Source organism: Pongo abelii, chromosome 17 (genome assembly GCF_028885655.2).
Source record: "Pongo abelii isolate AG06213 chromosome 17, NHGRI_mPonAbe1-v2.0_pri, whole genome shotgun sequence".
In the NCBI taxonomy this organism is placed as follows: Eukaryota; Metazoa; Chordata; class Mammalia; order Primates; family Hominidae; genus Pongo; species Pongo abelii.
The window spans coordinates 72,174,977-72,247,065 of NC_072002.2; the positions used below are offsets into that span (position 1 = coordinate 72,174,977).

Genomic DNA, 72,089 nt, shown 5'->3' on the forward strand with positions numbered 1-72,089 from the left:
TGTGGAGTTAAAGGGGCCCAAAGTTCCATGAGATGAGGCTGACCCTGAAACCAGAGATGGGTTGGGGGTTCCCTGCTTGTGAAAGGGATACAAAAAAGCTTTCTAGCTACCCCGGCCAGGGGCTGATGCTGAGTTGAAGCTGTGCACACCTAGGGAGGCAGAGAGAAGCAGGCACAGCTTCACAACCAAGACCTGGGCCAAGCCACCCACTGGCTTGATGAACACTTTTGAGATATTGGCAATATTATTGTGAGCTGGGATTCTCAAGCCAACAATTATTTAGTTCTGATAGGGTGTTCCAAAGGTCCAAACTGCCAGATAGAATGGTCATTCTGGTTATTACTGTTGTATAGCAAATCACCCAACAATTCTGTAGGGTAAAACAAGTCATTTTATTTGCTAATGCATTCTGTAGCTTAGGAATGCAGACAGGGCACAGCAAGGATGTCTAGAGCCTCTGTTGGGGGTAACTCAATGGCTGGAGTCACCACCTGGAGGCACATTTGTTTACATATCTGGAGGTTCATGCTGGCTGTAATTTGGGACATTAGCTGAGCTGTTGGTTGCCTTCTACATGTGTTCTCTCCATGAGGGCTATTTTGGCCTTCCTGATAGCATGGTGGCTGTGTTCCAAAAGTGAGAGCGAGCATCCCAAGAGAGCAATGTGGAAGTGTATGGCATTTTTTTTTTTTTTTTTTTTTTGAGGCGGAGTCTCACTCCTTCACCCAGGCTGGAGTGCAGTGGCACAATCTCAGCTCACTGCAACTTCTGCCTCCTGGGTTTCAAGTGATTCTCCTGCCTCAGCCTCCTGAATAGCTTGCATTATAGGCACCTGCCACCTCACCCGGCTAGTTTTTGTATTTTTAGTAGAGACAGGGTTTCACCATGTCTCTACTAACAGGGTTTCACCATGTTGGTCAGGCTGGTCTTGAACCCCTGACCTCAAGTGATCCATCAGCCTCCGCCTCCCAAAGTGCTGGGATTATAGGCATGAGCCACCGTGCCCAGTCAGTGCATGGCATTTCTACAGTCTTTACTCAGAAGTCACAGTGTCACCTCATCATAATCTATTGATTGAGGCAGTCACAAAGGTTGGTTTAGGATCAACGCGAGTGGACATAGACCCCATCACTTGTGAGGACCATTAGTCAGATTCCAACACAGGCATGTAAGATGGGAAGTATATTTTGCCTAATAACTTGCTGAGAAGTTTTGAGATATCAGAAATATTATTGTGGGTTGGAATCCCCAAGCCAACACTCCAACACTTAGTTCTGATTGAGATACACCAGGAGGCGAGTAGAGATACCTACTAAAGTATTAGATAGAGTTAGCTATAGGGGATGGGAGGGAAAACTTCTGCCTCACTCAAAATGAGTCTGCAAACTAATATTCCAAAACTCGAAATGTAAATAATGCTAAGAAAGCTAACCAGAAAAATCAACAACGGAGAGATGAAATCACTTCACAAAAAATTAAAATAATTGAGCAATAAGAAAATGATTTTTTATTAAATACTTCTGTGATAATATCCCGAAACAATGAAAGAAATAGTATCTTTAAAAGTAATAAGAGATTATCAAATTAGAAAACAGAATTAATCAAAACAGGTGATTATAAAAGGTAACTGTAGAAATCTTGAAAAATAAACCACAGTGGATGAGATAGCTCTAAACTTGATATGGTAAAAAAGATAATTAGAAAATTTAAATATATGACAAAATAATTTGCTCATAATATACAACAGAGAAACAAAAGGATGAAGACATTTAAAAATGGTTAAGGGGACAGTTTCAGTTGTGGTAATAGTATTGTAGCTTGTTTCAGACTAACTCTCTCACACATAACAATTATAAACTCTGTAAAAAATATTAAAACAAACACTTGAAGACACTGAAGAACAACAAAAAGCAGGCAAAATCTGGAAGAGATATGTCCCTTGAGAGGTGGAAGCCATGTTGGATGACATATAGCCATTTTCAGTTGAGAGCAGACTCCAGTCCATACTGTGAAGAGTCACTAGATCTCAAGCAGAAAGCTGCAGTCTTAATGACTTCAGGTGTCAGAGGATAGAGTTCCAGGGCAGCTGGAAATTAGAGAAGGAAATCCTGGAAAGGAGGGAGCCGTGGCATGAGGTGCCAAAAATCTGCATACAAACTCCCCTTAAATTATTGGCTCATCCCTAAAATGCACATTCACAATAAGGATTCTAAAAAGACAAGCAGAAATCAAGTTTAAATGGTACAATAACTAAGCAGAGATATCAGATGCCCACCCCAAGAGAGTGAGACCTATCAAGTTGGGAAGTCTTGCTAAACACCTTGAACTTTATACAGACACTCCCTCTTACTAAAGGCAAAACCATGCCTCCACATGTTCAAAGTGATCAGTCAGTGATTTAACTCCATGTTAGAATTCTTCAGAGGAGGGTCACAGAATTCAGAGTCACCACAACATATCATCGCAGTGTCCAACATGCTACCAAAAATCATTAAGCATGTGAAGACATAGGAAATCTGAAATAGTAAAAAAAAAAAAAAAAAAAAAAAAAGTCAATAGAACAGACTCTCCCTCCAACCCCCAGCTCCAATGATTCAGGAAATTTGATTAAACAAATTTTGATATTTTTCTACAATAAAATTCTACTCAGCAAAAGGAAAAAAATGGACTACTAATACATGCAACAACATGGTTGAATCTCAAAAACACTTTAAGTGAAATAGACGAAACACAAAGTTATATGCTGCATGATTCCATTTATACAAAGTTTGAGAACAGGAAAAAACTACCCTATGATGAAAAAAATCAGAACAGTTGTTTATGAGAAATGAGAATTGACTAAAAGGAGGCATAAGAAAATGTTCTTGAAGATGGAAATGTTCTTAATTTTGATTGGGATTGTGGTTTCACAGGTGCATACACTAATCAAACAGTACACTTAAAATCTATGCATTTCAGTGTGTATGAATTTTACCTCAATTTAAAAGGTAGAAGAATAGTTGGGAAACATAGAGGACAGATTGAAAAATTTGAAAACACATGTAATCAGACTTCTGGAAGAACTGAAGAACTGATGGCAAGACAACATTCAAAGAGGAAATGGCTAAGAATTGTTGAGAGATGTTGACTCCTCAGACTGAAAGTGTACACTAAGTGCCAAGCAAAATAAACAAAGATAAATCCCACTTAGCATCGTGAAACTGCAGAACATTAAAGATAACATCATAAAAGCTATGGGAAACAGGGAGAAAGAAAAGATTTTCTACAAAGACATGCTCATTAAACTGACCTCAGTCTTTTCATCAGCAGCATGGATGCCAGAATACAAGTGAACAATATCTTCAAAGTGTTGAAGGAAAATGTAATAAAAGCCATATACCTTGCTAAGTACCATATACCTTCTAAAGTCAGGGCAAAATAAAGAATTGTTAAATATAAAAAACTAATAGTTTTTTTAACCACTCACATGCTCCCTGAATAAACTGCTAAAGGACATTTTCCAACAAAAAGAAAAGCCAAATTAGAGGCAAGGTATGGGGCTAACCAGAAAACTCAGAAATAGCAGAACATATTGGCAACCACCACTAACTGTAGCTACAGTCAGTCAAAGACAATTTTAGTATTTTAAGAGGTAATTAATGTAAAAGTAATATAATGAATGTTCATTGTAGAAAATTTGAAAAATACAGAAAATTATAAAGAAAGCATAAAAACCACCCAAAGTCCAGCACTAAGAGATCACATTGCTGTTTCCACTAGTCATGTATCCATAACTGAGAACCTGTACCAGTGCATGCTCTTTTCAAGAAGACATTTAATGATATACATTATTACGTTAGATGATTGTTCCACAATGGATATAAACAATCTGCCTTTTGATTTGTCCCTGTATTTACTATTTTCCATAATGTTGTTATAAAAATCTTTGTGCATACATTTTTTGTATGAGTCACTGGCTATTTTCTTAGGATAGATCCCTAGCAAAGGCAGTTCTGTAAATTCTGTCCATTGTAGCAAGACCTGGCCTTATTGGAGCAGATGGAGCATTCAGTTCCTCTCAAATGAAACGCATCTGGGGAGTATAAACAACCCTGTATTGAGAAGCCAAGATGGGATTTTGAATGTATCCTTTCGCTGACCAGGCCAATCAATTGCTTCTCTGGGCTGCAGGATCCTCATATGTAACAACGAAGTTGGGTAGAGCGTTTGGCAGGTCCCTTCCTACTGTAACCTTCTACACCACACAGGCAGATATCCTGCTCAAACCGCCAATAATAAGGCCTGATCATGTCCAAAAGAGCCCTCCTTTCCCCAGAAAAAGGTCTGGCTCTACAACAGTGGAAAACTTCTCCCTAGTCCCAGCTCCCAGGGCAAGTGACACCATGAGGCAAGAGCTGCTTGCAGAGAGAGGTGAAGCTGAAACCGCACCCCTGGGTGGGATCAGATTTCCCCAGTAAAGACTAACCTCGACACCCAGAATGTGCTCCTGGCCCGGGGTGCTGTGCTGTAGGCCGAGTCAGCTTCTCTCACATGCTCGCCGGGGCTAGAGTTGGCCTGTCTCCTCGGCCTGTGGCCCTTCAGGCTGAACACACCCACAAGCAATGTTCTGGTGCAGCGCTTCCCACAAGCAGAAGACAGAAGACAAATCCCTGAGGTCTGAAAATCATGCATAAAAAGACCTACAGCAGAAGAGAAAAATCTGTTTTTCACTTTAAAATGCATGTGCTTTTTCTACCTTATCCCATAAAGTTTCTGTATTTATTTTAGTGTAGAAAACGTTTCCCCCACTCTTCAAGTAAAATTGATAGCCCTCAGAAGACGAACCACATTCATTGTGTGGCTTAAAATAACCCCAGTACACACAACATCCCCGACCAGTGGAAAGTGCAAGTAGCTGGGTTAGAGAAGCAGGACTCTCCTTTGCCCCCTACCCTCTGTGCTTGCTGTCAGTAGCCTGGCTGTCCTCAACCTCAGCACTGTTTCCAGTCCTCAGCCTGGGGCCTACTCAATTTGTCTCTCCTGTTTTTTTCAGTGGTCACATTTTGAAGATGCTAGTTGTATTATTCTGAAAACCAGCTGTTCCTAAATGAGCTATGCCTCAAAGTAACTCCATAGTTGGTGATAGGATGTTTCATGGTATAGGAGTATTCCACATAAGTGAAAAAAAAAAATAGATTATCATCATCTTGCCAGCCTCTAATGAATTAAAAGATCTGGGTCATGATCATCAATGGCTGTTCACGCCAAAAAGGAGACAACCAGACACCTTGGGACTTCTGACACAGCACCGCCTATAAAGTACACCAGGCAAACAACAAAAAACAAGCCTGAATCTGAAGAAGGTTCGCAATCCAACTACCAGTCTGCAGGAAATACAGAGGAATATGTTAAATGACATCAATGCAATCAGTGAGATCCACAAAAAAAATCCAATTTCCTCAATAGTAAATTGTAAAAGCGGGGAAAAAGAGAAACAGGGAAATCTATGAACTAAAAAGAGATATCAAGCACATGCAATCTATGAGTCTTACATGTTCTGATACAAACAAACTCGCTATTTAAAAATCACTGGCTGGGTGCAGTGGCTCACACCTACAATCCCAACACTTTGGGAGGCAGGGGCAGGCGGATCACCTGAAGTCAGGAGTTCGACACCAACCTGGCCAACATGGTGAAACCTCATTTCTACTAAAAATACAAAAATTAGCCAGGTGTGGTGGCAGGCATCCCTAGTCACAGCTACTCAGGAGACTGAAGCAGGAGAATCCCTTGAACTTGAGAGGCGGAGGTTGCAGTGAGCTGAGATTGTGCCACTGCACTCCAGCCTGGGCGACAGACTCTGTCTCCAAGAAAAAAAAGATGATGCATTCAGTGGGTATAGAGTTTCAGTTTGGGATGATGAAAAAAAGCTCTGGAGATAGATGGTGGTGATGGTTGCACAACAACGCAAATGTAGTCAATGGTATTGATCTGTACACTTAAAAATGGGTAAAATGGTATATTTCATGTTTTGTATAATTTACTACAGTAAAAATTGTTTTTCTTTTTTTAAATGATTTATTTTTCTAACTACATGCTAGTATGTAAAAAAAAGTTTATGAAACTACTAGGAAAATTTGAACACTGACTAGATATTTGATGATAGTAATGAAGTACTAGGGCTGTATTTTATGTGTCTTTATCTTTTAGAGATACATATACAGGTATTTATGGATTAAATGATATGATGGCTGTGATCTGCCACAGATTAATCCAATGCTGATGGAGGGGGTGGTATAAGTTATATAAGAGTGGCCAGGAATTGATGACTGTTGTAGCTGATGATGGATACAGGGGTTTGTTGTATATTTGAAATGTTCCCTAGTACAAAGTTTTTAAAAGAAGACTCTGGCCTTGTATAGTTTACATTTGGCTGTGAGAAAATAAATAAAATATTTAGAATATCAGCTAGTGATAAGTGTTAAGAAGAAAACATAAGTCAGGAATGTATGAGGAGGTGCAGACTGGAAATACAAGTTTGGAAATTTTCAGCATGTATAAATGCTTAAACCCCTGAGCTTTGAATGAGCCATGGTTACATTCATCTAGGGAATGAGTATAAATAGAAAATAGACTGAATTCTGAATTCTGGGGTCCTCAGACCTCTGGCTGAGAGGTTGGAGAAATAAGGACAATTCAAAAAATAATTCTGAAAAGTCCTGTAGTAGCAGGAAGTCCCTAAATCCAGAGACAAACCCATTTCAAAGAGGGAGTGATCACAAATGTCCAATGATGCTCACAGCCTAGTAAATTCAGTACTGAAGATGGACCATTAGATTTAGCATCTAAATATCTGACCTCATGCTACTCCCGGCTTCTGATCTCCAGCTGGAGTCTTGCATGATTGAATCCAGTCTAGGGCCAGAGGGCAAGGAAGCCCACAGAGGCAGTCCAGAATGGAGAGGGGCTATGGGAGAGCACCCAGGAGACAGCTGTTACAGGAATCTCGCCTCCTTCAATCCCCGTCCTTTTGGAGCATAGACTTCAGAATTGTAGGGACTGTGTTTCGTTAGAGCCAGAGTAAAGCTATCATCACAATCTTCATCTTCATTTTCATCATTATTCTTGTTCACCCAAGAGGAATCTTAATCATTCAAGGTGACTTGTTTCATTGTGGCAGAGCCAGGATAACATCCCAAGCCTTTGGACTCCTGGTTCAGTACATTGTACCATCTTCCCCGACATCTCCCCAGTCACCCTGCTCCTGTGACCACATGGATGATTTACCTTTATTCATCAGTTAACCCATTCTCATGGCTGGAAGTTTACAATAAGGACCCCTGCACAGAAATCCCCCAAGTCTGCACACTTGTAGCTGTTTGTTCTTTCTTTTTTTCTTTTTTCTTTCTTTCTTTTTTTTTTTTTTTTTTTTTGACAGAGTCTTGCTCTGTTGCCCAGGCTGGAGTGCAATGGGGCGATCTCAGCTCACTGCAAGCTCCCTCCCAGGTTCACATCATTCTCCCGCCTCAGCCTCCTGAGTAGCTGGGACTACAGGCACCCGCCACCATGCCCAGCTAATTTTGGTTTTGTATTTTTAGTAGAGACGGGGTTTCACCATGTTAGCCAGGATGGTCTCAATCTCCTGACCTCATGATCCGCCCACCTCAGCCTCCCAAAGTGCTGGGATTACAGGCATGAGCCACCGGGCCCGGCCTGTTCTTTCTTATTTGTGGCATCATCCTAAAGTCCCTGAAAACTGGGAGCACAAGGGCCACACTAGGTCCTGATGAAATCCCGAGGTGAGTGGGAACTGTCATTACCAACAAAGAGCTACCTCATCTAAGTGGTCTCTCCTTTCAGCAGAGCACCGTGTGCTGCTGCCATGCCTGCTGCCAGCAAAGGCTGCCTTCCAGATCGGCTCCTTTCTGGACATGTGCAAGGAAATGTCCTGGGCAGGCAAAGGTTCCATTGGTTTTCAGATGAAGGGGCTGTTTTCCAGGGGTTGATCCCAGGAAACATAAAAGTAGAGACCACCTGGGGCTTTAGTCCACGCTGTGATGTTATTCTTGAAGATTAAGATACTTTAGGAAGAATAATAAAAAATATGAGCTAATATTTGTTGTGTGTTTGTTATGTCAGGCACTGTTCTAAGCACTTTGTGTGTGTTTTCTGGCTGAATTATTGGAACAGCTTTTGGAGGGACATGCAGGTATTACCCTGACAGTCCAGTCACTCCACTGCCCCACTCATCTTGATGACTGTGTCACTCCTCCTCTCTCCCAAAGCTGCATGTGTACCACCTTTCTCATTCTTGCTCTCATCTGATGACTCCACTGAGAAAGTACAAGCAAGCAGAACAGAACTTCCCCAGCTGCACGTCTTCTACCACCAGAGAGTCTGTGTCAACATGACTCCCCTCCTGCTGCTATGGAAGATGGCCAGCCCTTATGCATGCTCAGTGGACCCTATCTGCTCTTGCCTACTCTAGGGCATCGCATCAGTGGTTCTCCTCTCCCCCATCATCATGTTGTTACTCTCTGCTAGTTCACTCCCTACAGCCTACCAACATGCTTTAATTTTTCCCATGTTAAAAAAATTCCACTCTTGACTCCGTATACTCCTCCAGTTACCACCTTGGTTTTCAGTCCCCATTTACAGCAAAAATCCTTGAAAGAGTTGTTTATTCTTGATCTCTCCAATTCTCCCCCAAATCTATCCTACTGGGGCATTTGCCTACACCCTTCCATAGAACCCAGTCCTGCCAAGATTACCAGTGACTTACCTAAGGGGCCTTGTGCCCTGGGATGCCTTGGGGAGCTTCTGTCCTTTGCTAAGATTGAGTGTGGGAGGGAACTGCCTAGAGCTGCCTCACTCTCTCTTCTTCTTCCCCTATTCCCTCCACCTTCCCTTCTCTCTCCCCAGGGCTCTCTACCTCCTACTCTCCCCACCCCCTCTCCATTTCCCTTTACCCTTCTTCCCTCCTCTCCCTACCTGCTCTCATCCCACCCCATTTCCACCCCATCCATAAGAGGTGGGCTGTGTGGAGCATGGGTCTCAGAGCCAGAGACACAGGCTTACATCCTGGTTCTGCCACTCAGCAGCTGAGAGACATGGGTGAGTTGCTTGGCTCTCAGGGTTCAGTTCACTGCTCGGTGAGAGGAGAAACTAATGCCTCGTGGTGTTCTCCAGAGGGGTCGGGAGGCCATGTTGGTGTCAAGTCAAATGCAACTCTTAGTGTGTCATTTGCTCGTAGTTTTCCTCTCTGTGGCACTGTCTAAAGCTGCCAGAACAAATCACCACAAACTGGAGGACTTAAAAGGCAGAAATTTATTCTCTCACAACTATGGAAGCTAAAAGTCCAAAATCCAGGTGTTGGCAGCGTTGGTTCCTTCTGGAGGCTCTGAGGGAGAATCTGCTCTGTGCCTCTCCCCTGGCTTCTGATGGTGGCTCGCAGTTCTTGGGGTTCCTTGGCTTGTGGCCACATTACTCCAACCTCTGCCTCCATCATCACACAGCCTTCTTCTCTCCGTGCCTCTGTGTCCAAATTCCCCTCTTCCTATAAGGACACAGTCATTGAACGGGAGCCCACCCTAATCCAGTATGACCTCATCTTAACTTGACTACATCTGACCTTATTTCCAAATTAGGCCACATTCACAGGTACTGAGGGTTAGAACATCATATATTTTGGGCGGGGAGACAATTCAACCTACAACACTGTCCTGAAAGTTTGTGCCCATTGAACTGCAGGCAACACCTGGGAGGTGCTCACAGATTAAGCAGAAAGGAGTGCCATAGGGGTAGTCAGAGAAAAGGCTGTCCTGGGAAGGAGGCCTGAGGCTTAAGCCCTGCAGGAAACATATGAGTACAAGTGATAACCTGGGCTTCAGGAGGAAGATGGAAGTGGGTTGAAGCCCACCTCCCCCATTTGCTGCAGTGAGCCTTAAACTTTTCAAGGAATCACAGATGCTCCCCCTCAGAAAAGTACTCACATACACACAAACACACACACACACACACACCCCTGAGCTTATGATTTCAGGGGTTCATGGATCTCAAACACCTGAATCTCAGAAGAAACCCTGACTTCCATGCTTTGTGACAGTAGACAAGTTACTTAGTCTCTCCGACCTTCAGTTTCTGCACTGATGACATGGTGATGTGGTCATTACCTGCAGGCTGTTGGGAAGATGTGTGAGAATTCAGTGTGGTGACATCTGCGGTACACGTGGCGCAGGTCTGATCTCCAGGGGCCCCAGGGAATGGCAGTCGTTGCTCGTGGTTCTCTTGCCACCCTTCTTTCCCTCCCCACTGCCTGCTGCTCCTGCTCCCTGGGCGTGGACTCTCATTTCCCTCTCTCTCTCCCTCTCCCTTTCCCAGTTGGGCTGGAGATCTTCAGACTATTGGGCTTGAAGAAGGTAGAAGCCGGGGCAGAGAGGAAGTGTAGGGTGATAAGGCGATGCCCTGCTGCTCTCATCCATTACCATTAGAAACGTCTTTCTGTAAGACGTCCCAGCTGACGTGGACTGGGAACCATATTTTTAAAAAATAAACATCAGACCTTAAACAATATATCATGGGCACTGTGTCAGAATGTCTCTGGCCAGATTAAACCCCAGCTCATCTGGTTTAAACAATATGGAATATTTGATTTTCCTTCACATAGCTAGAGGTTGTGGTGAATGGAAGCTGCAGGATCAGTTAGTTCCATGGCTCACGACATCCTCAAGGGCCCAGCTCCTTCTGCCTTTCCACTGTATCATCCTCAGTGTTAGCTTTGTCCTCAGCTGTCTCCCCTCATGGTCACAAAATGGGTGCCATCGTTCCAGATCTCCCAACAAACACAATGTTCAGGGGAAGAAGAGGGACTGCTCTTCCTTGGGTCTTATTTTAAAACTGAGGTCATCTTTCTCAGAAATCCTCCCAGACACCTCCCTTCACATCTTGTCGGCCAGAAGGGGCTTGTGCTCTGCTGAGAGACTATGTGGAAAGAATATTGAATTAGGATAGTGGGATTAGACTCACCAGAAATTAATCTTTTTTTTTTCTTTTTTTTTTTGAGACAGAGTCTCGTTCTGTTGCCCAGGCTGGAGTGCCATGGTATGATCTCGGCTCACTGCAACCTCCACCTCCCAGGTTCAAGCGATTCTCCTGCCTCAGCTTCCCAAGTAGCTGGTATTACAGGCATGCACCACCATGCCCAGGTAATTTTTGTATTTTTAGTACAGACAGGGTTTCACCATGTTGGCCAGGCTGGTCTTCAACTCCTGACCTCAAGTGATCCACCAGACTCGGCCTCCCAAAGTGCTGGGATTACAGGTGTGAGCCACTGCACCGAGCCCCAGAAATTGATCTTAAGGAGAAGTTGGGTGTTGGAGCATCCACTGGCAGTGCCTGTTACAGGTACCAATCAGGAGGCTCAGTGTGTTCTGAGGTAGTAGAAGATGCAGAGCTTGTGGATAAGTCAAGCTTCAATGCAATGATCCAGTTGTGAAACACAGTGTGCAAAAGATTGCTTAATCCTAAATTGTAAATTAAGGGGAAAATGTATCATTAATGAGAGCAGACAAGAGAAATGCCTAATTCTAACTCTTTATTGGAAAGTGGAGAATGAGGGCAGGAAACGGGATGCTTGCTTAGAGGAGACGCCAATAATAAAGTGAACACATCTTCAGCATTTAGTATATGCCCAACACAATGCTAAGTGCATCATGTGCATTAACTCACTGAACCCCTTCAATTGTCCTCTGTCATAGTTACTGCAAGTTCCCATTTGGTGGTGAGGAAACTGACGCACAGAGAGGTTAAGTAACTTTTCCTAGGTCATTAACTTGGTTCACTAGTCCCTGAACTAACTTGATTCTGGTTGACTTCAGACCCATTCTGTTACTTAATCCCTGGCCATTCCTCCTCCCTAACCTCATAAAACAAAACTTTCTAAGAAGACAAATATGAGTTCCCCAGATGGTGAAGCTAGAGAAAGGAAGTTAGGAAGTTCAGGCAGAAGGGGCAGCAAATCAGAAGGAGATAAGAAGGATCAAATACACCTCCTAGAAATGTATTAGCAGGTTTAGGCAGGAGGTGGTTAGGACCTCTGATAGTTGGTCCAAAAATAAAGGAAGAGGCAAATTGAAAATATGTATATACATTATTTTCAAAAGAGGAAATATTAGTATTAACATTAATATAATTAATGATGGATGGGTGTTGCCTGAACAGAGTTTCATGTCATCAGCCTTAAGAAAAACTGAGTTTCTATAAAGGATTCTTGAGATTTGGAAATGAATCTAGAAAGCCATTCAGTGTCCAAGCGAGTTGGCTCACAGGCTGTATTTGTAGTTCCTCCATATCTGCCAGTCAGTATTCTCCATTCTCTACCTCCATGTTCCAGAGGGAACTAGGAGTCCTCCTCCTTGGTCACCATATAGGCTATTGATCAATGGGTAGGTGGACTACCGTCATGGGTGCGCAGCCCAGCACTGCTTCCCACCAAGGGCCATAGGCAGGGCAGAATCAGCTAAATAGATCCTAACACAAGGCAGGATAACAAAGAAGGGAGAGTCAAAGCTGACCCAAAGAACTGGGAAGATGAGGTTACTGGAAGCAGCAAAGTGGATGGAGAACATTTAAAAGAACAAGTTTGTAGGAGGAAGGAAGGTGTTCAGTTTTGAATAGTTGGTTTTGAGAAGATGATGGTACATCCAAGAGATGGCATTAGAGGGGCGGAACTAGAATGCAGGGCAGGACTTTATACACAGAGATGAGATTCAGTCACATTGATGTGACCATTCATTCCGTTATTGAGAGTGTATCTGGCACTGTCCTAGGTTCTAGAGCTGCAGCCATGATTAGAATAAAGCCTCTGCCCTTGTGCAGCATGCAATCGAATATCCAAGCCCTTGAAAAGAAATGATCCTCTCTGCACAACTCTCCATACTATTTTCTGTATCCTGCATGACCATGCAAAGAAAAGGGTGAGGCTGAGTTGGGAAAACACAACGAAGATGGTGAACAAATAAAAATGGAAACAGGGAAAGTGCCATCGGAGAACAGAGAATCGAGAAAGTGTCATTTTATGGAAGCCAAAAGAGGAGTGAGTTTAAAGAAGAAATTAGTATCAAATGGCCCCAGGCTAGCAGCAAAGAAAAAGTCATGAAATTTGACATGAGCGTTGCCATTGGTAAGCTTCTAGCAATGGTTTTTGATCCTCACTGTGCATCAGAATCACCTGAGGAGTTTTGAAACACACAGATGCCTGGAGCTAATTTCAAGATCCAGATTCAATTGGTCTGAAGTGAGACTTGGGCACCAGTATTATGTTTCAGTGACTCTGATGATGCTAAGAGGCAGGTAGAGTCAAGAAACACTGCTTTAAAGAAAGGGATTCCAGCAAATGTTCATTGGCTCCATTTAGCCTTTCCACAATGTGTACATATTTCAAAACATCAAGTTGTACACCATAAATATATACAGGTGTGATTTGTCAATTTAAATAATTAATTAAGGGAGCTCTGACAAGGAAAATAAGGAAGTGATTCTTGTAGAGTGATAGCAGTAGAAGCTAAATTGCAGAGATTAAAAAGAAGGGTGTGTTTTTTTCATACAGAGACTAGCAGTCTTAACATCAGACATGGATCTTTAGCCTCAGTCTCCTGCCTTACTGTGTGATTTAACCTCTTTGTGTCTTATCTGTGAAATCAGGATAGAAATACTTGCTGTGCCCAACTCACAGTTTCCTTGGGAGGTCAAGATGGGATAATAGATGTGAGAGTACTTTGAAAAAAGATTGAAGTGCTATAAAAAATGTAAGATTTATATGGTTGTCAGATTTTTTTCCCCAAAGATGGTCCTGAAGATAGTGATTATCAACTGTAAAGACCTATGTGGAACCAGCATCCCTTTCCACACTGAGCTCACAAAGTCAGCACCCTTTGATAAGTGCTCACAGCTACTATCCAAAGGTCTAATGCTGTTTGCAACTCATGCTTTTTCACAGCTAGCTTTGCACTGGATCTATAATAGATGCAGTTTCCATAGTCTTGCAAATTTTGCCTAAAATTGCTGAACAACACAGCCTTCTGGCATAACACTAGAGTTGAAGGATGCTGCTGTAAAAGTTAAAAAGGAAGTTTACTGTGATAAGGTCCCCTTTAGATTGTCAACCCTGTGGTTATAGAGAAAAGGGAAAGCAGAACAGATTGAGAAACATCTGTGAGAGCAAGCAATGCTGCAGTATCTGAAGAGCCTGATTTCTCAGGCAGATGGGGGAGGATTGGCAAAGATCTGAGCCAAACCCAGCAGTTTTCTTCAGTGACCACCTTGAGGTCTACTTGAGTACTTGGATATGCCCACCTACATAATATATGCCATGGTGGGTCTCCAAGTAATGAAGCAATATTTCTCTCAATCTTCTGCAAACTCCGACTGCCCTTGGGGTAACACCTGTACCCAGGTGAGCAGTGGAACTTCTTTGTAGTGACTAAGGTCCAGGAGAGAGGCTTTCTTTAATCATAGATGATCTTAGATGTGAAGAGTAGGATTACAAAGTGCTTTCTACTCACTTTCAGGCTGACATTTTCCTCAGGGGAAAATACCAAAAAAATACAATTCTTTGTCAAGGTAATAGCATACTTAATAGTTCAGCTTCTCTTTTCCAATTAGCAGCTTGAATTCAGAGCAAAAAGAAAATGAAGGACCAACTGCTAACTAGGAGTGAAGCCAGGTGTCAGATAACTGGAGAAAGCATCAGAGGTATCCCTGGGAAGATCAGTTACCTCCATCTCTCCTCTGAGCCTGCCCTGGCTCCTTCTACTCTGGTTGCAATTAGGACGAAGGTGCTAATTACATTCTCCACCTGCAACTCCTCTGCTGTTCTTCACCCAACTTCTTCCACCAGCAGAAAGGCTCAATTCAAAGCTACAGACACCAAAGCCAGCCACCCCCTCATCTTACACCACCTCCAACAGGACTCAGAGCTTTTTTCATGTAAAACCACAGGACAAAATGGGATTTTGAAATGAAGATATAAGGTTGCTACACAAGGGTACATGGATCTTCTTATCCAGTGAGAAGTCACTTTCCCTGTGCTCAAACATCCTTGTAAAAATCTTACCGGGAGGAGAAAGGGGCACAGAAGCCAATGGAAATACCAAATCCATGGCTCGTTTCTTAATGACAACTACTTTGAAGAAGGATCCTTCATGCCCCAGGGTACGGGAGCCTAAATCTCTGGCTTGGGAGGAAATGAGGAATAATACTGTAGTCATTCAGTCCTATATTAAAATCTCATTGTTTAAAAAGCTGCTGTGATCTTGGCCAAGTTATTTAACCTCCCTGAGTATCTTTCTCCCATCTTAATGGAAAAGAATAAAAATATTATCATACAGCATTATTGTGAGCATGATTTGAGATAGAACATGCAGGGCCATAATATCAAACATGGTGTAACTTAATCTTTTTTTTTGTTTTGTTTTGTTTTTTTTTTTTTTGCTGCTACTGAGACTGAGTTTTTCAATATTAGAAAGTCCAGTGACCTCTTTACTATGTGAATTCCCTGTGAACACAAGACAAGAAATCTCAGCCTGGGGTACGTGCTTATAATTGGAGCAGGGGGCCCAGAGCCCAGGGGAGGGGGTGCTTAGCAGTTTATTCTTCAACAATTCCTATCGTTTCATCTGTGGAAGCAGTACTCATCAATAAATCAGCAAGTGACAGGACATTTTTCAAAATTGCATGGAAATGTTACCATTTTATACTGTTATAATCATACACAAACAAAAGAGTATTTTTCCCCTGCTCTCAAAGATACATTGTTGACAATTATAGTTTCAGAAGCACAAGGCACAAAAACTGCCCCAAAACTCAAGATGAAGGCTAAAATTAGATTTTTTCAAACACCTCCCCTGACAGTACCTAGTAATGTTATTGTGGCTGTTGTAACCGTGGGTGATTGCCTATACACACAGTTGGTGCAATGAAGAGACACAATAGCTTAAAACTAAACTGTAAGATTATTTTTCAAGTAGCTTCTCCAAGTATAATACCTTAGCTTCTAGAAAAAGTAATCGCTGCTAACATTTGGAAAGTCAAAATTCTATGCAAGGGTCTGGGAGATTAACACAATTGAGCATAATAGCTCCTTTCAAACCATTTCCTAGGGACTAGGCTGCAAAAAGCCTTAAGCTTTAAGATGGCTTTCCAAATATATTTTATTTATTCAATGAAGAAAAAGACTATTTGAAGTTTCCATATTCCTTTCGCATACAGACACTTCACTGAGCTTTAAGAGAAGCATTCTTCTGTAGGCGCAAAATGAGTAATTCCCCAGCTTCTAGAAAATGCAATCAGTGCAAACATCTGAAATGTTAAAATGTTGTGCAAAATGTCTTTTGTAGAGATATAGAAAAAAAAACCCTGAAGTAAATATCATTTTAAACTGGTCTCAGCATTTATGTTTAAAAATGAATACATACTCATATGCTTAGTATCTGATGCATAGATCATCTCCGGACAGCAACAGCAGCTGCTTCTTGGGAGGGTAACTGAGGCCCTGAGAGATAACAGTGGGAGGGCGTTTGTTCACAGTGCATCCTTCCTTGGCTTTATATTTTGTACTGTGTGCATGTATTAATATTAATCTAACTTAATCTAACTACTTAATTTAATTAAACATGGCCTCTTCAATAAGCGAGTCAGCTCATCCATCCCGGTGGAGCAGATCTTTCTCCACCATCAGTACTGGATGCTGACCTTCTCCCTGGCCTGGACCTCCGGGATGCCATACAGCAAACTTCCCTGACTTCTTTTCACACTGAGCACTAGGTGGGTGCTGTGCTGGTACTAAAAGGTTACAATGAACATAAGAGGTTGTCTCAGGGCCGTCTGCACAGGATTGCTAGCCGTCCCTTCCCAGGCTCCTGCCTTACTCAGCTTTCTCCAGGGACCACAGGAGGCCTCTGCATATCTTATGTACCACTCTGGTCCTTTCCTTGTTGCCCCCAACCCCTCCACCCTTGCCAACGTTCACTCCCTTCCTCAGGAACTCTGAGACACAATGAATAAGGGAGAAGGTGAAAGCCCCTCTTCCTCTGGGCTCTGGAGTACCAGTGAAACATATCGGGGCCAAATCCTGTTCTGGAACACACTAGCAATATGACCTTGATAAAGTAACCTCACTGAGCCTGATTCTGAACTCTTGAAATGGTGGTGGTCATTATATCCTCAGGGGAATGGAATAGAGATTGAATGAGATCAGTTATGTAAAATGCCCAGTGTTATACTCAACACATAGCATGTGAGCAGTAAGTGTTGGATGATATCATCGTCATCATTGTCAGTAGAAGCAATGGTAGTTCTCACTGCCGAAACATGATTGTTTCAACCTCCGCAGGCCTGTACACATCTCCAGCTCTCTGTCCTGGGACTCACTTACACGCAGTGTGAATTAGTGGAAAGGGTGGGCTTTCCAGCCAGAGGGGCTTTACCTTGAGCAGTCCTTAACTTCTTTTAATGTCAATTTCTTTAACTATAAAGTGAGAATAATTTTATACCTTCCTCATAGGAGTGGGGGCAAAGATTATAGATAATATCTACAATGCCCTAGCACCTAAGTGTCCTACATATCTTGGCTGTTTTGACTTTACTCCAAGGGGGCTGATCTATTTACTGGCTCCCGTCGAGCCTTGCCCTCTTCTGCCTCCACATCTTTGTTCACTTCTGTTGCCCTGCCTGCCCCGTCTTCTCTTTCCATCTCCATCTCTGGAAACTTTCATGCCTCTGTTTCATCTGAGAGATTTTGTGACACTTTCTCTGACCACAGTGACTTTTCTCGCCACTGAATTCATAGACTGCTTATCTTCTGTAGGGAAATAGGAGGTGCAAATCCAGAAGACTCCAAGACCCTTCCTCTGAGTCCTCTGTTAAGACTTATTAGAAATCAAGGTGTTAGGCAACAGCCAGCAGAAAGGACTCCGGTCACATGCAGCCAAAGAGCAGCTCCTCAGTGGACTCACTCTGAGTTCCCCACACGATGATCTCCATGCTGTCTGGGAGGGGTAACTTGCCCTCCTGAAAGTCAACTCCCTGATGCCTTATTCAGGGATGTCTCATAACATAAAATGGCCAATTGGTTCATTGATAAATTAAGGCACACTGGGGCTTCTAGCACGTGGACAGGCTGGAGGGCCACGAGGCGCATCGGCTGACATCCACAGGAGCAGCTGGTGTCTCACCTCCCCATGGGCCTGGCTCCAGCTGCTTCGACATCCATTCAGTGCAAATCACATGGAGTCACTCTTCTCTGTGAACTTTGGATGGTTCTGAGCAGTGCTGTGAGAGCAACCTGACCAAGTCCTTATCATGTCCCACAGGACCATCCCGATCTGGCTCTAGCCTTCTAGGCTCTTCTCTTGCAGCAGTCACCTCCCACCTCTTGCTTTTCCCCAAGCCCACCATAATATTTCCTGCTTCTAGTCTTTCCTTTACTTGGAATGGCCTTTCTAAACTTCTGTACCTAGTAAATCCTACTCATGCTTTAAAATCCAGCTCAAATATTGTCCCCTATGAAGAACTTTGCTAACCTCCCAGACAAAGCGTGTTGCCCAGTTTTCTCAGCAGTCCTCTAGTGTGGAGCTTTTTGCGTAGTACCTCTGTTACGTTTACATCCTTCTCCCCAACAAGACCATAAGCATCATGGGGTCAAGGATGATTTTATAACCCCTGAGTCTGCCAAGCATGGTGTCTGATAACCAACACATTTCATTTCATGAATGCTTAAAGAAAACGGAAATAAATGAATGAATAAACAATGCTCTTTTTGTTTTGTTTTGTTTGAGACAGCCTGATTCTATCACCCAGGCTGGAGTGCAGTGGCGCAATCTCCACTCACTGCAACCTCTGCCTCCTGGGTTCAAGTGATTCTCCTTCTTCAGCCTCCTGAGTAGCTGGGATTACAGGCGCCCACCACCACACTAGGCTAATTTTTGTATTTTTTGTAGAGACAGGGTTTCATCACGTTGGCCAGGATGGTCTCAAACTCCTGACCTCAAGTGATCTGCCCGCTTCTGCCTCCCAAAGGTACAATGTTGTTTCTAACAAAATACACCACCTTTCCTGGCCTTCCCACCTAAATGGGTTCCTGGAAATTGTTCTTGGCCAGTATGGGTTGGTGAGGGGCTAGCCAGGGAGCAGAGTCATGTTCGCAAAAGGTGGGCACTCATGAGAGTGGAAGAAGGGAAGTAAGTTCCTATGTCTAGAATAACACTCTCCTAGAAGACATTAAATCCGGGGGATTTTTCATTTCTGTGCTTCTTATTTTCACTCTCCTATACTCTTGCACAGGGCTGATTTCCAATGAAATTTGATAAGTGATATTTTGTAAAAATGTCCTCATTTTTTAAAATTATTAAATAGCTATAATCCCAGGCCTGAAAAATCCCTTATCCAGTAGCTACAGTTGTTTTTTGAAGCACCACCACCAAAATTATTCCCCTGGTAATTATTGAGCAATCTGTTTTCACCCATAAGCCTGGCACATGTAATAAGGATGCCTGCCTGCCTGTTTATTTTCTGGCTAATTTGGTCCCTTTATATCATGTGACCTTCAGTGGCCCATATGCAATATGAAAATCATCCTCCTAGGACTTTCTTTAGAAGGTTCACAGAGGTGTGCTAAGCATAAGTAATACAACAGTTTTTAAATGCAGGCAGAGCGAACCCATATCAGATATCTCAGGAAAGCCTGCAATGCTATTTTATAAAGGGAACAGAAGAGTTTCTTGATCTTTGCTATTCTCTGCAAGAAAATATCTCACCCAAGTACATCTTTTCCTATGCACTCTGTTGCAGGACATTTACAGGGTCAGAGAAAAAGACACTAAAAACTTACCCAAGCTGTTAGCTCATATTTATTAACTGCTTAATATAGGCCAGGGTGCAAAGGCCTTTATATGCTTTGTTTAATCTTCCCCCAAACCCTGGGAGATTTTTATCCCAGTTCTGCAGATCAGGAGACTGAAACACAGAGAAGTTGTAACTTACCCAAGGTCACCTGGCTGTGGATGCCAGAGTAAGCATTTATTTTAATTGATACATAATAATCATACATATATAGGTACATAGTGATATTTTGATACATACAATATATAGTGATCCCATCAGGGTAATTAGCATATTTGTCATCTCAAACTTGTATCATTTCTTTGTTTTGGGGCATTCAATATCTTCTCTTCTAGGTGTATGAAAATATACAATATTGTAACTATAGTTATCCCTATAGTGCTATGGAACACTAGAACTTATTCCTTCTATCCAGCTGTAATTTTGTATCCTTTAATAAATCTTTTATTCTCTCTCCCCCCTACTTCCCAGCCTCTAGTATTCTCTGTTCTACTTTTTACTTCTTTGAGATCAGCTTTTTTAGCTTCTGTGTATGAGTGAGAACATGCGGTGTTTAACTTTCTGTTCCTGGCTTATTTCACTTAACATAATGTCCTCCAGGCTCATTCCTGTTGCTGAGAATGACAGAATTTCATTCTTACTTATGGATGAATGGGATTCCTTTATGTATATATACCACATTTTCTTTATCCATTCATCTGTTGTTGAATACTCAGGTTGATCCATATCTAGGCTATTGTGAACAATGTGGCAATAAACATGTCTCTTTGACATACTGATTTCCGTTCCTTTGCATAAACGCCCAGTAATGGGTCTACTGGATCTTATGATAGTTCAGTTTGTAGTTTTTTTCAGGTACCTCTGTACTGTTCTCCATAGTGGCTGTACTAGAATGCATTCCCACCAACAGTGTATAAGAGTTCCCTTTTCTCTGCATCCTTGCCAGCATTTGTTATTTTTTGTGTTTTTGATAATACCCAGAGTATGCTTTTGAAGTCAGGTCTTTCTGGCTCCACAGTCTGAAGGTATAACACTACCCTGGGCTGCCTCTCCATAGCATGTTCCCTGATTTCTGGTTCAAGAAGACTTTTTCTAACAGGTGTCATTCCTAGATGGCTCTCTTAAGATCTTACTCCCTTTGGCATTTTACACCTTACTCATACAATCATTTTAAAAAAATATATAGCAATTTAAAAAAATACAGTTCAAGTGTTCATCATATCCAGGCATGCAAGCCTTTTCTAAATTTTTTTAAATAATAAAAAAGCCCCACAGAGGAAAGGAGGTTATTTGTGTCCTCCTGACACACACTTTTAGATTTTGGTTAAAAAGTCTCTGGTGGGTGCAAAGTGACCCCCTTTGTCATTGGAAACAAATAGGAGCATTCTTTGTGCCACTGTCCACAACCATACAGATATGTTTCCCAAGGGAGCTCATCAGGTCTTCAAACATTTAGCAAGCATGACGTGTAAGAGACAGTATTGGAGAAGGAAGACAAGCCTTGCTCTGCCAAAGTTTACAATCCAGGAGCTCAACACTTCAAGGAATTTACAGCCTCCAGACAGATAATAACATTAGGTCCATGAAAGCCTACAAGGCAAGAAGTTCAGGAGAGAAACAAGTCATAACCATCTTGGAAAAATCTCAACTTGTTTTATCAGAACTCAAAGGCCAATTTCTCACCCCTAGCTTCCCTCATTAGTGCTTATTAACTAGTATTGGGAGGACCAAGCGAAGAGTAAGGCTAGGGTAGCAGAGGCCATAAGCTAATTGCAAAGGACAGAGCTAAAGAAATATGCGAGTTTCCCCTGAGCACCCAACTGCATGACTGAAAATGGATTAATTTGTATTTCTAATGGATATACAAGAAACATGTGAATATGCTAAAATAAATTTAAGGTCAAGCAATGCAAAGTGTTAGTGCGTTTGCCTTCCACTCTCAGAGGCAGCCTCTCTTATTTGGTTCTTGGGCTGCTTCATAAAAAGTTCTGTGTTTTTTAATGGCCTCAGCTTCTGGGAGGCTCAGGCCACCTAGCCCACCAGGAGGCCAGGCCCGAGGGATGGGTCTGAAGAGTGGGCAACAGAGAATTAAACCAGGGCTGACTTCAACAGGCCCAGTCAAGTCAGGGGCAAGCACATTGTCCATCCACTGGAAGACGGAAAGGGGAGAGGAAGGCAGGCCCTCCCGACTCACAGGGTCACCTCGCAACTTTGCTAGGCACTACCCACCCTTTAAGGATAAGCGAAGTATGTGGTGGGCATAAAAGGCGCACAGGGGAGTCATTCTGGCAAATTCCAAGAAGGTTTTAAGGGCTCCCGAGGCAGGCAGGCCCAGTTGCTGTTTGGAGCTTCCTTTGGGGTGGGAGGATCGGGGGGCGGGGGGCTAGGGCGGTGCCTTAACGAGGGGAGATTCTTTTAAACAGCTGCCTTCCAAAAACCATTCTCCCTGCTTCTTTGAGAAGCACCCAGCTGTTGTTTACCCTCCAGGACAGCAAAACCGGTTATTTGTCTCTCTATTCCGTGATACTATAAAGTAATGAATGGTCCATTAAACTAAGTTTGGGATCCCGTCTCCCCACAGCCACCTCCTCGCCGGCACCCTCAGCCGGGGAGGCCGTAGGCTCGGGCTGCAGCCTGGCAGCCTCAGTCCCCCTCCCTCCACCATTTCCCCCTACTCCCTCCCTCTCCTGCACCCCCTCCCCCCGGTTATTTGGGAGATTAGAGTTCATTAATTAAATCCTGTGCTTAGATCGAACTGTAACATTATTCCAATCACATTTATCTTGCAGGCGGCGGCGGAGATGGCAGCCTCGCTGGAAACGCGCGGGGGAGCCTGAGCCGGCGGCCGGGGACGCACGGCGCTGCGCGCTCCTTCGCCACGCCGCCACGCAGCCCCTCCATCTTCCTCTCGGCACCCGGCCCCGCGCGCCCTTGCCTAGGGGGTCCTGCTGCTCTCCGGGGCTCCTGCCGGCCCCAACCCCCGGCCCCTGTCACCTCCCCCTACCCCCGCCCGGGTCCCCCTCCTTCGCCACACGCGCGCGCTCTCTCTCTCACACACACACACACACACACACACACACACACACACACACGCCAGCGAGCTGCTGGCCGCTCAATGGACCGATTTCCCCGGTTTCCCTGAACCCAGCCCAGCCCGGGATGAGAAATTGCAAAATGGCCCGGGTCGCCAGTGTGCTGGGACTGGTCATGCTCAGCGTCGCCCTGCTGATTTTATCGCTCATCAGCTACGTGTCCCTGAAAAAGGAGAACATCTTCACCACTCCCAAGTACGCCAGCCCGGGGGCGCCCCGAATGTACATGTTCCACGCGGGATTCCGGTGAGTGCGGGCCTCTGTGTTAGCGCCTTCGGGAATTTGGTTGATGGGGTGTTTGGGGAAGGGGAGGCGTGGGGGAGGGGTGTTTTGGCTTCTCCGAGACTCTTTGCGCCAGATAACTGCGCGGTCCTTCCATTCCTCTCTCTAATTCTCCCTTCCCCCTCCCTGTTATTTTTTTTTTTAACCCAAAGCCCCTAGAAGCCGTTGTCCAAATCGATGTGATTGCATTTCTCGTATTCTTCCTCAGCATCCCTTCCCTCATTTCAGAAATGGGGGTTGGGGGAGGCTTTCAGGAGGGTGAGGGTGGAGGGAAAGACGGTGTGGGTGTTCGGGAGGGGGCGGCGAGCGGAGATGGGCAGGCGTGAGGGGAGCGCCCTCCCCGCGCCCTGTCCGCAGACTCCGCGGGCCGGGCCCGGGGCGGTGCGGGCGGTTTAATGGCGCAGGCGCCGGACTCCCCTCGTGCCCTCCTCCTTTCCTCCCCCACGCCTATCAAAGGACACGCGGGTTTATTCTCACGAAGCCCCTGGGGCGTTCTCCCTCGACCCTTTCCCCGGCTGCAACCGCCTCCCCCCCCCCACCCCGCTTTCCGGGATTTCTGCAATTCCCCCGCCCCCTGCGGGAAGCGAGCCTCAGAAGGGCCGCCCACCCTCGCCAGGTCGGAGTCACCGCTCGGCGCTGGGCCGGACCGTGAAGGCTCCAGGCGCAGCTTGACGCCGCTCTGCGAGAGCCCCCGCCCCTACCTGTGACCCCGGGAACTCTCCCAGCGGGGCCTCTTGACGGGCAGGTGGCAACTACAAAGTGCCACCTGTGGTCCAAGCTGGGACCGAGGCGAGGAACCCAGAGGAGCCCCGCCTGGACCGAGGAGCGGAGTTGGCCGGCGGCCCCCGGGGGTCCCCAGCCAAGTTATAGGAAGTGAAATCGGACGTAGGCTCGGGAAGGAAGAGGTTAAGGCAGGAACCACCCCCAGCCTTTCCCTGAGTCTCCGGTTTCCTCTGCCCTTTCTCCGAAAACAATTCTCTGGGGCTGCAAGGGCGTAGCGGGTCAGGCTGGCGGGGCGGCCGCTGTCCGCGGTGCTGATTCCCTGGTCCTCGCAGCGCCGCGGGCTCCAGCCCTGCGCCCGGCGTGCGCGCTGCTCTCCGCATGACGGCCATTTTATGGTCTTTCCGGCACCCGGAGGGATGGGCAATGCAGATGGGGTTCCCCAGTTTTCTTTCTTTCCCTCGGGTGTGTGTGGGAGCAGAGGGTGGACCAAATGAGAGGGGCTCCGGGACGGAACGGAGCCCGCACGCGTACCAGCCGCCCTCGCCTCAGCCGCTGGACTTTAATGGCTACCTCGGCTTCCCCGAGCTGAGGCCAGCACGCTTGTCTGTGCTCATGCTCCTCTCCAGGTCACAATTTGCGCTGAAGTTTCTAGACCCGTCATTTGTGCCCATTACGAATTCTCTCACCCAGGAACTCCAAGAGAAACCTTCTAAGTGGACATTTAATCGGACAGCGTTTTTACATCAAAGGTAGGATAGAAGGAAAAGATCCAAAAGGTGCTTTTAAGAATTCAAGAGCTCAAAACAAAACAAAACAAAAACAAACAAAAACATCTAAAACAACAAACATCTATACCCCCCACCCTCACCACCAGCTGTATCTGCATTGTTTTCTTGGCATGACTGCAAAAGCAATGATCAGGAACCTTCTCCTGTGTATGTAGTGTCCTCTCATAAAAAGGACACATCAGGACCAATTTGAATAGCAAAAAAAAATTAAAAAGTATTCCACTTGGGCTTGATTGGGCACCATGATTTACAGCTAACAAGTCTGGCAAGTACTGCCAAAGCCATCTATTTTTTAAAAAAACAGACAAAAGGTTAGTTGCAAAAAGACCACCCAATGCATTTTCATTTCCTCACTGAAAAAAACTTGAAAAATAGAATAAAGTGGTATTGTTTCATTGAAACACACGGAAAATGCCATAATCTGTCTCCATCAAATTACTAGTGAAAATGCTGGCCCAAATGTATGTAGATATTTAACTATGGTTTTGTTTTGGTTTTGCCTGTTTTCATTGTCTTTACAGCTTTTAACTTATTGTAAAGCTACCTAACTTAATTCGTACTAATTGTAGCAGCTTCATTTTATACACGTAAGATGGTTTTGAGGTTTTGTTTTTTTAGGTGGAAGGAAGGATGAGATTTGTTCAAATGTATTTATTCTACTCAGTGATTCTGGTCTACTCTTAGCAAACCACGATAACTCATTACTCCTTCCTTCATGGTGGGATTATTTTACTGCTAAATGGGATGTGAGCCATCTAGTGTATTCATTAGAAGTGTGAATACTTATTTTACGAACCACTCTATTTAGGGAGTTGTGTTTTGGTCTTAGCATTTCTAGTTATTGCTCTTTGTCTCTCTTTTAAAAGTTTAATTTATGGGCAGAATTTAAACAAATTCAGTAAGTATTCATGGTCTCATGAAAATACTGTTTAGATGAAAAGTCAACATACAGTCATATGATTAACATTTTAAAAACACTTATGTTTAATTATAAATTAGTTCATGAAAATTGATCAATTCTAAAACTCTGGAAGTGTTTTTTTAAATAATTGGAAGGGTTTTAATTCAATATTAATTTTATGGACAACCCAGAACATTTTCATGGGTAGAACACATTCTAGCTTTCCCCAAAACATGTTTCTAACTCAACAAAAAATATTCTTCCCACACTAGGCCACGTGACCCAAATGACCAGTCAGAAGAATATTTCCTTCTCAAAACTTCCCTCATTTTAATTAATTAGATAATCTTTAATTAAATTTTTACCAGTAGCATTTTAAATCTGCCTTACCTTTTTAACAACTTGTAAGAGTGGTACTGGTAACTTGGGGAGTTTCAAAGATTTCAGTTGCTGTTGCCTCTATTTTGAAGAATGAAGTCATTTTTAAATTAAAATTCCAAGCAACATGATGATATGCAAAGCATTTCATTTCATTCCTGCTACATTTAGGCAAAAGTTGTAAGAAATTCAATGGGTTTACTTAACATCAGAGAATCTAGCAGCAAAGTAGCATGTTACCAGTCTCTCTTGAATATTTTAAATAGCTGAAACTTTAAGAAGAGATACTTAATTTTACTTAAACTCAATATGAAAGCAACGTGAAATTAGTTCTAAGTATCAGTCTTGCCTTGTTTATGTACTGAATTGTTAGAATATGGACATATTTTCAGGATTTATAATAGCGTTGTTTTCTAAGGATTAGATTTATTCAACTAAATTGTGTTTCTATATAATCAAGTAGAAAAAACTCCCTGTTTCATTATTCAAAGGACCTTAATGAGATTATCATCTCATTTCTATTAAATATTCAGCTACACCCACTGCTATTACCATCTTCATATTTTAATAATAGATAGTGCTGTACTGACTCATATCTATTTGGCTCTTATTTGGACACCAGTGATATTTGATATTCTTTGAGCACTTCAGTCCAGTAGCAAACAAGTAGACCCTAGTTACAAACTCTGTGTTACTAATGTTTGTGCATTATTGTGAGCTCTTTCAGGCCTGTGTAAATTGTCTCCCTGTATTTTCTGACACAATTTGCCCTATACCTCCCTGCTGATCAAATAAGATACACTCTTCACGTAGAGCAGAAAACCAAGGTATGGCAGCTAAAACTGTAAGTTGCATTTACAAGCCTCAAAGAATACACCCAGAAATTGACTGAAAGATTAGAATATGCGGAGATTCTGAAGCAGTCCTCCCTTCAAGGACCACAATTATGTATGTATAATCTTTTTTGGATTCAATGAGCCTAAGATTCCCTCTGAATGAAATGTCAGCATAAGTCATAAGATGGAAAATCAATTCTTCTGAATGGAATGCTTTTCATGAATTTCTTTTTATTTTAGGCAAGAAATTCTTCAGCATGTCGATGTAATAAAAAATTTTTCTTTGACCAAGAATAGTGTTCGGATTGGACAACTGATGCACTATGATTATTCCAGCCATAAATATGTTTTCTCTATTAGCAATAACTTCCGGTCACTGCTTCCAGATGTGTCACCCATTATGAACAAGCATTATAATATTTGTGCTGTGGTTGGAAATAGTGGGATCCTGACAGGGAGCCAGTGTGGACAAGAAATAGATAAATCAGATTTTGTTTTCCGTTGCAATTTCGCCCCTACGGAGGCTTTCCAAAGAGATGTTGGAAGAAAAACCAATCTTACCACCTTCAACCCCAGCATCCTGGAAAAATATTACAACAATCTCTTGACTATTCAGGACCGTAACAACTTTTTCCTCAGTTTAAAAAAGCTTGACGGGGCCATTCTTTGGATCCCTGCATTTTTCTTCCACACTTCAGCAACTGTGACCAGGACATTAGTTGACTTTTTTGTTGAACACAGAGGTCAGTTAAAAGTCCAACTGGCTTGGCCGGGAAATATAATGCAACATGTCAACAGGTGTGTATATTTTATTACATTTTATTCATACTCCACCAGATGGCAAATCAATGTTGTAATCTCTTGGGGGTGGGAGCCATCCAATTCATTAGTTGTTGTGGTGAGTTTACTAGTAATTAGAAGAAACTCATATCTTTTGTAATGAGCGAATGAATGAATCATTCTAGCTAATAAGTTCCGTCTACCCACAGCTGGTAACCAAGTGTCAGATGGAAGGATTGGGGCTTCATCGGTCTCCCGTCTCTATTCTCTGTCCTCTCCCTTGGTAGTATGGCTATGGAGCAGTCATGGAAATCACCACAAATCAAGAATTTTCTTTAAATAGATAGCTATATTCCAGGAATGTCAATGGCTAAATTAGAGACAAATCAAGTGGTTTTTCTTTTTAGAAACAATGCAGTTGACTTAAATTTATGTGTTTTGTAGATGTCCAAGGTTAGCAACACACCTAGATAAATCATAAATTGCACAATCTGCCTTTATAATCTGATATTTGAGTGCAAAAACATGAAAAAAGTATTTTATGAGCATGTTGTTATCTCTTGGAATTTGATAGACAGATCAGCCAGAGATGCAGTATTTTCATCTAGTCTGGTGATTTTCAACTCTGGTTGTATATTAGAATCACTTGAGAGCTTTAAAAATACTATTGTCTAGGCTCTGCCTCAAGAGATCCTAATGTAATTTATCTGGTGGGCAGGGAGGTGGAGGCCAGGTACTTGGTATTTTTTAACAACCCTCCTGATGATTCCAATATGCAGTCAGAATTGAGAACCACTAGTCCAGGGCATTTTATAAAACAAGATTAATTGTAGATTTTTTTTTTCTTTTAAATCATCTGGAGAAAATTATCTCAACTTCAGTTTCCCCTATGTAAGTAGCCTCAGTGTCCTAACATAGCCCTAAATATTATTATAAGTTGGGTTGGGTTCTGGGAGACCTGGTAAACAGGGAATTCTGAATATCTTTGTTCCACAATAGGTTTTTCCCATCCTGTAGCCTCTTAAGATGTAAGATCTGTTTAGTTGACCTCTCATAGGAGGAGGAATTACAGCCTAATAAACTGGTTTGTATCTCAATGGTAGAGTGATACCATAATTTAAAGTCCAAACTGGAACTTTTTCTTTGAGAGAAAGATGGTGCTATTAATAATTACAACACAGATAACTGACAAACTTGGACTGTCCCATTTGCCCAGGATATATGGTCACCTTTTTAAGTGGTGATGTAGCCCAACTCCTAAGATTAAAGATGAATCAACTGAGGTACAAGGAGCAGAAGTTATTTACCCAAAGTCACTGCCCTAAATGAGCAAGACTAGAGTTAGAAGTCAGGTCTCCTGCCAACCTGTCCCATGGTCTTTTGATCTCCTCATTTTGCTCCCCTTTTGTTCAGTTTAAGTTTGACTATACCAAAAGGATTGTCAGAGTCATTCTAGTTCCTTAGACAGGAATATTCAAACCAAGACTGAACTTTTAAATTTCATTTGGAAGGGGAAAGGTTCACCTTTGAAATCTTCAAGTAGTGAAGAAGAAACTACATGTGCTTAGAAACTTGCAGAAACTATCCTGTGTGGCTGCCTGCCACAAAAGTGGAGTTAATCATAATGTTTCATAGCCACTCAGGCCTCAAAAAAATACATGGGTTCAATGAAAACTGGAAGGAAATACAGTCCACAGAAACCTGAGTAATGCACAGTTTCATTCTGCCTGCATCTCCAATGATAAATACACACACCACATAGAAGCCTCAAATATTTGGCGATGTCAGCAGGAAGGCTTCAGAGTATTAATATTATTTAAATGTGGAAGGACTAATAACTATAATTTATTATTTACACTTAATGTATCTTACACACTTTCTGAATTAAAAAAATTTAGCATGCCAAATTGTGGCATGCTGAAGATGGGCTTGGGAACCCCTAGTTAGAAGACAAAGAAGCAAGGAATACAATTTTTTGCAAGAGAGAAGAAAAATAAGGCTCCACAATCTTTCTAAAACCCGAATGAAGGGTTTATTTCTAGGTTTGAGAAAGGAAGAGACAGAGGAGTTTCCCTTAAACGACTTCCTTCACCCTATCCAAGAACCCTTTATGTAAGAAAAGCACAGTCATTCTTTTTGGTGGCCTTCTGTTGTGTCACCGCTAAGTCAGAGCCACACCACTCTTTAGAAAAACCCAGGGGCAGCTTCAAAGGCCAGCTTCAAAGGTGTACAAACAGTGTGATCCCAGGAAATCCCATGCTCAGAAGGGCCCAACACTTAATTTAATACTTTGCTCTTGCACTCGAAATTTTCAAAACTTTTTGAACCAAGAGTCCACATTTTTATTTCTTGCTGGATCTCACAAATTATATAGCCAGTTGTGCCCAGAAGTTGTTTTTGTTCGCCTAAAAGATAATTTCAAAGCAAGCACTATTTAAGTTGCATTAACAAATCCACTACCCAGCCCAGTCAGATAGACCTTGCTGATTGAAACCTTCAACTCTGAATCCACATGTACTTATTGTTCCACAGGTACTGGAAAAACAAACATTTGTCACCTAAACGGCTGAGCACAGGTATTCTTATGTACACCCTTGCATCAGCAATATGTGAAGAGATCCACTTGTATGGATTTTGGCCTTTTGGATTTGACCCCAACACAAGGGAAGATCTTCCATACCATTACTATGACAAAAAAGGAACCAAATTTACCACCAAGTGGCAGGAGTCCCACCAGCTGCCTGCTGAGTTTCAGCTGCTGTACCGAATGCATGGGGAAGGGCTCACCAAGCTGACTCTGTCACACTGTGCCTAAGAACTCCGAACGGAAAGTGCCAAATGGCTGTTTAAAAAGTGCCCCAAATCAAATTGAATAGTCTTCAGAATAGAACCCTAGAGAATGTCTTATAAGGATTGTCTGCCATTTAAAAGGAAAGATGTCTTTTCTCTTTTGCACTGCTCTTTTAAGAGTTTTAGCAGATTTAGCAGGACAGATGCATTGAAGCCACATGGTTTAGACTTGATTGATAAAGGGAATGTTGCATTTGGGACTATGCTGCTAACGAAATGGTTTGAAGTATTTTCATGTTTGGATTTTAATAATAAACTGCCTCTCATTTTTATGAGGACTAGAGCTATAGTTTCTGCAGCTCTGCTCAGATAGTCCTCATAATCAGAGGCCTCTGGCCAACTGGGGCAGGACCTGTTTTGCTGGTGGGATCAGACTCTGAAAAATGGAAACGTAAAAAACTGGTTTGCATATCTCATCTTCTATCTATCTCCCTATCTCTATCTCTATCACCATCTCACTCCCTCCCTCTGCAACTACTCCCTGCCCTACCACCGTGGAGTTTAATAATTTGCTAGAAATCTTATTGAATTCGCTTTGCTTGTATGTGTTGCATTTGTACTTGATGTGTTTAAGGTTCTGGGTAACTTTGATGCTTCATGACAAAATAAGCAAATCACGATGGACTCCCTTGTGATTCCTTTTTTAAAGAAATGCCTCTGATGCAGTCCTCACCAGTCCGTTCAGTCATTCTACAGCAGGATGGTCCCTCTGTGGTGAGTGGGATATAAGGCAGTGCATCTTTCATGATCACAAAGAAAGCCTATGTTGTGGATAGCATTGCGTCTCTTGATGTAAGCATTGTTATGGCAAATAATAGCACTGTGGCCACATCTGTAAGGCCATTCCAGCCTACGTTTAGTGTCTCCCATAATCCCAACCCATGCACTGGGCTGGGTGTTCTCTCAGAATGTAGAGGCAATGAATCATCTTAAGACCCTGGGACACACAAAGGAAAAGGAAGAAGAATATTTAGAAGTTGATATGGAATCCTGTGTACCCTAAAGTGTGGTAACCGTGTTACCCATTCCAGCTGGGTTAAAGTGGAGGAGGATCTTGGCCAGGCCAGGCGCCCAGGTGACTAGTGCTGAGGTGCAGTCATTTTCCGTATCATTGTGTGCACCACCACCAATCCAGAACCATTTGTTCTCTTTGAGAACATTGTAGCACTGGATATTCCCTCTTTCCACTGAAGTCAGATCTATACAACTACAAATTAAGCATTTCAAAAGAAAAAGCCATTGTGCAGTGGCAAGAGTTGGAATCCAAGATTATGTAGACCTGCGATGAAGGAAGTAGCTGGCCATTCTCATTTTCTTTATTTCAGCCATATGAGTAGAAATCAAATCATTCCCATCCCTGGCTTTTTACTGAGCAGCACTTTGTTCTTCCAATTCAGCCCAAAGTCTGGCCAAGTTGATGTTAAATTTTAATAAGAGTTTCTTTCTTCTTTCCAAATGCCAGTCAAGCATATTTGTTATGCATTTGAGTGGGGTAGCTCATTCTTTTCCTGAAATCTCATCTAGATTGCTTGCAATGTGACAAATAACTCTTTTAAAATGTGCTGTAGTTCAGTGATGAGCTCATTGCCCCTCTTTAGGAAGGTAAGATCATGCCTAAAATTAAACCAAATATGGTAAGGAAAGACACTATCATTATGCTCACATTCTGCCTGGTCCTAAACCTGCCTTATTATTCTTTTCAGAAAGCAATCTAATTAGAGCAACTTTCATAGTAGATCTAGATATTAACTAATGAAAGGAACACCAGGTTCAAATGTGTTACCAATTATGACACACATTACAATATAATTATAAGGGGAGACATTAAAAACATTTTGTAATTCAGTGGTATAATTTGATGGGTATCACAACCACACCGTGTTTGTTCCCTGTCCCTTTGAAGAGGACTGTACTACCATCCTCACACTGTGTTCTGTTGGGATCACTGAGAGATTGACAACTGACAGAAGTGTTTAGTTGGCTGTTCCTGAGCACTTAGTTCATTTGGTTATAGCTAAGTGATATTAATGCCAATACTACTTGGGCCAGATTCTGACTCGAGTTTTAATCCCAATGTCCCCATTCGTTTTCACTAAATATAAATGCATAGACACTTTAAACCAAGAAGGTTAAAAGAGGAAAAGACCAGAATCTCTAAAAAACAGTTTATTGTTCTGTAGTGGACAATTTAAATTTTATCTCATCATAATGCCAAGGATTTTTGTTTAAGTTCAGGGAGATTCTTGAAATCTCATTGCAGTCTTGGTTCCATCTTAACCTTAGAGTAGGAGGACTTTCCCATCCCCCACCACCGTGTTATCAATCACTTTAATGAAAACTCAAAATAGTGAGGAAATGGACTTTTCTTCAGAACTTGAGGGGTTTAGAGATCAGGCTCATCTCTGCTTATAAGGAGGACTTCCTGGAGATGATCCCAATAGATGACCCTTCACTTTTGAAGAATAGTAGCTTCTAGCTGACCATGCAAAATCTCTGTTTGGTTTTAAAGACTGTTTCAAAGATTAAATCTATACAACCACTTTTATGATCAAAAAAGTTGTTGTGTCCCAAGTGTCCTAATTAGAAAGGCAGCTGGCTCTCCTGCAGCTCCCAGGCTTGTGTAGTCAAGTGCAGTGAACTGGGCAGTAATCAGCTCGGGACCATTGGCTCTTTCCGCCTCTTTCAGCTGTAGACACATGCCCTGGCTTTTGCATTGACCTTGCTTTGTTGGTTCTAGACTAATTATATCCTTTTGTCAGACCCTTTCCCTTTTTTAGGATACTCACAACAGAGTCCACTTTCAGCTATTGGAATACATTTTACCATAAAGCCCCCAAGGCTTTCTACCCATAACACCAACACAAAAAACCAATTAAGTTGCAGAGAGGGGAAATAATCACGAACTTTTGGCAACCTGCTTAATGCTAGACCCTCTGTTTTCACCGGTTATTCTGAGTGTCATATGCAGATGCAGATCCAAGGGAGATAGGGCTAAATTGTGGTGTCAAGAATTCCTCCCACACCCCAAAAATTCTTTCCAATATTTGATTATTAAAATGTCTATCATTTCTCCACCTTGTGTCTGTGTCTTAAGTGTCTGTGAATTGTAAAAGTGCTGCATGTTTAGTAGTGTTGTGTGCCTGGCAGTGCTGACTATGACTACTGTGCCATCTGTCTGTGACCTTGATGTCAGGTACCTGGCCATGGGGCTACCAGCAAGGATGTGCAAAGGAAGAACCGCTGCCCCTGCCCTCAGCTTCCTTATGCCCGAGCCACTACTTATCCATGAATGTGAGTGCCAAGAGAAACCTAATTTGGTGGGGAAGCCAAGGAATGGGAGAACATTTCTTCTGATTTGAGTCAAGGCACTAATTATTAGACACTCTCAGACAACAAAGCGGTATTGACCTGAGGTCAAAGGAAGCAGGGACAATATTGTAGATTGCTAGGACACTGGAAATGAAGAGGCCTTCAGCTTCGCCAGTCTTGATTCTTGACTTTACAAATGAGAAAATGAAGAAACAGGGAGGCTAGGTGATTTGCCCCAGATGACATTGTCAATTGGTGGAGAAATTATGACTCCTCCTCTAGTACTTCTTGGCCTTGCCAGCATCAAATGAAGCTGGGCTCACAAGGAAAGTGGTTTTTGGTCTGGGATCTGCAGAGCACATAAAATAAGTTAGAAAGTCTATAAAAGAGGAAAAAAGGTTCTCCTCTCCCTCCCAAAAATGACTTCCCAACACAGAACAATAAAGGAAATGCTTGTGTGGGTATGCAACTGTCCACCAGTTATCACCTACCTTCTCCCTGAGATGAAAGAAAACACCCTTGGTAAATCATGATTTGATAAATAACAATTAAGTTACTGGTGGTTCATGCTTGACAGCTGGAATCTTACCCAATAAGCTATTCATCTTAGTAAAACCTTGTTTTAGTAATATATATGCATAATTTAGAAGTTGAAGGCTGAAAATTGTTGTGTACTTCTCCATATATATACAACTTTTATCGGGGTCCCTTGAGTTAAGAAATGCCTTCTATTTTATAGGTAATCTCAACAGCAGACTTTGAAATATTGTGTTTAGTTCAATATGCTAAGAAGATATACAAATAATAATAAATTCATGAGTCTTCATGTGCAAAATGACAAACTGAGCAATTTTCTGTATAATTCTAGATTCTTAAAACCTTTTTTCCCATAATTGTTTGAATGCACTAGGCACAAGTTTCTGTTTAAGCCTCTGCTTCTCCCTGAATGTGTAGAACTGTCGTTTTGCTTACAAAGGGGCTGTGTGTTTGTGGCTGGAAGCCCAGATAGAGCACTCTGGGTGCTGGGGATTGAGGGCACCTTGGCCAGCTGATTGACCTGTCTGGACTCTGTGGCCCAATTAATCGAGGCCACAGATCAGTTGGTACTAAGCATCAAGATGACTCATTATGCCTCTCTCACACTCCGATTGCTTTGCCACATAGATAACAACATTTGAAATGGGAAACATTTTAGAATGTCATTATTGTATTATATATTGTCGTCTTATGCAGTATTTCTGAAAATTTATTTTTATTGTGATGACTGATTGAAGACATGTATGAATAGATGTTCCTCAGTGAAGCCTATTCTCTTGTTGTTGATGACAGTGGCATCAGAGTGAAGAGTTGTTGCAGAGTAACTGACTTCAGTTTAAGGTTACCTTGGGGTTCTGAGGTTAGGACCCGGATTATGCAGCTGATCTCCCAGCAAACACAGCTGTATGAAATAAGCAACTCTTCAAAATACAATTCTTGCCACTCATTCTGGACCTTTGATTCATAATGTCCTGGGATAAGTCCAACTTACAAAGATTCCCAGGTGATTCGTGTGACCACCATTTGGAAACCAGTAATATATACATCCAGAGTCATATATACCATTTTGAACAAAGTAGCTAAATGCTTATCTCTCCTTGTGCAATTAGTTTCACATGTTCCTTAAGGTTATCATGTTAAATGGCAATATAGACACAGTCTTACTGATTCAACAATTCAGCTGTTTCAGCCGAATTGACCAGTTGCTAATTTATAAGCAAATAGTAACTGATCAATTTAGTCAGAATGGATGCAAGCCCAAAGACAAGGTGGAGAGCAAGCTTTAATATACACTTTATCTCAAGGCCAGCTCTTCATATTTCCCTCTTTATATTTCAAACTAAGAGACAGATCTCAGGTCACTCATCTTTAGAACTGGTGAGAATGAGAAACAGGTAACTTAAGTGATTCATTCAGATTCAATTTGGAAGTCATTCCCAGAGCCTAAAATATTTATCTAAGGGGTCTGATTTATCAACCTCAGGTAGTCTCCAAAACACAAAGGTATTCAGGCTAAAATGAAACCAATCAAAAAAGGAAATTCAAGAGGCTCCAGTTCTAAGACTAACCCAGTATAACAAGGGTGATCAGTTATTACTTGTGGCCTTGTACCACCTCTGTTGGATAATGTGCCACCATCCTAATGAAGCTTTGGCCAGAATTCTTTCTATAGCTGTGCACATAGAAGGGCTTTAGACAACAGTGATACCAAAGGGTTCCTTTGATTTTCCTTCTGTGTGATTCTCAGACAGTTTTAGCTCTTTGGTGTGCTGCCAAATGTTTAACAACTGGCTCTGGAAAACAGTGGAACCCAGATTTTTAGCACCTACCAATTTCCATGGTGTAAATACTCTCATCTCAGCCAATTTCAAGCTACTAACTTAATGTCAACCAGCTGAAAACACAACAATATGTTTTCAAGAGCCAGTATAAGTTGGCTCCAATACAGCATGAGCCAGCTCCAGCACAGCACTGCCTGAACAATTTTTAAGTCAGTGAGTACCAAATAGGAGAGGCTAGCAGAGGCTTTGGAGGGACTTTTAAATGTCCCCTCCACCAAGGGAAGCATTTCCATGTTGGTTAGTTTTACTGATTTTTAGTAAAAGAGCATATTATTGGATCCCAAGGTGTTCAAATATTCCACGTGACTCTTAGGAACCTCTCAACAGACTCCCCAGTATCTTAGGAGATTACCAACTGTGGCTTTTCTAATTTCTAAGGGTGACCCTCCAGGAAAACATTCTTTAATTTAACTACCAGTTAAAACCATGTTTGGCTGATCTTTTTTAAAAAATCTATACCTATAGTTCATCACTTGTTTTCCCAACTTTGTCATTTTCCCTATCCACTTGCCCCTCATCCTTCTGACACAATAAAAAAAAGACAGGTACCCACAAAACAGTGCCTGCAAAGGAGCAGGGGAAGAACAAGGCACCCAGTAAGCTCACTTGGCTCTACATATCTGGAAAGGCACTGAGGTTCCAAGGTCTCTACCCTACCAGGGGACATCCAGTAAACATCACGCTGAGAGTTTAAGTTGCACTCAACTGGAGTTGATTTGCCCTCAGAAAAGTTTCCAATAGTCAAGAAATACCACTGGGTAGGAATATCTCTGGGCAACTTCATTGCTGACTGGGCAAACTTTGTAGGATAAGGTGTCATGTGATATAAGGCTGGACCATGAAAAACAAAAATCTACTAATACACATTTGGCCCCTGCAGTCCCCTGGCATTGAGCAACAGAGCAACTGTCCTTTCTCACCACTAGTTGTAAGTGTACTTCCAACTGAGTGTTTAGAAATCAGATACTCTGGTAATCCACAGAACAAGTTTTGCTTGCAAATTGCAAGTTTTTCTGGTAGAAGTCATTCTTAGGTGGGCTTCATTAAATCTTTGGAGAGGCAATGCTGGGAAAAAATATGCCTAATTCCTAGGACACAGTGAGTGGCCATAAGTTGTTATCTGCATGTACTAAATCAAAATTAGATCATGAAGGACCAAATCTACTTCCGTTGCTATAATAAAATACCTTACAGTTTCTGTAAGGCATTTCTAAACTGTAAATGCTTGAAACACAAGTTGGACATTTTCTATACTATGTGTAAAATGCCAGGTTATTCCTCCATTTTCTTTCTTCCTAATGGTCATTGAAATGAGCTTGTTTTTCTACATTGAGCAAGCTACATTTTATTTTAAATGCGTCAGGTGCATGTTCAGATGTTTGTCTGTATTCCCAATAAATTGCATGCAGCCTGAGCACAAGTATGCCTTCACCCTCTGGCTCTTTTCCTGACACCAAACAGAGAAGTCCACAGCCACAAGCACAAGGGGCTTAACAGGTAGGCCTTGTTTTATTATGAACAAATTCACCAGAAAACCATTCTTGAGGAACCAGCCACTCCCATAACATTTTTAGTCTTAGGGAAGAAAATTGGTAGGGAAGAAAAATTGGCAGACAATGGGAGAGAGGTTTGGTCAACATGCATAAGTGGAATAAAGTCATTGAAGTACTTGCAAAAAGAAGAGAGAGGTTTCCCTCTGAAGGAATCTAGACCATTTTTTAATACGGAGAATAACTGTACCCCATGTTAGAAGTGCTCTTTAGCCATATTTCAAGATCCAGATCTGAACCCATACTGTGCAGAAAAGCACAAGAGCCCTTACAGCCAAGAGCCCTGGGAGGAGTTGAGTAACAGGCTGAGATCCGGTCACCAAGCATCATTAGTTGGCACTGAAATTCTCCCAGGACACAAAACAAATGTATTGAAACATCACAATACACTATCATTTACTCACATGGGACAACCACCTAAGTCCATAGCAAAACTTTACAGATCTAGATGTTATCTCAAGTCCGGATTCCAGATCAACATCCTCCATGTGGAGATGAGACAACTGAGGTTCAGAAAGTTGGAGAGACTTATTTGCCCAGCTAGCTAACTGGAATTAGAGTCTGGGTCTCCCAACCACTGATTCTGCTACACCACACTGTGCTGCTTCCATTGGTTAGATGGACATTGACAATTAATTGTGAAAGCATTAATTAGAAGTCAAAAGAATGTTTGTGATATCTTCTCTCAATTAATATACTTTGGTTTCACCATTGCATCTCAGCATTTTAAAGAATAGTGTATCAGTATAGAAGGAGGAGCAAAGCTCTTTAAGAGTAATGATGAAACCAAAAGGTCAAAAAGTAGAAGAATAGCGAATGTAAGTTATTAAATAAATGAGCAAGAAGTATGTGTCAGGGAAAATAAATGCTTCTTATATTGTTAATACCATGATTCCCTGACCGCTCACCCTCTCACTCAACACTTGATGCATTTGTTTTGGAAAGTGCCATTTTATGCTGAGATACTGGTATTGAAGACTTCCCTCTTTCCCAACTCTATCAGAAGTTCTCTTTCTCTTTGGAAGAAGCCGAGGGCCCTAACAAATCAGACTGACCTCTCTTGTGACAGGCACCTCGCCTGCCCTTGGAAACAAGCTGCCAGAATGTGAGGGCCACAGAGACCCAAGAGAAGCCAGCACTGCTAGACTGAGGAACTTGTAAATATCTTCTGCTTTCTTGGTGAACAAGGACAGAGACAATTGCGTGTATATTGTGACTGTAGTTTGTGAAGAAAATGCAACGGTTTGCTTCGACAGCTCCTCAAATGTACTTGTTAAGTGTGAATGTGCCTGCCTCATTGCCTTGTGTTCCAAACACAGTACTGAATGCGTTGTTTTTAAATAAACTGTTTCATTGTGCTTTGGGAAACACTGCTGGTTGTCTGTCACATTCGGGAGAGCCCACACACACACATACACACACATACATGTGCTAACACATACTCACATTTCATCCAGTGAAGAGATTGAATGCTTCCTCCTGTTTTATATTCTCAGTGTTTTGAGGTCCTTGGAAATTTGTAGGACCCCAGAAAGGGTGAGCGTGGCTGTCTACAGCCGTGAACAAGCAGGAAATACTCAAAGTCCCTACACATAACTTTTCCATTGGTCCTTTAAATGCTAATCATGTGACAGGCCTTAACATTATTAATAATAATACATTACTCTTGAAAGTTACTATTACATACATCATTTTATTTAATGAATAATCAGGTGAGAGAGAGATGCTGAGGGAGTTGTCCCTGCTGTGCAGTTAAGTGACAAGTCAAAATGAGAACTCAGCCTGACTCCCAATCCAGTGCTCCTTCCTCTGTACCTTTCATCCCATCCCAGGCTCTCTCTAGATCACCTCCTTATAGAACCTTCCCCAACTACTACTGTCAGCCTCTATCCCCTTTCCCTGTGCTGGTTTTCTTCATATCATTTTTTAATGGTACTATTAACTTGTTTACTCATTGTTGATCTGTGTCATCCACTATATTATAAGCTCTACCTTCAACAAAGCAGGAAATGTTGCCTGTCTATTCTCACTACACCCCCAATGCCTAGAACAGTGCTATGAGCTAAGTAGACTCTCAATTGATATTTATAGGATGAATAGATGGATGAATGAATGGGCAGATGGGGGGAAGGAGAGATGGACAGATGGATAAATGGATGGACAGGTGCACCATGGAGTCTGTGTAACACTTCAACTCTTTCTCATCATCCTCCCCATCTTTGTACCCACACCACAGACACCAAAAGTCTTAGCTTTTCTCTGACTGTGCTGCCTCAGACAGCATTGTGAACAAAACTCAGTAAGCATTTATGGACTCAAGGAATGAATGAATAGTCCTAGGAATTATTTTTCTCAATATCTGTGCTCCAATGTCAAAAATGTCTCAGCATATCAATGCACAAAAACACATCCTGTTCTTGTTCCTGGTTGATTTCAATTTCCAGCAAAAGGAGAAACTCAAGTTGGGTAAAAAAAATACAGCATGATTGAAAGCATTCCACCTTCAGTAGACAATGGTTGCATCTGAGAGGGCCTGTGGGTCTTTAATTCAAACCTAAAATCCTTACTGTTCGCTGCACATAACACTGGGCAAGATATGAACAGGATACGAAATTAGCAAAATCACAATGCTTATCCGAAGAAACTTAAAAAATCTTCTTGGGGAAATGGTGCAACATACTACAGGTGTATATCTTATAAAGAGAAAGAGAGAGACAGAAAGAAAAAGATGACCCCATGACCCCATTAAATTTGAGTGAAGACAACAAAAATTTTAGAGGTCAAATGTAATGCTCAGGGCTTATATTTTCTGAAAACTATTTGCCCGGCTGATGATCCCTGGCAAATACACACACACACACACACACACACACACACACACACACATGCAAATGGTAAGTTCTGAAACAAAACAAAACACTTCACAAACTTCAGCAAAACACAAAATTGACACCAAGTTTATTGCAGGCTCTCTGCCTGGGGCTGATTAGTACAAATTAAATTTTTAAAGTGAAATTTTTTTTCTAAGAAAATACATTACCATAGCTTAATCAAGACAAGGAAGAATTTTTTTAAAAGAGATAGAAAGAGAGAGAATCCCTCCTCATAGAAGATCCAACCTAGGCCAAGGCTCCCAGGCCAGTAAAGATGCTGGCCTTCTGATTCCATCTAAGCAAGAGTGTGAGTTCACCCTTGGACTAGGTTCCCACACAGGTTGAAGGTCCAGGGGTGGCTGGTATCAGCCTCAGCTCCAGAATCATTCCCCGTTTTGAGTGTGCAATTCTTGGTAAGTGAGGTTGGCTCAAAGAATATGCTGCTCTGAACATTAACTCATACTGCTCAGAATGGCAGAGCTGATCAGGAACTTAGAGATTCAGTCAATTCAATGCTCTCATTTCCAGATGAAACTGAGGCTTGGGAAGAAAAAGTGACTTATTCAGATATGCTCTCCTAGTGAGCAATAGTTTAAGTACCTTATCAATTTTTATAGAAAGAAAAAGAAAGTTCTTTTTTATATCAACTACAAATTCTCAACTCTAAATAAAAGTATTTAAAATGGCAGTCTGCTCATTTCACTTAAATTATTTTTATTATTACTAAACTATTCATCAAAAAAGTTGGAAAATAGAGATAAGCAAAAGAATATTTTTAAAAGACCTAAACCTTTCATCTGTTTTTTCTGAGTGTGTGTTTGTTCTGTATAATACATACTATTGTGTTTTCTAGTTTTTTCTCACTTAAAATTATATCAACAGCATCGTTCTATGTCATTAAATATTCTATGATAAACTCAAAACATGAAAGCACTATAACTTATTTCACCTCTTCTTAATTATTGTTTTAAATGTAGGTTCTTTGCAACTTTACATTGCTGTAAACAGTGCTCTGATGAACATCTTTGGAATTAAATGTTTGATTATTTCCTTAGATAAATCCCTTGAAGTGGATTTTCAAGAGGTATGAACGATTTTTGTAAGAGGAGTCTTTTTCAGGAATATTTGAGAAAAAACTCAATGACCAAATTTCTAAATCTTTATTTTCCTAGAAAACTTACCAACAAGTTAGGAGAAAAACATGCATCATCATTAAGGAAGACTTCCTCAACAGAAGGATTATGCATTTTTGTGTACTAAATAAGGAAAATAAATAAGCTATTGTTGTGTGCTTCTTCAATTCAGTTACCACATCTCTTGTTTAGAATCTGGGAGAACTTCACACACTCAAGACAGAAAGCCTATGCAATTGCATTATCATTATTAATCAAATAAGAAGCACCCAGGACCATCTGGAAGAGACGGACCTTCAATACAAAGATAGCTCTTTTCCTTATTCTGAGAGTATGTTTATTCCTTACTCAATCCTACCAACCTAATAATGCTTCCAATTCGCATTAAGCCCAAGAAGTCAAAATGAGGAGGTTGAACTAAACAATCTACCTTGAGGCTACACAAATCCTATAGATCAGTTGTTTTTGTTGAACCTCTTTTAATCAATATCTCCACTTCTATAGGAGAGATGTGAATTTGCTTTAAGCAAATTCAAACTATGAACATACAGATTTTCAAAGCAGATATTATTAAGGGTAGCCAAAACAGTCACCACAGGATTCCCTATCTACCACTGTCGCTCTCTTAAGTAAATCTGTATTTCTGCCCAACTAAAAAATTATAAATATGGCCGGGCGCGGTGGCTCACACCTGTAATCCCAGCACTTTGGGAGGCCGAGGAAGGCGGATCACGAGGTCAGGAGATCGAGACCATCCTGGCTAACACGGTGAAACCCAGTCTCTACTGAAAATATAAAAAAATTAGCCGGGCATGGTGGCGGGCGCCTGCAGTCCCAGCTACTCGGGAGACCGAGGCAGGAGAATGGCGTGAACCCGGGAGGCGGAGCTTGCAGTGAGCCGAAATCGCGCCAAAGCACTCCAGTCTGGGCGACGGAGCAAGACTCCGTCTCAGGAGGAAAAAAAATCGTAAATATATTTATCTTCGTTGGCCTTATGGCTTCTGTTGTAACTCCTCAGCTCTACTGTTGCAGCACAAAAGCAGCCATAGATGATATATAAATGGATGAGCATGGCTGTGTTCCAATAAAACTTTATTTACAAAAACAGGCAGCAGCCAGATCTAGACTATGGGACCACAGTTTGCCAACCCCTGCTTTAAGAAACAAGCTCCTTACTGTATGTGAAATATTTCATTTGACCTTCATTGTATTAGTCTCCCAGGGTGGCCATAATTAATTGCTGCAGGCTTGGGTACTTTTTTATTTATTTATTTATTTATTTATTTATTTATTTATTTATTTATTTTAAAACAGGGTCTTGCTGTGTGGCCTAAGCTGGAGTGCAGTGGTGTGATCACAGCTCACTGCAGCCTCAACTTCCCAGGCTCAAGTGATCCACCCACCTCAGCCTCCCGAGTAGCTGGGACCACAGGCTTGCACCACCAGGACTGGCTAATTTTTTTATATTTTGTAGAGACAGGGTCTCACCATGTTGCCCAGACTGGTCTCAAACTCCTGGACTCAAGCAATCCTCCCTCCTTGGCCTCCCAAAGTGTGGAATTATAGGCGTGAGCCACTGCGCCAGGCCTGACTTAGTGTCTTAAAACAATAGAAATTTATTCCCTTGAGGTTCTGGAGGCCAGAAGTTTGAAATCAGCATGTCAGCAAAGTTGATTCCCTTTGGAAGCGCTGAGAAAGAATGCATTTCATGCTTTTCCCTTGCTTCTGGCAGCTGCCAAACCCTTGTCATTCCTTGGTTTTTAGAAGCATAACTCCAGTCTATGCCTCCATCTTCACAAGGGTTTTCTGTGTGTCTGTGTCTGCTCCCCTTCTCTTCTAAGAATTTAGTGCCCACGCAAATCCAAGATGATCTGATTTCAAGATTCTTACTTTAATTACATCCGCAGAGACCCTTCCCTCTGGAAAACATTCTGAAAGTCCAGGTGGACATAATCTTTTTGGGGTCACAATTCAACTCACTACATCCATTTACAACAGGACCCTCCACCAAATAACTCAAGGATTCACAGAGTAGAGCTGAGAGAACACAATTCAGTGACACACAGACTCGGATGTATTCTCGATGTAACTGGTCCCCTTCAGAGGTAACAAATCTACCTTGCAAAAGTCCAACAGCATTATTGGGTGATGGAAGTTATGTCCTCAAATTGTATTTTATAAAAGTTTCCACTGTATTAGACAGTAAATATATGCGCTTCCAACAACAGATTCAAAAACAAACACCACCTCCAAGATCAACAAATTCCAAAGATGTTCCTAATACATAAGAATTTATGTCCCACACCAAAGACATGCTCAGAGCCAAGGATATTGATCTCATATGAGTTTTCCAGCTGGGCTGCATGCACCATGATGAAAAAAAAAAAAACATGGATAGAGAAAATATGAAAGTTGATCAACCTATGACATGAAGTGATAAGTTCAGAAAAATGTCTAAAACGTTTCAGTGGACACAGTTGTTCAACACCTTAAAGATCAATTTAAAACTCATTCTCATCTTTGCAGCAGATATCACAGATATATAGATATAGATTTAAACAACTTTAGTCACAAACACTAATATGTCTGATTTAGCTTCCAGAAACCTTTGTGACCTAATCAGCAAACAAAACCTGTTGGGAACTAAGGTGGAAATTTAGTCGGAAATATTTTTCTCAGAAATGGAACACATTGAAACTATCTTTAACAACGTGTAGAAAATAGAAACAGTAGCTGATTAAATGACTTAAAGGAGAGAAAAGTCAGAATTCGATAGGAAATCAGAAACTAAGGTGTCCACAAGACTTGTTTCCTCCTACTGGAAGTACTATGTTCTTCAAAATGAAACATGAACAAGAAAATTTTCTGCCTTCAAGTATGTCAATACCAGAATGGCTGCTTGGATCCTTCATCCTTTGGAGACAAAAGTATATGTAATGTGAAGACTTCTAAGAGGACAGGGCCTGACTGATCTTTCCTGCAGATAGCCTAGAATATCCAGATTGGAGGCACACCACATCACATACCCCCAATCTGGGTGTCTAGACCAGGGAATTATCCCCTTGTGCCAGGGACCACTACATGGCTTATTTGTTCTCATTCTTTAATCCAGCCCTAGGAGAAAGTATTTCCATGTGATGGATCCAGCAAACACTAGGGGAGGGAGAAGGGGATGATGGAAGAGGTAAGTTCAGTGAATCTTTGGTACAAAAGGAGAAGGGTCAGGTTGATCTGGATGTTATCTAAAGAAGAGAATCATGAACTACAAACCAGGGACAAAAGATCATTCTCTTAGCTCTTTGTAATTCCCTGTGTTCCTTATTGATGAATACCTAGACTGTTTCCATGTTGCAGGTAGTGTTTCCTCTCTGTCAGCCCCTTTAAATAGTCTGTTATGGGCCGGGCATGGTGGCTCACACCTGTAATCCCAACACTTTGGGAGGCCAAGGCAGGCGGATCACAAGGTCAGGAGTTCGAGACAAGCCTGGCCAACATGGTGAAACCCTGTCTCTACTAAAAACACAAAAATTAGCCAGGTGCAGTGGTGGGTGCCTGTAATCCCAGCTACTTGGGAGGCTGAGGCAGGAGAATTGCTTGAATCTGGGAGGTGGAGGTTGCAGTGAGTCGAGATCACGCCGTTGCACTCCAGCCTGGGTGATAGAGCAAGACTGTCTCAAAAACAAAACAAACAAACAAACAAAAACCGTGGTCTGTTATGGTCTGAATGTTGGTGCTCCCCACGCCAATGCATATATTGAAATCTTAAGCCCCAAGGTGATAGTATTAGGAGGTGGGGCCTTTGGGAGGTGATTAGATCATGAAGGTAGAGACCTCATGGATGGGACTAGTGCCTTTATAAAAGGGACCCCAGAGATTGTCTTGCCCCTTCCACCATGGGAGAGCACAGAGAGAATGTGCCATCTGTGTACCAAGAAGTGGGCCCTCACCAGACACTAACTCTGCCAGCGTCTTGATCTTGAACTTCCCAGCCTCCAAAACAGTGAGAAATAAATTTCTATTGTTTACAAGCCAACCAGTCTACTGTATTTGTTATGGCCACTCAAATGGACTAAGACATGGTCCCAGGATGCTGCTTCAGGAAAATCCTCCTCTATTTATTTCTTTCTGCCTACACTAACCTTCCTCACACATAGACCCTATAGTTCCCTCTCACTCAGCTCCCAGCTTGGTGCCCCCTTCTCTGCTGCCCCTGTATGGATGTAACTCTTACTCCAGATTTCACCTTGTTTTGTAACCAAGATCACTCTTCAGATGCACAAGCCACAATCTCAGGCTTATGATGGTGCCCCCAAACCTAAGCCAGGCCCTTGGGAATGACTGACCAAGCCCACAACACCCCAATAACCAAGCCCATTTAGGGAGGGCAATCAGACAATTATCAGAATAATCCCAGGAGCTGGGAACTAGAAATCTAGCCTCCTCTGCTGCCAGTTTGGGGACATAAAGAAGCCCAAGTGATAAAATAGGAAGTAGCATGGTGATGAAGAAAGAAAAATTAAAAGAGAAATTAACTGATTCCCTGTAGGTAGGGAGAAAGTATCTGTAGAAAGAAAGGGAAGAAGCTGGAGTGGGCAGATTCCTGATAACGTCACAGACAAAAATGCATCTTCAAAAACATATTCATGATTTTGCATTTCTAGCAGTGTTTAAGTCAGCCACATGAATTTCTGCTGTTAAACCATTGAGATTTGGGGATTAATTTATTATCAAAGCATAACTTAGCTTATCCAGATTAATACAATACCTTAGACCTTAAGCTTTCAAAAGGAAATATGACCGAAGGATGGTGTGCATATAGAAACTGCCCCAATTTAACCTCTTGGTATCCAGCTACAGATCTGACCTCCCCCAAATAGGCTTGCATTCCCCACTCCTATTCCCTCCTCCTGACGTGGAATTACTCTCCCACCCTGCCCTAAAGTCCCCACCATGGATGGCATTCCTTATATTTGTTGCTTCTTTGGACTTTAGCTCATCTTGCTTTCGATTTCTGCTGTGTACCTTCTAATCCAACTAATGGAAGTTCTTTGGGGGCCAGGACCACCTCCCCAACCTCTTCATGTCCTTTCCTCTGATGCATTCCTAGCAGGTACACAGTGTTTGCTAACTGCACAATTGCTGAGATGTACCTGTTGCTCTTCTTACAATCATGTCTGTGAAGCCCCTGTAACAGTTCATCCTATATCCTTGGCAGTATCAGTTCTATCAACAGAAAGTGTCTCATACAGTTTCAGAAACAGGAAGATGGTGTGTCTCAGTTTGCGGTCTTTGTACTAAACAGCAAATTGTAGGATAATTTACTCCTCAGTGATTGGCCTGTCTCAGGCTCAGCCAGAAAGTTCTGTTGTGGTCGTTGTTGCTTTTCTTCAATAGTAAATTGCTCTGAGAAGTCAGCACACAGTATGATGCTAATAGAATAGTAGAGAGTTTTCATGAGTCTATATATCCAAAAAATCCCTTCACCTTCCAATGTTCAATCATGACACTTCCCTCTTATCCCTTTAATTAGCATGTTAATTAACAGTGGCTGGCTGGGTGTAGTGGCCCACACCTGTTATCTCAGCACTTTGGGAGGCTGAGGTGGGTGGATCGCTGAGCCCTGGAGTTTGAGACCAGCCTGGGCAAAATGGCAAGACCCCAGCCTGGGCAATATGACAAGACCTCACCTCTACAAAAAAAAATACAAAAATTATCTGGGCATGGTGGCCTGCACCTGTAGTCCCAGGAGGTCAAGGTGGAAGGATTCCTTGAGCCTGGGAGGTAAAGGCTGCAGTAAGCTATGATCACACCACTGCACTTCAGCATGGGTGACAGAGTGACACCCTGTCTCAAAAAACAACAAAACAATGGTTATCTCTGCACGTTGACATTTTTGTGCCTTTCTGTATTTTGTAAATTTTCTCCAGTGAACATTTTTATGATCTGATTTTATGATTTATAAACATTTATTTTTTGCCTTCTCCCTCTACCCCCCATGCCTCCTCTCCTCCCCAATAAAACCTGATGATTTCATTCAGAATACAGTTAAAGACATGCTAAAATTCCCTCAGGGGATATCAAGGCCTCGTCTATGGCTCAGTCCCATCTGTAAGTGACCACCCTGACTGGGGGAAGTACTGGGATGGGTGTCTTCATCCATCGACAAAAATGTTCAGCCAAACAACAGAAGCTAAGCAAGAGAAGTCAATAGGCCCCTACACTTGTACAGCTACACACAGGAGTCTCAGTCTCCCAGAAAGTTGTCCCAAATCACCAACTTGGGCTGGATGCCAGTGGTGCCCCATTAACACTCCGTGGTGTTCCTGGTGGGGAGAACCAGAGTGGGCACCAGCAGCTCCATGAACTAGGACTCAAACCGGAGAGCAGGAAGGAAATGTTTTGGTCAACACAACCCCAGCCTACTCCTTTCCACTACCTAGAAACAGGATGCCAAGAGATGATACTTTCCAAGTGAACAGGCACAAAAAGTGTGGGCTTCTCAGATTGAGAACCAGAGAATATTCAGAATATTAACATTGGAATTTAGAATGGAATTCAGACATTTCAGAGTCTCAGAGAAGCAAAATGATGTCTCCTAAGTCACACAGCTTGCAAATGACAGAGGCAAGACTGGACTCTAAGTCCCTTGAGACTTCAAGTAAATTATGCTTCAATAGGAAAGAAAGAAAATCCAGCCTATAGATATGGAAAAACACAGCAATATTAGCAGTGTCTGTGGTCATGAAGTCACGGAGATGCAAGATTGGACTCTAAGTACCTTGTCATGCAAAGGCATAATATCACACTAGAAAAAGCGCAGGGACATCAGAACCAAGTGTGCCTCACCTTCCTGGTACCAGAATCGCCCCCTCCTGGTTCCTCAGCCCAGGATAGATCCACTGGGTCATGTTTGGGTACAAAGAGATGATATTTAGCAGCACAAAAATTGGAAGACTGCCTCCTGTTCTAGCTAAGAAGCTGGATTTATTTATAAATAAACTTATTTATAAGAGTCTCTGTCCTCCTAACTCTGAGCAGGATGTCTGTTCCCTCTTCTAAATTCCACTTCTCTCCCATGACCCTAAGGAGGGTCACTAACTTTTGGAACATTACCCAGCTGCCTCCTAAATATTTTCTACTCCCTATAGCACTTAAATACACATGTATATTACTTATTGGATGCCTTCTAGGACTGAGTTCTAGTCATATGTCTCTTTTAGTAAATTGAATCCCATCAACTTGATGTTCTAATATTTCAGAATGGCTAGAACCTAGTCACTTAGGACCTTTTCCTCAGTCCCTTCAAATCTTTGGCAGCCAGAGGTGACACTAATAGTTTTTATTCTCTATGGCTCTTATAAATACAGATTAATCAGTTGCCTTCCAGGTTTTTTTTTAAAGTGACTGTTGTAAAGGAGATTCATTATTTTCATATTATCAGATCAGGGGAAAGCAGGATCCATTTTTCATCCTATTGAGAAATTAGCTTCATTTTAACAATAGTTTTGAACCTAGAAATGTCAATGTCTTCTTATCAGGAAGTCCGTATTATTTCACAGGCATGGAAGGCAGCAGCCCATAGACTGGAAGGGCTGGAGGCCTTTCTAAAACCCCTCTCACTGCTGTGCAATATCGGCCATGCTGATAGATCCTGATGCGGCATCAGATCAAACAGAACCCCTGAGATCACTCATACGATCCAACTCCTGGATGCAGACTGTTGCTGATATGCCACTGTCACCTCATATGGCCTGAGACATTTTTAAAATGCTTAGTTATAGGGCAGCAATTCACCCCTCTTTGCCCAGGACAGGAGCAGTTTCCAATTCTTGTACTGGCATAATTAACAATAGAGCTTTATTTGATTCACTCTAATGTCATGATTTGGGCAATATATATAATAAAAGGGTCATCCTATTTACTGATCATCTAGTCTGGCCACTTCTTTTCATACAAGGGGAAACTAAACCCCAGGGAAGAGAATGACAGATATCAGTTCCCAAAGGGAGGTGATGGCACCAACTGACCACCCCCAACCACCAGCCAGCCAGGCTGTACTGGCATCTTCATGACTTCATGACTACAGACACTCTGCTAACATTGCTTGTTTTTCCATATCTATAGGCTGGATTTTCTTTTTTTCCTATTGAAGTATAATTTACATATTTAAAATACACAGTTTTTAAATGTTCAGTTTCATGAATTTTAACTCTCAAAACAACATACAAAATATTTCTGTCAATCCTGAAAATTTCCACTAGGCCTCTTTCTGTCAATTCTCCCACCTTGAGGAAAACATATTCTGATCTCTGGCCCCACCGATTATTTTGCCTGTTCTTTGACTTCATATAAAAGGAATCATACAGCTTATAGGTCTGGAAGGGGTGGTGGAGGGAATGTAATCATTATAAAATATACCCAGTTCGAGCCTTATCTGTAACAAAGGCCCACTCTCCAGAGGAAAATATTTTGCCAGGGCCTTATACCAGCTTGGGGAAGAGAATTCCTCCCACTCTAGCCTGCTGTAGCCTTCCTGTCTCACCTAAGAGAGAAAAAAAATGCAATCCACAGAGCTCAGAGCTTCAAGAAAATAGATTGGGAGTGGTGCAGCCAGGGAAAGGAAAGAGAACTAAAGGGAAAAGAATATGACTTAAGAAACAGTTGTGAAGTTCATCTCTCTGAGACACAGGCCCACTAAAAGACTGAGATTTAGGTTAGAGAATGTTCTTTCTACATATACCTTACTACTACACCAAAAGAATACTAGTATAAAACAGGGGGGTACAGCCGAAAGAGCCACAAAAACATAGGCATTGTCTGAGAAGGAGGACTTAGGAAAGCCCAAAGTCAAGAGGACACAAAAACAAGGATAATACAAGAAGCTGAAGCCTCTGGCACCTGTAATTACAGCACATATTAAACACAATGCAAGTCTTAGTCAAATTAATGTAAATTCTCACACTAAAGGCCTATTTAGCTCAGTTTCTATTACCCAAAGCAGCATGCTTGGCTTTCAAGAAAAAACTATAAAGCAAAACAAAATGAAAAAAAAAAAAAAAAACAGAATCCAAAGAGACAATCATTAGGTCAAGAGTCAGAAATAATACAGATGTTGGAGTAACAGGGAATTTTAAATAACTATGATTATTATGATAAGGACTCTAATGGAAATAAAAGACAACATGAAAGAACAAATGGATAATGGGTAGAAATGGAAACGCTAAGAAAGAATCAAAAGGAAATGCTAGAAAGTAGAATGGTGGTTACCAGGGGCTAGGGAATGGGGTTTGGGAGATGCTGGTAAAAGGATACAAAATTTCGGTTAAGTAGGAAAAATAAATTCAAGAAAACTATTTCACAACATAGTGATTATAGTTAATACCATGTATTGTATTCTTGAAAATCACTAAGAGATTTTAAGTTTTCTCATCATAAAAAATGATAAGTATGAGGTAATGCATATGTTAATTAGCTCAATTTAGTCATTTCACAAGGTATATATGTTTCAAAACAACACGTTGCACATAATAAATATATGCAACTTTTATTTGTCCACTAAAAATAATTAATTATTTTTAAAAGGCAATGCTAGAAATAAAAAATGCTATAAGAGAAATGCAGAATGCTTTTGATGGGTTCATCAGTAGACTGAACACAGCCAAGGAAAGAATCAGTGAGCTTGAAGATAGGTCAATAGGAACTTCCCAAGCAGAAATACAAAGAAAAGAAAGAGTAAAAACAATAGTAACAATAACAGAACATTCAAGAACTCTATGATAATATCAAATCGTACACCACATGCATAATTGCAATACCAGGAGAATAAAAATGTAATGAAACAGGAGAAATATTTGAAGTAACAACTGTTGAGAACTTTCCAAAATTAATGACACCAAACCACATATCTAGGAAACTCAGAGAACACGATGTTGTTCAGTTCTGCTACTTTATCACTGATTTTTCTGTCAATTGTTGAGGGGGTATAAAATGACCAATTATGACTGTATCTTTGTCTGTTTCTCCCTTTAAAAGGTCAATTTTATGTCATAATATTTAAGTTATCTCATTAGGCATAAGTACATTTAGGAATATTACATCTTTTCATGAATTGGCCCTTTTATCATTATAATATATCCCTCTTTATCTCTGGTAATACTCTTGACTTGAAGTCACTTTTTAATATATTAATAAGCTACACAAACTTTCTTATGCTTAGAATATGGATGGTATAGGTTTTCCACCCTTCTACTTTTGATCTGTTTGTATCTTCATAAAGTGTGTTTCATGCAAAAATCACATAGATTGTGTGTGTGTGTGTTTATTTAATCTGACAACAAAGGTCTTTTATGTAGGATATTCAGATAATTTACATTTAATGTAAAGTTTACTGGAAACAATATATTTGAACAGAAAAGAAGACATGCAGATGGCAAATAAGCACACGAAAAGATACTCAACATCATTAGCCACTAGGGAAATGCAAATTAAAACACAATGAAATGCCACTCCATACTCATTTAAATGGCTAAAATCAAAAAGGCTCACTACCAAATATTGGTGAAAACACAGAGAAATTAGTTCTCTCATACACGGCTGGTGCAAATGTAACATGATACAGCCACCTCGAAAAACAGTTTGGTAGTTTCTTAAAAAGTTAAACAAGTTAAACATATATCTACTCTATGATCTTGCCATCCTATTCCTTTTTATTTACCCAAGAAAATAAAGCATAGGTCTATACAAAAGTTTGTGCACAAATGTTCACAGCATCTTCATTTGTAGCAGCCAGAAATTTAAATAACCAAAATGCCCGTCAGCAGATGAATGGATAAAACACACAGTGGTGGCCGGGCGCGGTGGCTCACGCCTGTAATCCCAGCACTTTGGGAGGCGGAGGCGGGTGGATCACGAGGTCAGGGGACCGAAACCATCCTGGCTAACACGGTGAAACCCCGTCTCTACGGAAAATACAAAAAATTAGTCGGGAGTGGTGGTGGGCGCCTATAGTCCCAGCTACTCGGGAGGCTGAGGCAGGAGAATGGCGTGAACCCGGTAGGCGGAGCTTGCAGTGAGCACAGATCGCACCACTGCACTCCAACCTGGGCGACAGAGCGAGATTCAGTCTCAAAGAAAAAAAAAAAACACAGTGGTATAACTCTACAACTGAATACTACTTAGCAATAAAAAGAGAGGAACTAGTGATATGCTCAACAACATAGATGAATCTCAATGTAATTATGTTAAGTGAAACAAGCCAAACCTAAGAGTGCATAAATACTGCATGATTGCATTGACATAAAATTTTTGAAAATACAAACTAGAGTGACAGACAGCAGACCATCAGCTGCCTGAGAATGGAAGGGTAGGTGAGGAGGGTTGAGAGGGAGGATTACAAGTGGACAGAAAGAAACTTTTGGAAATGATAGATACATTCACTACTTTGTGGTGAAGGTTTCATGGGTGAATACTGATGTCAAACTTATCAAATTTTATACTTTAAATATCTGCAATTTATTGTTATGTCAATTATATAGCTCAATAAAACTCTAATATATTTTTTTAAGTTATTTGGAGTCCAGTTGGTTTCTTATCCCTGCCTTTGTGTGTTCTCCCCCGGCCACTGCACTATTCTTCTTTCCTAGGAAAAGCTCATCACTTTCTGGGTTATATTTGCTTCAGGTTTCTTTCCATCCTTGGCTCTCTGATTTTTTATAGTAAAGTTTACATAACATATAATTTATAATTTTAACAATGTTTAGGTGTGCAGTTCAGTGGAACTAAGCATATTTACATTGTTTTGCAACCATTACTACCATTCATCTCCAGAACTTTGTCATCTTCCTGAGCAGAAACTCTGTCTCCGTTAAACAATTCCCATTTCCCTCTTTCCCCAGCCCTGGGCAACCACCATTCTACTTTTTGTCTCCATTAATTTGACTACTCTAGGTAACTCACAGAAATTGACTCATATAATATTTGTCCTTTTTTGGCTGGCTTATTTCACTTAGCATAATGTCCTCAAGGTTCATCCATGTTGTAGCATGTGTCAGAATTCCCTTCCTTTTTATGGCTGAACAATGTTCCACTGTATGAAAACCACATGTTGTTTATCCATTCATCCATTGATGGACACTTGGGTGGCTTCTACTTTTTGGCTATTGTGTCTGATGGGTTTTTAAAGTTATGGTTTTGTAGATTATCTGGCTTATTCTTCTTTTTAAGGTGGAAACAGTGTTATTTTGCAACCTCCTATTCCCTGACAAGAAATTAGAAATCCTCTATATATTGAGTTATAATCTCATTTTTTAATCTGGCACAAAATCCTAGAATTGAAAATATATCCATGGCCTATCAAAGAACAATAACATCATTTTAAAAAATCCATAAGTAATAAAGCCTCTGATTTCTAAAAGAGTTTATGTTTTTCAATGTCTGCGATGAGATACCTGCAGCACAAATAGGTATGCAGTCACAGCTGGGTAGAAACTAGAATTCACATGCTTCAATTCTTAGTCTAGTTGCTCTCCTGCGACACTGTGTTGTCTCCATAGCATTAGTGGGAGATGTAACACCAAATTGAGACATGATTTCACCAATTAGTCCATTTTTAAATAAACTGATATGTAAGTTTAACAAAATTCCAATAGAACTTTCAACCAGATAATGGTAATAGAAGGCAGAGATCAAGGCAAAGGCCAACTTAACTTGACAAAATGACTATTAAGCTCAGCCTGAAGAATAACCATGAGAAAAAATCCAAAAATTATTGAAAAACAATTAGTAATGAATGACTAGCCTTGGCAGATATTAAAACATATTAAAAAGTTACTATAATTAAAAGCATATTGCTAGTGAATGAGTAGACAGAAAAATCAATATGTTCTGTTCTTAAACAGAAATTCTGAAAGCAGATCCAAGAATTCAGTATCTGATTATAATGACATTTGAAATCAGTGATTAAACAAATGGTATTGAGCAAAATTGGCTAAGCACCTGGGAATGAATAGTAAGAATGTTACGGTCATTCAGATTTCCATATCTAAAGAGAGGTTGTTGTTGCCATTCTCATTGTACTGTTGTTTTTAACACCATCTCTCATGTTTCCATTAATATAATCTGTCCCATTGTATTTATTTTTTTGTTTCATTCACCAGGAAATTTTTACCAGATCACTCAAACATTTGGATAACTAATCACCTTGTAGATAGTCATTTACCCAAAGTAAGCAACATTTTTTACTGGCAAATTTTTACAAATTGGGATTTCTTTCATAGTACAAGCCGCAATGGAAAAGCAAAGGAATGTTCTTTAGATATTTTCAAGACTGACATATTATTTACAAATATTCAACAAACACAAATTAAACTCATTCTACGGGCCCATCAGTGTGCTAAGTCCTGAGGATACAAAAATGATAAGACTCGGTCCTCCCTTCAAAATGCTGTTTAACCCATCAGTTATGTCAATAGTCTGTCTGCGATATATGTCACCAATTTGCTCATTGTTAGATCACATTGTTTGGTTGTAATAATAAGAGCGCATGAGGTAAAAATATGAAATACTAGACAAAAGTCTAAAATTCCAGAAAAAGTATTCAATATAGCATTTGCTTATTAGATCTGTGCAGCGATTAAGCAAGATCATTAGCATCTGATACCTGTGTCTGAGGATGTTCACTCTAGCAGATTTGCTGAACAAGATGGATCCTCCAGTCTCCCCTCTCGCCCCACAAAGCAGACACAGCTGGATGCTTTATCATTGCTCTACCCTCTCCCTGAACAAATCTGACAAGCTGATCACATTAGGCCGTGACATACAAAATATGGCATAATTGTAGACTGTAATCATCATGATGATAGCTGACTTGATAAGAGAGGTCAAATCCCATTTTTATATCCTGAATTCCTAAAATATTGTTTCGTCAAAAAAATCAATTTCTCATTTTTCTAGCGTTAACTTGAAAAGGGTATAATTGATCAAGCCTAAATCCTTTATATCACCCAGGACTGTGTGAAAGGCTCAGACCCAGCAAGCCACTTGAGTTAGGGCCCAGCGAACAGCAGTTGTCTCCAGCATCTAACACCCATGGGCCTGAACGGCTTCAAAGCAAGAACACGTTTTATATCTTTTGGTTAAGACTGTGGGGAAAACACAGGCTCACGGAATATAGATGCTCAGCTGGCTCATTTGGGTTTTGTGGTCCAATTTGTGGATGAGATATTTATAAAATCCGGTGATTACAATGCCATCTCATTAACATTCGTTAAATGAAAACCACAAAGTGCAGGATGAGAACTCCAGTCTGAGGGGAGAGGAAGAAGATGCACAGGGAGGCTGGTTTTGCTACCTCGGCACAGGCTAAAAGAGACCTGAGACAGAGGACCTCTCCCATTTCCTTTAAATAAGACACGTGACTGAAGGACAAAGGGAGGGAAGAGGAAGGAGGGTAGCTTTTCTATTTGTCAGTTTTTTTCCATCTCTGTGCAAACCAAATCTAAGTCAAGGCCAACCCGACTTTCCTATGAATTCAAATTCTCTATTCCTTTTAAGATTTAGCCAAGGAGACATCTCCTCCAGGATGTCTGCCTAGGCTACATTTACCCCCATGAGATCTTTGCATGCTCAATGAGGCTGTGTGGACTGGACTCCACTCACAGTATTTCAGCACACAGCTGCTGTTCCTGCCTTGTGACTGATTTCTGCCCCTGTCCCTGTGGGGAGGAGTGTGGCTTCATAGAACCAAAACTACACTGTCAGAAAAGCCTGGATTCCAGTCTCAGCTCGGGCACAGATAGTCCCAGAACCTCTGATAATATTCACTTTGCAAGAAGGATACAGGGGCAGGGATTGGTGGAGGAAAGATTATGCAAATTCCACAATATCTATCCAGCAAGTGGGCACTCAATAGTAGTTATAATTATTATTATTTTATTAATATTGCTGACTTTTCTCTTTTAGTCAATCTCAAAGTCACAGGCGGTTTAGATAATGCATTCTATGTAGACTCAGCAATAGGATAATTCATTCAGTGGACAGTCAGTAAATACTAACTAAATGTATGAATGATGCTACGTCCACTAGAAGAACATTTCAAAGTTGGGCTCCATCTTCAGTGATTTATCAAATTCAGTGATTACGGCTACTCTGTGGGCAGAAGCTTTACTTAAGGACTCTGCAAAATTTTCAGACAGGTCTGTCTTCCTTCTTGGTCAATTATAGAAAAGTCTAGATCTCCAGCTTTCTTCTCTCCTAACACCCTACTGCACCCTAGTCCCCATGACAGGCACAAATGCACACGCACACACACACACACACATATGCACACATACACAGAGCCAAGATTGATTCAATGGTGCTGACTCACTAAATAGGGAGCCAGAAACTTCAAAGGAATATGCAGAGGCAGAGACTACCAGACTTCTGCCACACAGTCAGCCAAAAATCCTGACCCATGTCTGTATCTTTTGTGTATTTGGGGGTGACAGGCAGAGGGCCATCAGCTAGAAAGAACTGTTTCTGTGACTTTAATTCCATGGGGCCTTTTGTGCTTTTCTTCTGCAGACCAGTGCTGCATGTATAATTAACCCTCTGCAGGCTGAGTAACTAAAGCACAAGACTGCTGTCCAGTAGAAGCAGAAGACTGAGGCTGTTCTCCTGAGGGCCAAATAGAGACCAAGAAGAGGAAGTTACAAGTGTGAAGACGATTTTCTAACTCTACTAGCCTGAAAGCAATAGAATAGGCTGCCTCAGAAGGTAACAAAATTTTCCAGATGATAATGACAGGAACTGTTGGAGAGATTCTTGCATTGGGAAGAAACAGAAGTGGCAAGCCTTTGGGGCTCCTTAACCTTCTCAGATTCAGTAAGCAGGCACCACTGAAAGGCTAGGAGACAGAAGTAAAGTGAGCACCTTTGATGCAGTAGTTTTGAGGCCATTAAGAAGCTACTGCACTTCCCTGTTTATTATGTCTAGGTTCACATGAGAGAGTAGATTGTTATACACAGAGTCACATCATTCTATTCATTAAATCCTTTCACCAAGGGAGGAAGAGGTTTGGAGAAAATATTTTGTTTTATTTTTCAGCATAAGAATCTTAAAAGCCCTGACTTGTCACCTAATGGTTCCTTCCTTACAGCTGGAATATCCTTAAACTCCTTGTTCGATCTTCTAAACACACACTCTCCTTGTCCCTACGTTTCCCTCTCAATTCCACCCTATGAAGCATAAGTAGAATAAGCAGCAGATAGCCTGGTATAATTTTAAAGACATCCAAATTCCCTTCCATCCAAAATGTAGCTCCTCTACCTAATTGCAACTGTCCCTGAAAAAAAAACTGCTATCAGAGACACGGATTTAGGTCAAAGCAATTATTCAAGAAGGACCCTGGCAAGTACACAATAAGCACCATAAACCTAGAGGCACACATTATTTTTACCAACTTCCTAGCAAACAAAGTGTCCTGAAAACACTGGTAGCAAGACCAGAAGATCTAGATGAGGGCACGGTTGGGGAGGAAGCCAGTATGCAAGGTGAAAGATGTATCATAGAGTTAAGAGAATGGCAAAACCACAAGAAGTATCAAAGCAAGGGAGGGGAGACAAGTAGCCAACAGTTCTGGAGTAGAATGGAAACACTTCCTGAGTGGCTACTCTGTTCTGAGCACTGCATAGTGTACCAAAAAACGTCATGGCCTTTGTTGTCAGCCAGGCCTGTGCTCGGTCACTAACTCAGCTTACTCGTGGTCAGGTATTTAAGTCCATCAGCTCTGGTTTTCTCCTCTGTTTTGCCAGGGGATTAAATGAGATAACTGTGCATGACACAGTCCTTGACACATTCATGTCATTCTTCTCACCCTCCCTTCACCCTAGTTCTACAATTTGACAAGGTTGACTCCTGTCTCTTTGCTAGAGGTTCTAGCTATTCCAGACAACCACCCTACCCAAAGCACACTCAATTTCAGGAAGGGGCTAAATTCCACTAGCCCTGGGCCTCAAGCAAGCATCCATCTCCAGAATATCAGCAGAGCGATTCTGCAGCCATGCTCAATGGTGAATACTATTTTTCTTTGAAAATAATGACAAGGAGGCAGAGCAAGATAGCAGAATAGAAGGCTCCACCAATTGTCCCCCCTGCAAGGATACCAATTTATCAACTATCTACACCCACAAAAAAAGCACCTTCATAAGAGTAAAAAACCAGATAAGCACACACCGTACCTGGTTTAACTTCACATTGCTGAAAGAGGCACTGAAAAGGTAGGAAAAACCATCTTGAATAGTCACTGCCACTCCCCACGCTTCTCCATGCAGCAGTGGTGTGGTGTGGAGAGCATTTTTGCTTGCTGAGGAAAGGGAGAGTACAGCAATTGTGAAGCATTGAAATCACTGCTGCAGAAAGTGGAATCAGACTGAACTCAGCTGACACCCACCCACAGACAGAGCATTTAAACCAGCCCTAGCCAGGGGAGAATCACCAATCCCGATAGTCAGAACTTGAGCTCCCACTAGCCTCACCACCACAGGCTAAAGTGCTATGGGTACCTAAATAAACTTGAAAGGCAGTGTAGGCCACAAGGACTGCAACTCCTAGGAAAGTCCTAGTGCTGAAATGGGCCCAGAGCCAGAAGACTGGCAGGGAACATGACTTACTGTGAGACACTAGTTGGGACAGTTAAGGAAGTGTTGGAATCACCACTCTCCTAACCCCAAACTGCACAGATCACAGCTCCAAAGGAGACTCTTCTTTTCTTCTACTTGTAAAGAGGAGAGGGGAGAGTGGGAAGGACCTTGTCTTGCATCTTGGATACCAGCTCAGCCACACCATGATAGGGTACCAGTCAGAGTCATGAGGCTCCCTTTCCAAGCCCTAGTTCCCAGATGACATTTCTAGACACACCCTGGGCCAGAAGGAAATCCGCTGCCTTGAAGGGGGAAAAAAAAAAACCAGCCCTGGCAGGATTAATCACCAGCTAACTGAAGAGTCCTTGGGCCCTGAATAACCAGCAGCAATACCCAGGCACTGCATAGAAGGCCTTGGGTAAGACTCTGAGACTCACTGGCTTCAGGTGACAGTCAACACATTCCCAGCTGTGATGGCTACAGGGTGAGACTCTTTCTGCTGGAGAAAAGCGAAGGAAAAGGAAAAGGAACTTTGTTTTTCACCTAGGTACCAGGTTGGCCACAGGAGGGTAGAGCACCAAGTAGGCTCTTGGGATCCCCAATTCCAGAACTTGGCTCTTGGATGGCATTTCTGGACCTGCCCTGGGCCAGAGGGGAGCCCACTGCCTTAAAGGGTGAGAGGGTGATTTCCAGGCCAGGCAGTATTTACAAGCTGACTAAAGAGCCCTTGGGCCTTAAGGGAACATCAGCAGTAGTCTGGCAGTACTCCCTATGGGCCTGTGGTGGTGATGGCCATGGGGTGAGGCTCCTCTGCCTTTGGAAAGAGGAAAGAAGAGTGGGAAGGACTGCATCCTGTGGTTTGTGTGCCAGCTTAGTCATAGAACACCAGGTAGACTTCTAAGGTTTTTGACTGTAGTCCCTGGCTCTAGGATGGCACTTCTGGACCTACCTTGGGCCTGGGAGAACTTGTTGCCCTGAAGGGAACGACACAGGCCTAGCTGGCTTGACCATCTGCTGACGGTAGAGTCCCAGGACCTTGAGCAAACGTAGGCAGTAGCCAAGGAGTGATTACTGCAGGCCTTGGATAGGATCCAGTACTATGCTGGCCTCAGATCTGACCCAGTACAGTCCTAGTGGTGGTAGACACAGGGGTGCTTATGTCACTCCATCCCCAGTTCCAGATGACTTAGAACAGAAAAACAGACTTCATTAGTTTGTGAGAAAGTAAGGGAACAGAACAAGAGTCTCTGCCTGATAATCCAGGGAATTCTTCTGGATCTTGTCCAAGACCATCGAGGCAGTACCTCTGTGTCTGCAAAAACCACAGCCTTACTGGGGTTGGGGTGCCCCCCAAAAGCAGATACAGCTTAGATCACAACACCCAAGTTCTTTCAAATATCTGGAAAGCCTTCCCAAGAAGGATAGGTACAAACTAGCCCAGACTGCAAATACTACAATAAATACCTAGCCCTTCAATGCACAGACACAGGCAAACACCTACAAAAATCAAGACCATCTAGGAAAAAAAAGGCTCTAGAGACCAATCCTGGAGAAACAGAAATATGTGACCTTTCAGAAAGATAATTCAAAATAGCTGTTTTGAGGAAACTCAAAGAAATTCAAGATAACACAGAGAAGGAATTCAGAATTCTCCCAGATCGATTTAACAGAGATTGAAATAATTTTTAAAAATCAATCAGAAATTCTAGAGCTGAAAAATATAATTGGCTTACGAAATAATGCATCACAGTCTTTTAATAGCAGAAATGATCAAGTAGAAGAAAGAATTAGTGAGCTTGAAGACAAGCTATTTTAAAATACACAGAAAAAACAAAAGAATAAAAAGCAATGAAGCACACCTACAGGATCTAGAAAATAGAAAATAGCCTTAAAAGGGTAAATCTAAGAGTTATGGCCTTAATGAGGGGGTAGAAAAAGAGATGGTGTAGAAAGTTCTTACAAGGATTAATAACAGAGAACTTCCCAAACCTAGAGAAAGATATCAATATACAAGTACAAGAAGGTTGTAGAACACCAAAGAAGACTACCTCAGGCATTTAATAATCAAACTCCCAAAGGTCAACATAAAGAAAGGATCCTAAAAGCACAAGAGAAAAGAAACAAATAACATACAATGGAGCTTCTATATGTCTGGCAGCACACTTTTCAATGGAAACCTTACAAGCCAGGAGAGAGTGGCATGACATATTTCAAGTGATGAAGGAAAAAAAACCTTTTACCCTAGACTAGTATATCCAGTGAAAATATCCTCCAAACATAAAGGAGAAATAAAGGCTTTCCCAGACAAATAGAAGCTGAAGGATTTCACCAATACCACACTTGTCCTACAAGAAATTCTGAAGGGAGTACTTTAATCAGAAAGAAAAGGATGCTAATGGGCAATAAGAAATAATCTGAAAGTACAAAACTCACTGATAATAGTAAGTACACAGAAAAACACAAAACATAACACTCTAACTGTGATGTATAAACTATTCTTATCTTAAGTAGAGGGTCTAAACAATAAACTAATCAAAAATAATAAATACGACATCTTTTCAAGAAAAAGACAGTACAATAAGATATAAATAGAAACAACAAGATGTTAAAAAGCAGGGGAACAAAATTAAGGTGTAGTATCTTCATTAGTTTTCTTTCTGCTTCTTTGTTATGGGAACAGTGTTAAGTTGTTATCAGCTTAAAATAATGGGTTATAAGATAGTATTTGGAAGCCTCAAGATAACCTCAAACTTACATGGATACACAAAAAGTAAAAAGCAAGAAACTAAATCATATTGGCCAAATGCCTATAATCGTAGCATTTTGGGAGGCCAAGGCAGGAGGACTGCCTAAGCTCAGCAGTTCAAGACCAGCCTGGGCAACATAGCAAAACCCCATCTCTGCTAAAAAATAAAAAATTAGCCAGGCAATGTAGCATGCAGCTGTAATCCCAGCTACTTGGGAGGCTGAGGCACAAGAATTGCTTGAACCTGGGAGGCAGAGGTTGCAGTGAGCCGAGATGGAGCCCCTGCACTCCAGCCTGGCTGACAGAGTGAGACTCTGTCTAGAAAAAAAAAAAACAACCACCAGAGAAAATCACCTTCAAATCACCTTCACTAAAAGGAAGATAGGAAGGAAAGAAAGAAGGAAGAGAAGACCACAAAACAACCAGAAAACAAATAACAAAATGGCAGGAGTAAGTCTTCACCTATCAATAATGACATTGAATGTAAATGGACTAAATCAAAAAGATATAGAGTGGCTGAATAAATAATTTTTTAAAAGATCCATTGATGTGCTACCTCAAAGAAACACAATTTAACTATAAAGACACTCATAGACTGAAAATAAAGGGATGGAAAAAGATATTCCATGCCAATGGAAACCAAAAAAAAAAAAAAGAGCTATACTTATATCAGACAAAATGCACTGCAAGACAAAAACTATGAGAAGAGACAAAGAAAGTCACTATATAATGACAATGGGGTCAATTCAGCAAGAGGATATAACGATTATAAATATATATGAACCCAACATTGGAGCCCCCAGGTATATAAAACAAATATTATTAGAGTTAAAAAGAGAGCTAGACCCCAATACAATAATATCTGGAGACATCAACACTCCACTTTCAGCATTGAACAGATCTTCCAGACAGAAAATCAGCAAAGAAACATCTAACTTAATCTGCACTATAGACCAAATGGATATTTACAGAATATTTTATCCAACAACTGCAGGATACATATTCTTTTCCTCGGCACATGGATCATTCTAAAAGAACATATGTCAAGTGACAAAACAAGTCTTAAAACTTCAAAAAATTAATAACTTTATAGCTGTAAAAGTGTTTACATCAAAAAAGAAGAAAAACTTTAAACAACCTAACAATGCATCTTAAAGAACTAGAAAAGCAGGAGCAAACCAAACCAAAAATTAGTAGATGAAAAGAGATAATACAGATCAGAGGAGAAATTAATGAAATTGAAATGAAGAAAACAACACAAAAGATCAACAAAATGCAAAGTTGGTTTTTTGAAAAGTTAAATTGAGAAATCTTTATCCAGGCTTTAAAAAAAAGAGAGAAGATCCAAATAAAATCAGAGATGAAAAAGGAGACATTATAACTGATACTGCAGACATTTAAAGAATCATTAGTGGCTACTATGAGCAACTATATGGCAATAACTTGGAATCTAGAAAAAATGGATAAATTCCTAGACACATGCAACCTACCAAGATTGAACCATGAAGATACCCAAAACCTGAACAGACAAATAACAAGTAATGAGATTAAAGCCATAATGAAATGTCTCCCAGTAAAGAAAAGCCTGGGACCCAATGACTTTACTGCTGAATTCTACCAAGCATTAAAAGAAGAACTTATACCAATCTTACTCAAACTATTCTGAAAAATGGAGGAACAAGGGATACTTCCAAATTTATTCTACAAAGCCAGTATTACTCTGATACCAAAACCAGACAAAGACACATAACGAAGGAAGGAAGGAAGGAAGGAAGGAAGGAAGGAAGGAAGGAAGGAAGGAAGGAAGGAAGGAAGGAAGGGAGGGAGGGAGGGAGGGAGGGAGGGAGGGATGGAGGGAGGATGAAAGAAAGAAAGAGAGAGAGAAAAGAAAGAACGAAAGAAAGAAAGAGAAAGAAAGAGAAGAAAGAGAAAGAAAAGAGGAAAGAAAGAAAGAAAACAAACTACAGGCCAATATCTCTGATGAATATTGATGCTAAAATCCTCAACAAAATACAAGCAAATAAAATTCAACACTATATTTAAAAAGATCATTCATCATAATCAAGTGGGATTTATCCCTGATACAAGGATGGTTTGACATATGCAAATCAATTAGTGTGATACATTATATCAACAGAATGAAGGACAAAAACCATATGATCATTTCAATTGATGATGAAAAAGCATTTGATAAAATTCAACATCCTTTCATGACAAAAACCCTCAAAACTGAGTATACCATAACTCAACATAATAAGAGCCATATACAACAGACCCACAGCTAGTATCATACTGAATAGGGAAAAACTGTAAACCTTTTATCTAAGATCTAATCATGACAAAGATGTCCACTTTTACCACTGTTATTCAACATAGTACTGGTAGTCCTTGCTAGAGCAATCAGACAAGAGAAAGAAATAAAAGGTATCCAAATTGGAAAGGAAGAAGCAAAATTATCCTTGTTTGCAGATGATATGATCTTCTATTTAGAAAAACCTGAAGACTCCACCAAAAAACTATTAGAATTGATAAACAAATTCAATAAAGTTGCAGAATACAAAATCAATATACAAAAATCAGTAGCATTTCTTTTTTTTCTTTTTTTCTTTTTTTTATTATACTTTAAGTTCTAGGGTACATGTGCACAACATAGAGGTTTGATACATAGGTATACATGTGCCATGTTGGTTTGCTGCACCCATCAACTCATCATTTACATTAGGTATTTCTCCTAGTGCTATCCCTTTCCTAGCCCCCCACTCCCCGACAGGCCCCAATGTGTGATGTTCCCCGCCCTGGGTCCAACTGATCTCATTGTTCAATTCCCACCTGTGAGTGAGAACATGCAGTGTTTGGTTTTCTGTTGCTGTATTAGTTTCCTGAGAATGATGGTTTCCAGCTTCATCCATGTCCCTGCAAAGGACATGAACTCATCCTTTTTTCTGGCTGCATAGTATTCCATGGTGTATATGTGCCACATTTTCTTAATCCAGTCTATCATTGATGGACATCTGGGTTGGTTCCAAGTCTTTGCTATTGTGAATAGTGCCGCAATAAACCTAAGTGTGCATGTGTCTTTATAGTAGCATAAAAATCAGTAGTATTTCTATATGACAACAGTGAACAATCTGAAAAAATTTTTTTAACTAATCCCATTTACAATAGCCACAAATAAAATTAAATATCTAGGAATTAACCAAAGAAGTGAAAGATCTCTATAATGAAAACTATAAAACATTGATGAAAGAAACTGAAAAACACCAAAAAATGGGAAGATATTCCATGTTCATGGATGGGAAGAATCAATGTTGTTAAAATGTCCATACTACCCAAAGTGATCTACAGATTCAATGCAATCCTTATCAAAATATCAATGACATTATTCACAGGCATTGAGAAAACAATCCTAAAATTTATATGGAACCACAAAAGACCAGGATAGCCAAAACTATCCTGAACACAAAGAACAAGACTGGAGGAATCACATTACCTGACTTCAAATTATACTTCAGAGCTATAGTAACAAAGTAGCATGGTACTGGCATAAAAATAGACACATAAACCAACAGAACAAAACAGAGAACCCAGAAACAAATCCACACACCTACAATGAACTAATTAACGGCAAAGATGCCAAGAACATATTCTGGGGCTGAGAAAACTGGATATCCATATGCGGTAGAATAAAACTAGACCTTTATCTCTTGCCATATACAAAAATCAAATCAAAATGGATTAAAGACTTAAATCTATGACCTCAAACTATGAAACTAATACAAGAAAATACTGAAGAAACTCTCCAGGACATTGGTCTGGGCAAAAATTTCTTGAGTAATACCCCACAAACACAGGCAACCAAAGTAAAAATGGCAAATGGTATCATATCAAGTTAAAAAACTGCACAGCAAAGGAAACAATCAACAAAGTAAAGAGACAACCCATGGAGTGGGAGAAAATATTTGCAAACTACTCATCTGACAAGAGATTAATAACGAGAATATATAAGGATGTCAACCATTCTATAGGAAAAAAATCTAATGATCCAATTTAAACATGGGCAAAAGACTTGAATAGACATTTCTCAAAAGAAGACATACAAAGGACAAACAGGCATTTGAAAAGGCACTCAACATCACTGACCATCAGAGAAAAGCAAATCAGAACTACAATGAGATATCATCTCACTCCAGTTAGAATGGCTTATATCCAAAAGACAGGCAATAACAAATGCTGGCGAGGATGCAGAGAGAAGAGAACCCTCGTACACTGTCAGTGGGAATTTAAATTAGTATAACCACTATGGAGAACAGTTTGGAGATTCCTCAAAAAACTGAAAATAGTGCTTCCATATGATCCAGCAATCCCACTGCTGGGTATATACCCAAAAGAAAGGAAATCAGTATATCAAACAGAAATCGCAGTCTCGTGTTTGTTGCAGCACTGTTCACAATAGCCAAGATTTGGAAGTAACCTAAGAGTTCATCAACAAATGAATCAATAAAGAAAATGTGGTACATATACACAATGGAGTACTATTTAGTCATAATAAGAGAATGAGATCTTATCATTTGCAACAACATGGATGAAACTGGAGGTCATTAGGTTAAGTGAAATAAGCCAGGCACAGAAAGACAAACATTGCATGCTCTCACTTATTTGTGGGATCTAAAAATCAAAACAATGGAACTCATGAAGATAGAGAGTAGAAGGATGGTTAGCAGAGACTGAGAACGGTAGCTGGGAGATGGGGGTGAGAGGAAGGGGAAGAAGGGTATAGTTAATGGGCACAAAAATAATTGTTAGAAAGAATGATAAGACCTAGTATTTGATAGCACAACAGGGTGACTATAGTCAATAACAATTTAATTGTACATTTTAAAATCACTAAGGGGGTATAATTTGATTGTAGCACAAAGGATAAGTGCTTGAGGGAATAGAGATCCCATCTTCTATGATGTGACCATTATGCATTGCATGACTGTATCAAAACATCTCAGCCGGGAGTGGTGGCTTAAACCTGTAATCCCAGAGATTCGGGAGGCTGACGCGGGTGGATCACCAGAGGTCAGGAGTCCAAGACCACCCTGGCCAACATGGTGAAACCCTGTCTCTACTAAAAACACAAAAATTACCCAGGCGTGGTGGTGCATGCCTATAATCCCAGCTACTCGGGAAGCTAAGGTGGGAGAGTCACTTGAACCTAGGAGGTGGAGGTTGCAGTGAGCTGAGATTGTGCCACTGCATTCCAGCCTAGGCAACAGAGCAAGAGTGAGACTCTGTCTCAAAAAACAAACAAACAACAAAAAAAAAACTCATGTACTCCATAAATATATACACCTACTATGTACCCACAAAAATTTAAAAACAAAATAATGAAGCACTGCAGATGGAACCAGCCATTATACAAACAAGCTAACAACCTTTTGGGAAACCATGTCAACCAGACAGTGCAATGAACCAGCCAGTGGGGATGAAAAGGTATCCACAAGTTTTACTAAATGATAAGTCCAGACTGCCTTGAAAAGGAGAGCAGACTGGCCCAAAGAATGCATAAGTTTAAACAAATCCTCAGATCATCACCGCAAGGCTGATGTCACCAAGGCTGAGTCACCATCATATGTGACTCCAGAAGCTAGGGCTGTAAGAAGTCACTGCACAAATGTAAAGGCAAGAAGAACACATGCCAAACATAATGTCTAAGCAGCTGAAGGTGCTGTGGCACTCCCTGCTATTTACCCAGGCCAATTATGTCCGGTTCTAGATGAAAATGGGATGAACTAGAATAATTTCTCCAGTGGTAAGGAGTCTGGACTGCTAACAGTTCAAGTATAAATGTCTTTATCCAGTTGAATGGACCTCATTCATTCCATGAACAAATATTTATAGAGCACCTACTATGAGCCAGGCACTGGTGTAGGTGCTGGGTATACAACTGTGAATCAAACATAAGGTCTGACCTCTTGGATTTCACATCTTAGCAAGGAGACAGACAATAAACAAAGACAAAAAGAAAGAACAAAGGGAGGGAGGCAAAATGTATCACTATCTAAAATTAAAAGCTGGGGTCATATGTTAGAGTGACTAGGTGACCTGAATGACAAGAAGCCAGCTATGCAAACATCTGGGTGACAGCTATGAGTTCCTGCCTCAGGTTTCATAGAATCATGTACTTTTCTTACTAAAAGGGACCTCAGTGATCAACTTCAACACTCCATTTTTTATATATAACGAAATTGAGACTCAGGCAAGTAGTATGATGTCTCCAAAGTCACTCTGAAAATTACACAGGGACTTCCCTGTTTATTTGCAAGAAGGCTTAAACAGACAAAACGATAATTATTCAACAAATATGTATTGAGCCAGTACTTTTTTTTTTGAACCCTGTAATGACCACTCTAAATTCTTCAGAGGAAAATGAGAAATACACAAGTGAAGTAAGCAGAGTCCCCTTCTGTACTAACTGCAGGCCTGACCATTTGATACAAAGTAGCAAGGAGGAAGATTTACATGGGTGATTCACCCCAGAAGGCTGAATAGAGGAGGTGGGATGAGCAGGATTTCGATAAGCAGGAAAGGCAGGAGGGTGATCCCATCAGGAGAAACATACGAATCAGTACAGAAAAGACAAACAATGGGGCGGGGAGGACTCAGGGAAACTAGGGAGTAGTTGAGGAGGGATGGGGCATCAAGACTGGGGATGGTGACACCTCAAACACAGAGAGTTGGGGGAAGAGGAGTTGTAAGACATATAAATGTCACCAGGCTCATCCTTTGCCCATCACTCAGTACCTATCACCTTCCAGCTTGCAGAGGTGCTAACATTTGAGGTACTCAAACTCATCTTGATCCTTTTTTCTCATCCCCTTCACTTTTTCTTCAAAACAGGTGCTGCACTGGGTACCCTATACATATCAGCTCAAAATAATACCAGTTATCCACTCATTCATTCAGCACTTCATGCCTCCTATGTGTCAGGCATGAAGCTAAGCACTTTACAAAGAATATGTCTTGTAAGCTTCACAGTAACCCTATGAGGTAGGTACTTGTCATTACAATCTTAGCTAGCAAACTGAATCTCAGACAGGTTAAATAAGTTGCCTGAGGTCACGCAGCTGGAAGACAGTGGAGCTAGGATTTTAATCTCTGTCTTTTGAACACCAAAGCCCAAGCACTCTCTAATTTTTACTATGAAAATATTCAAATACAAAATTATATAGAAAGCAAAATCAAACTTTGCCTCCTTCATCATCTAGCCATCAGCCAGTCCTACCTGCTTGAAGACTAGAGGTACTTTGGCTCCCTCTGAAATTCTCTTTTTACCTCTTGTCAGATTTCCCAGATGTAGCTCAACTACGGACAACTTGTACCAACATTTGTTTCACAAGCTATTACTAAGTCCTCCACGCAGGAAATATGGAATGTATTTCCACAGGTTTTTGAGCCTTTGCAGGTGGCATAGTACTATCAGTATCACATCTTTCTGAGACACACAAAAAAAGAATTGGTTAAAAGATGGAAGAGGAACAACAGGGATGAGGCATGAGCAAGTTCAGAGGACACATGTAAGCTTCATGAACAGGTGGTCCAGGCCCACATATCCTCCAACCCTGTTGCCCCAGCATCATTTCTTCACTGTGAGGGAGGCCTTCAGGACCAGCTGATGTAGGAGAAAAAAGGCTGAGTTGTTGCTGCACTTCAACACCCTCTTGGGTGACCCAGAAGACTGCAATGAAGGCAAATCTTCCCAGTAGTCAGAGCTTCAGGTGTTGCCCCATCACCCACCTTACGTGGGAAGATAAGTGGTCCAAGGCTAGGCTATACAATAGCTCATGGACAATGGCCTAGCTGGTTATTCAGAGGTTTGGCAGATCATTTGGAAGACTTGAAGACAAGGAGGTCTAGGAAGAGGCATGTGAATAACCTATAGGAAAAGAATATGAACGATGAAAATCTTTATATTATTTGTTGATTCTCATTACATAGCATCTCTGATGGAAGACACCAAACAACCAAGTTGACAGAATGAATTAGCCAACTGACTTCAGCCTATTTTTTTTTCATCAGCCACTCCAGTGCTGGGATGGTGCTTGATCACATTTAGTAGCAGTGATTGCACGAATGAAACTTATGCATGGCCCCAGCTTACCAAAGCTACTTGCTGCTGCTGCTTGCCACTGTCATCACCAAATGTCCAGCCTGCCAGCAACAGAAACCAGTGCTGAGCCCCCACTGGTGGTACCATACCTCAAAGAGATCAACCAGGCTTTAGTGTCAAGTCAATTACATTGGACCTCTTCTACCCTGAAAAGGGCAGCAATTTATCTTGGCTGAGATAGACACCTATTGCAGCTATGTGTTTTCCTTTTCTGCTACTGCTGTCCAGTGATTTGCAAGGTGTTTAATGCACCAACATGGGATTCCACAAAACACTACCTCAAGACCAAGTGACCCATTTTACAGCAGAGGTAGTATGACAAAGGGATACGTGACCATGGAATCCACTGGTTCTATCACATACTGCACTACTGAGAAGACACTGGCCTGAAAGACCAGTGGCATGTCCTCTTAATGATACAGCAAAGGGGCCATTTTGGATATTATACCCTGGAAGGATGGTGCACTATCATCCAGGACTCAACATATACCCTAAATGACCTGTATGATTCTGTGTCCCCAGCAGGTAGAATACACAGGTCCAGGAACCAAGAGATGGAATGATTTACCAACACTGCATCCAGTAACCCTCCTGAGATATTTGTTTTCTATCCACTCAAGGTTAGGCTCTGTAGATCTAAAGATCCTAACTCCCAAAAGAGGAACACTTGTACCTGGGGACATAGTTAAGAGTCCCTTTGAACTTTAAGCTACAACTGCCACTCAATTACTTTGGGATCCTCATACCAAGAAACCACCAATAAAGTAAAGAAATCAACCAACCAACTAGCAAGGGTAATCAACCCTGCCCATCAGGAGGGGCTTAGCTTCTGCTACACAATAGAAGTAGGGAAGAATATGCTTGACAGTCAGGTGGTCCACTAAGAGATCTCTTGATGTTCCCATGCTCACCACTTAATGGTAATGCATAAGAATAGCAACCTTAGACTGAGAAGGGCACAGCAACTTGGGGCTCAGGACCCTCTGGGATGAGGGTTTCATTACTTGCAGCAGGTAAGTTACCTAGTGCAGCACAGGGAATAGCCAGAGTGGAGGGGAATGGCTGTGTTTAAAAAAAAGGAGGGGGGCAGTAATAAGCCTTGAGACCAAACTGCAGCAGCAAGCGCTGTAGTATTTCTTACTAAACTTTCACTTGTAAGCTCCCAGGAAACAAGACCAACCAAAATTCAGTAGAAGACATTCCCAAACATAGCGCAGTTATTGTAAGAAGTTAAGTGGGTTTGAGCAAAATGAGGGCTGGATGGGGCACACTAAGGAGATCTCCACCCAGATCCTCTCTTCAGCACAGACACACTCAACCCCTTGCTGCTAAGAATACTGAGTGCTGGGGACTCACAGCTGAGTTACTCACCAGCAATTACCTTAGCTGCATGGAACTGCCTCATCCAGGATGACGGCCCCTCCTAGGGGCAGCCTATGGCCAATGACTGGCTTATGAAGGGATACGGACGTCTGACCGCGTGCTTCAAACAGGATTAGCTCCAAGAGGCTGTCCCAGCTCCAAACTTCTGTGTAGAGCCACCTGAGACCTTTTTTGCCACAGGAATACAGGTCAGTTGCTTCATCACCTTACAGGTGTATCTCCTGAAAACACCTGCGGTAACTTTCTGTGTCAAGTCTATTTCAACTCTGTTTCCAAGTCTGTTTCCCAGTACACAATCTCAGGCAGCCTCACTCACACCCATTACCACATGCCCCAAGCAGAACAGCACTGGAACAGAGAGCAGGAGAGTTTCTTGTCTTGGCCCCACCTCCTTTAAGTTCTCTGTTTATTCAAACCTACTTACCCTCTCAAAACCTAG

At 41.4% G+C, this 72,089-nt stretch overlaps 1 protein-coding gene across 1 annotated transcript; it reads left to right on the forward strand.

The window, feature by feature from the left end:
• The first annotated feature begins 22,738 nt into the window (after positions 1–22,738).
• Positions 22,739–39,366, forward strand: ST8SIA3 (ST8 alpha-N-acetyl-neuraminide alpha-2,8-sialyltransferase 3). The gene is made up of 4 exons (XM_024236190.3): positions 22,739–23,213; positions 24,599–24,721; positions 27,116–27,673; positions 30,188–39,366. The coding sequence occupies exons 1-4, from the start codon at positions 23,035–23,037 to the stop codon at positions 30,468–30,470; spliced, it is 1,143 nt and encodes a 380-aa protein (XP_024091958.1). The 5' UTR covers positions 22,739–23,034; the 3' UTR covers positions 30,471–39,366.
• The last annotated feature ends 32,723 nt before the right edge of the window (positions 39,367–72,089 follow it).

Coding starts and splice junctions, on each gene's coding strand:
- ST8SIA3 (XM_024236190.3), top strand. CDS start 23,035: ATGAGAAATTGCAAAATGGCCCGGGTCGCCAGTGTGCTGGGACTGGTC. Junction 23,214..24,598: donor ATGTTCCACGCGGGATTCCG/GTGAGTGCGGGC, acceptor GCTCCTCTCCAG/GTCACAATTTGCGCTGAAGT. Junction 27,674..30,187: donor ATAATGCAACATGTCAACAG/GTGTGTATATTT, acceptor ATTGTTCCACAG/GTACTGGAAAAACAAACATT.